The 72,089-nt window shown below is 37.4% G+C and overlaps 1 protein-coding gene and 1 long non-coding RNA gene across 4 annotated transcripts; one reads left to right on the top strand and one right to left on the bottom strand.

Annotated features, from left to right (window-relative positions):
- Positions 1-22,310: 22,310 nt before the first annotated feature.
- On the bottom strand, positions 22,311-67,337 carry PTGS1 (prostaglandin-endoperoxide synthase 1). 3 transcript variants are annotated; one of them, XM_074292991.1, is made up of 11 exons: positions 67,236-67,337; positions 66,827-66,898; positions 39,364-39,480; positions 39,058-39,198; positions 38,118-38,261; positions 36,791-36,972; positions 34,057-34,140; positions 33,243-33,489; positions 30,615-30,901; positions 26,558-26,705; positions 22,311-23,683 (listed from the first exon to the last, which is right to left on the bottom strand). In XM_074292991.1, exons 1-11 carry the CDS (start codon positions 67,240-67,242, stop codon positions 23,328-23,330), a joined length of 1,785 nt encoding a protein of 594 aa, XP_074149092.1. In that variant the 5' UTR covers positions 67,243-67,337; the 3' UTR covers positions 22,311-23,327. The 3 variants fall into 3 exon arrangements, with proteins under 3 accessions (XP_074149092.1, XP_074149094.1, XP_074149093.1); XM_074292993.1 differs by having other exon boundaries at positions 38,118-38,303; positions 39,008-39,198; positions 67,236-67,312; XM_074292992.1 differs by lacking the exon at positions 66,827-66,898 and having other exon boundaries at positions 67,236-67,300.
- Positions 66,542-70,957, top strand: LOC141557406 (uncharacterized). Its single transcript, XR_012486784.1, has 3 exons — positions 66,542-66,606; positions 66,721-66,913; positions 70,203-70,957. It is a non-coding gene; the product is annotated as an uncharacterized LOC141557406 (long non-coding RNA).
- The last annotated feature ends 1,132 nt before the right edge of the window (positions 70,958-72,089 follow it).

The raw sequence follows: 72,089 nt of genomic DNA, 5'->3' as shown, positions 1-72,089 counted from the left end.
CATATTTAAAATTAATATTTATTATTTGAATAGAACATTATTACATAATAGCATTTCCTTATTTTTTTCTTCTTAAATATTTTCTTGTTTATACAGAATCACTGAATTTCAGAAGCCACTGAATTGACTCTTAACTAAAAAGATTTCCTTATACAATAGTTAACAAGCGTCTCCATCTTTTGTTTGAATATGCTCATAATGAGGAACTCATTACTTCCTTGGGTAATTAAATCATACAGTGAATAGAAGATCAGGTCTGGAGTCAGGAGCACTCCTCTTCCTAAGTTCAATTCTGGCCACAGATAGACATGTCACAGGCTAATTGTGTGACCCTCAGCAAGTCCCTTAATCTTTTTATCCTCAATTTCCTCATCTATAAGATGAGCTGAAGAAGGAAATGGCAAGCTACTCCAGTATCTTTCCAAGAAAACCCCAAATGAAGTCACAAAGAGTCACATATAACTGAAAAAGACTAAACAACAAACAACAGTGTGTTGGGCAATTAACTCCATATTTAGATAATTGGGAAATTTTACCTTGGTCCCATGTCTAAATTTTCTTTCTTCCAACTTCTACCAATTACTTTAAGATCTTCCCTCTATCACTGACACAGAGACCATAAAATAAAAGGTATTTTTATGCTTTTTTTTATTCATTCTTTTAAACTTAAATTATTTCTATTGGGCCTATATCCCAAAGAGATCCTAAAGGAAGGAAAGGTACTCACATGTGCACAAATGTTTGTGAAAGCCCTTTTCATAGTAGAAAAAAAACTGGAAACTGAGTTGATTCCCATCAGTTGGAGAATGGTTGAATAAATTATGGTATATGGATGTTATGGAATATTATTGTTCTATAAGAAATAATCAGGAGGATGATTTTAGAAAGGCCTGGAGAGACTTACATGAACTGATGCTAAGTGAAACGAGCAGAACCAAGAAATCATTGTGCATGGCAACATCAATGTTATATGACAATCAATTCTGATGAATGTGGCTCTTTCCAACAATAAGATGATTGAGACCAGTTCCAATGATCTTGTGATGAAGAGAGCCATTTATACCCAGAGAGAGGACTGTGGGAACTGAGTGTGATCACAACATAACATTTTTCACTCTTTTTGTTGTTGTTCACTTACATTTAGTTTTCTTACTCATTTACTTTCTTTTTTTGATTTGATGTTTTTATGCAGCAAGAGAATTGTATAAATATTCATACATATGGGATTTAACATATATTTTAACATGTTTAACATATATTGGACTGTTTGTCATCTAGGGGAGGGGGAGGGGGAAGGAGGAGAAAATCTGAAACACAAGGCTATGCAAGGGTCAATGTTGTCAAATTGTCCATGCATATGTTTTGAAAATAAAAGGCTTTATATTAAAAAAAAATAAAAATAAACTTAAATTATTAAAAACACTTTACACTAATTTTTGTTGTTGTTGTTGTTAACATGTTGTTAAGAGCCTATTTCATCATAGGCTGTTTAAAACAAATTTTCCCAGAGACAAAAGTGAGGTTTAGAGTGTATAGAGAACGTCCTTTTTGTAATATGGAGAAAGCTCCCTTTGATTCAGAGAACCACTAAATTATATGTTAGAGGAACATGGGAGTATCAGAAGCACAATTTGGTTCTTGCTATTGGCAAATAGCTATGGCAAAGCTATACTAACAAAGCAAGAAGAAATAATTTAAATTGACTTTAAAAATGAATCACTAAGAGGAGATGTCCATCAGTTGAAGAATGGCTGAATAAGTTATGATATAAGGATGGTTTAGAATATATATTGTTCTATTTCAGAAAGGCCTGGAGAGACTTACATGAACTGATGCTAAGTGAGTTGACCCAAGAGAACTTAGTACACAGCAACAACAAAATTATCCAATGAACAACTCTGATGGATTTCACTTTTTTCAACCTGAATCAATAGGTAATTCAGGTTAATTTCAATAGACTTGTGATGGAGAAAGCCATTTATATCCAGAAAGAGAACTGTGAGGACTGAGTATGGATTAACACTGTATTTTTGCCTTTTTTGTTATTGTTTGCTTGGGGGTTTTTTCTTATTTTTTTCTTTTTTATCTAATGTTTCTTGTGCAGCATGATAAATGTGGAAATATGTATAGAAGATTGCACATGTTTAACATATATTGGATTTCTTGGTGTCTAGGGCAGGCCATAGAGGAAAAGGAGAGAGAAAAATTTGGAATATAAGCTTTTGTAAGGGTGAATATTTTTAAAAAAAAAAACTATCTTTGTATATAAATACAATAAATAAATAAATACAATAAATAAAAAATAATTATTTAAAAATTAAAAACTAAGATATTAAGAAAAATAAACAAATTCTTCCCTTTTGAATGGAAAAAAAATTAATCAATAAGAATCAGAAGAAAATGAACTTTTTTTTTAAAAAGAACACTGAAATCAGAGGACAGTTTAATAGTTTAAATAGAAGATTCAGGAAGAATTCTTCATGAGTACTCTCTAGTCAAAAAGAAAGAAGGGATCCAAGAGGCAGGAAATACTAAAGAGACATGAATTTCAGAGTTGATATGAATTATGTTGCAGGAAGATAAGTTTCTAGAGAATATGATGAAGTTCCTGTGAACAGCTACCTGGGAAATGAAGCTGTACTGTTCCCTGTCCTTAAATAAATCTGGGAAGAACTTTCAATGACCTTTTGAGTACATGGAAAAAATTTCATTGTATACATTTTGTCTCCACTAGCACCATGTCTTCTTGACTCACGAATTGAGGTACCAATATACCACATTGCCTGAAATCCCAGAAGAAGAGTTTCCATTCCTTTGAGATAACACACTGTCCCCTACTCAAGTGCAAATTCAGTAAGATAGGGCTATAATGATTAGTCATTGATCCCTCTGTGGAAATCTGATCAAATCATTGGGTAGGCATCTGGGGAAAGGGCCCAATCAGCATTTGGTTCAATTTGCTTTTTCTAAGAAGGAGTACAATGAATTTTCACCACCTTTCTCCAAGATTAATTGAATCCTCCTTAATATTAATTTTGAGCAATTAATTAATTAATTAATTATGAGCAAAGAGGCCCCACTTACAGGGGGTATTGAAGTCTATCATTATATTGAGTTATATCAGTAACTGAGTCAGATAATGCTATGCCAGCCAAACCCATAGATCAGAAGCAAGGGGTGGAAGATTAGCCAAAAAAATATTTAGGATCTAACTCTACAGTTAAGTTTTTAGGATATATTGGATGGAAGAATGCAGATGGCTCCAAATACATAATAAATTACTAATACTTACTCTTTCAAAGTTTAAGAAGGAGGTATTCCTTGAGTTTTAGAGAACTTATGTTCCACATTTGTGTATTTTAATGTATATCATTTATTGGATTACTAATAAGTCTGCCTTGAAGTTATAGCTCTGAGAGAATTAAAGCAGCCTTTCCAGCAGTCTCTTTTCTTGAGCCTTCTGAGTCTATGGGCTCCATGTTTCTAGAGTTCCTGTTCATAATGACTTGAACAAGTAGAGTTTTGGATTGGCAGCAAAAGATGGCCAGATTAAACAACAGTTGGACTTCTAGAGCTATAAACTCCCTAAAACAGCAACTTGTTATACTATTTTAAGAAAAAATAGATTATTTTCATGTCATTGAGTCCTAGCTGCTATTGGGTCCTATAGGTGCTGTATTATCATCAGAATTTCCCATTATAAATGTTGAGGTGTGGGAAATGAGGGTTGAGAGATTCCCTGGTTGATATTGTAGATTCTTTGAGATAGAATTTGCAAACTCAAATGGGGAAGTTTGTGAGGAAAAGTGGGTTTATTTCTCTAAGAAAACAGCTTTCTTAGCAGACAAAATCCTGTTAGGATTATTTTCAAAAGTTTGGGCATACAGCATTTGATTATATTGGACTTTTTGTTGCCCCAAGTTAAGGGACCTTTCAGTAGAGGGTTGTGATTATGTCCCAGGCTGAGATCTCTAGTTGAATAGGAGGAGATAACTATCTGGGAGTTTTCCCTATGAACAGGAGGTGGGGTCCCTCCCAAAGGCTGGAAGAGGTTTTGATTCAGGGCCTTTCCAATCCTTCCCCCCCAAAGACCAAGGGGACAGTTTACATCAATTCCTCTAACTAAATAGGTAAGGTACAAAGGCTTTTATTACTAAATGGAAATGGAACATCTAAGATTGTAGTTTACCAGGTCCCTTTAGCAGGAATGTCCTTCATGAATAAGTTGTAACATTGCCAGAAGCTGAGACCTCCAGTCTTAACCCCAACACTTTGCCTCCCCAACTAATCCAATAATTCCCTCCATATGCAGGCCCAGCTCTTGAAAAATATTTTTGTTTGGCTTAGTTATGGTTTTATCCATTATGAGAAAACATATGCAAGTGAACTTTGGCAGCAATTAACCTAGTGATTGAGGATAATTCAAGGGATGGAAGTCATGATAAGTCCCCACAGTGGGCTTAGTTGTGAGCTAACCAGAGATTGTGGGAGTATAGGGATTGAGCTATCGTTTACCATTAGTGGTCTTCTAAATTGTATCTGTTGGAGCAATTTAATTATGTCCCACCAGAAAATATGGTCAGGAGGTCACTATACATGGTGCAAGGTCACCTGCCACACTTTCCCCTCTAGAGCCATCTGAGTCAAGTGGCCAGATATAGAACAAGATGACTGGAAATTGATTCAGATTAAATGGGACATCTTGGCTTTTTTAAGCTAAAATCCTCAACAGGTCTCACTTTGATTAAGACCATGTCCATTGGGAGCAGCTAGGTGGCCAGTGGATAGAGCACCAGCCCTGAATTCAGGAGGACCTGAGTTCAAATCTGGTCTCAGACACTTAACACTTTCTAGCTGTGTGATCCTGGGCAAGTCACTTAACCCCAGCCTCAGGGAAAAAAAAAAAAAAAGACCATACCCATCCAGTGATTAAGACTAGGTAGCAATTGAAGCAAAGAATCTCCTCTTTTACCAGTTAGTCCCCAAAAAAAAGCTAAATAAATAAATCTGAGAGGGGAAGACCCTGAGGGTTTCTGGCCAAAGCAGAAATTATTGCTATTTACATTCAATCTGAGTCAATCTGGGTCCAAACAATATCCAATTGGGGTTTGACCTAGGACCTAGGTAGTCATTGAGAATCAGATTTAGTTATTTATTTATTTATTAAAATTACTTAATAAATCTAGTGATTCCCTATTACTTTTAGCATCAAAAAGAAACTTCATTGTTTGATCTTTAAAAATCTCAAAATCTAGTTCCCACCTATTTATCCAGACTTATTAAACATTATTCCTCCTCAACACTCTAATACCATATAAACTGTTGCTCTTACTGGTCTTCACACAAGACATTCCATTTTCTAACTCCTTGTCTTTGAATAGGTTGTTTTCCATACCTGGAAGTCACTCTTTCATCATTTAAGAATTCCCACTTTTCTTCAAAGTTCAGCTCCAACATCATCTTCTACATGAAGCTTATGAAATTTGTATCCCCTTGGTTCTTGGTGGTGTGTGAGGTTAGTGGCAATGAGAGAATTTTAAAATCCCCTTTCAGTCAGCTGCAGGTTTAAAGTGAAAGAATTCACTTATTCCGAATTATTATTTGGAAAAATTAAAGTTTATTGTTGGATAGAAACCAGTTTGCTAAGAGACTGACTTCTATAATGGCAAAGACCTATTAGGGAAATGGAGTGTTGTACTGAGAGAATGCCTTCTCAGTGGGCAAGATCCTAGCAAATTGCTTGGCCCTCTGCAAAGAATGAGTCTAGATACTGTCCTTTTTAAGGAGTCTTGAGACTTCAGGAGCCAAGGTTTCCAGCTTAGATGCTTATCAGTGTTCAGTCCAGATCTCCTATTGGAATTAACAACACTTCAAAGGGGTGCTTTTTGATCAGGATTTCTAATTGAATCAAAGGCTCTGGCATCCAGGAAAGATAACTTATCTGGGGGGATATGCCTTCCCCAGGAGGGGCTGAGACTCCAAAAGGGATCACAGATCAAAAGGAAATACAGTTTCTTATAAGAAACACAACTTCAGTAAAGGGAACAGTTTTCCTCCCCTTTCAAAGGCTTTCCAGATTTTTCAGAGCTGCTAACTAACCTTTTCTAACTCCAAAAAAATATATATTTATGCAATTATTTTGTAGATATTTACATATGTACAAATTGTTTCCCAGGTAGATACCCTCCCTAATGTAAAGCCATATTTTGGGGGGAGTCTTTGTATTTCCAGCATAAGATATGGCACATAGCATGCTTAATAAATATTTATTGATTGACAAAAATGGATATAAACTTTCAAAATATGGAAAGGGGATGATTATATGCAGTGTTTACTGAAAACATTTGCCCTAAAGATGGGATAAAAATGCCAAGAAAATCCTCTAGCAGAGAGTTCCTCATAATCATTATTGTTACCTGTACCTAAATAACTTTTCAACTTTAGAATGATTTTGGGATCCCAGTTTTGTTTTTTTACTCCTTCTTAATGTCTCTTATCCATAGTGAATTATCTACTATTCCTATAAAATCAAAACTGTTTTGTCGTTCCTCACCTTACATCAGTGAAATCATGGGGATCATGAAAGTGTAAGCTTTTTGATGGCCTCCTTTTCACATTGTCTCTGCCTACCTACAAACTACCTAAAAATCCCATCAGTCACAGAAAAACACTGAACCTTCCCCTTCTATGTCTCTTGCCTCACTATGATCATTCTGTTTTATGGGAGCATAATCTTTATCTATTTCTAATCTCTGTCCAGATTATCAAGGATAAGGCAATGATGGTCATCTATACTGATACAATCTCTATCCTGACCTGAAGCAGGGATCTGTGAAGGCTTCTAAACAAGGTGAAGTCCTAGATAACATAAAATTTTTTCTTCCATTTCTAGGGAATGCATTGTTTCCACTCAAACCTGATGTTTTCTGGATCTTATTGTGAAAAATTAAATAACAGGGGCAGCTGGGTGGTACAGTGGATAGAGCACCAGCCCTGAAGTCAGGAGTACCTGAGTTCAAATCTGACCTCAGACACTTAACACTTTCCTAGTTATGTGACTGTGGGCAAGTCATTTAACCCCAATTGCATCAGAAAAAAAAAGAAAGAAAAGTTAAATAGCAAAGATTGACACCCTCAGTGCATTAATGTCTTAACTAAACATATTCATTGACTATTCTAAGTCTCATATGAAGCAGGCAAATCACACTATTTGTTAATTCCACATCATATGGTATTCAGTTTTCAGCACTGGTTTGAATCACGTTTTGTCTATAATTTGGTTGCTGTTCCCCTTTCTTTTTTCCTTCTTTCCACCAAATCATATCCTCTCCATTTCTTCTAAATTTTGCAAAAACTATTGTTCCTTTCATCAAACTAAAAGCTTTCCTTGGGTAGGGACTACATCTCCCCCATAAGTCTAGGAATTTCCTTTGGGTAGAGACCAAGAGAAGTATCATAATGTAGTAAAAAGAGCAATAAATTGAAAATTCAAAGACAATAGGAACAAAGGATTTTAAGTAGAAGAAACTTCTGAGGTCATCCAATCCAACAATCTAATAATCTTCCTAAAGCCCCCAGATGTGTTTCAAACTTAAGGTGAGCTACTTAACTCCTTATGTGATCATTATTTTTCTGGGAAAATTCATTTTCCTTCATTTTTACGAGAGGGTTGTACTCTAGAATGGCATTAAATTGATAAGTAACCTGAATGAAAGGGTCATTAACTCTCTTCCCTCAAATCTTTTTTTCTATCTGGACCATTGAGTAACATGCAGTAACATGTGCAGTTACTCAATACATGTTACCCATCATCCTACATCTGCCCTTTTGAAAGTCTTTTCATATGGAACCTGAACTTTTTTCTTACCACAAGGCTTTTTCTGTTCTTTCTCAACTGTGTACTCAGTACTCATTTTATATTTACTTTGTATGTAATTATCTATGAACATATTCAGTGCCCTTCTCTGATACAAAGTAAGGTCTTTGAAAACAAGAATGGTTTCATTGTTTTAAATTTTGATTTCTTAATAACAAGCTCAATGCCCTGCACATACTAAGTGCTTACTTAATGATGTCTGAATAATTGCATCTATCCTCAGATTTCTCCCCTAGATTAGGCTGGCCCCAGCCCTTTCTCTTGGGCCTTCTGATAATAGAGGAAGGGGAAAGCCCTGAAAGCAGTCTGTGAGTAATTACAATTTACCCAAAGACCAAGTGCTGAATGGATGTATGAATATATACATGACTAGAATGAAGTCACATTTGGATCTTAAATAATATTAGGATATTAAAAAGCTGGAAAGCTTCCAAAAGAAGGCAATGAGAATGGTGAAGGTTCTTAAGGCTAAACCAAGGGTGTGGGAGCATTTAGCTTGGAAAAAAAGGAGTTAGGGATGGAGGGTATGAAAGTGCAATAAAATATTTGAAGGGCTTTATAGGCAAGACAGATAAAACTTGGTCTGTTTGGCTCTTAAGACTAACCTGGGGTGGGGGGGAGGAAGGAAGGAGGTAGTCAAGAGGTAAGTTTAGGTTTGGTTCATGGGAAAGCCTTATAATAACTAGAGTTGTTCAAAAATATATTAGAGTATTGCATTGGCAATGAGTTTTCTCCTCATTGAAAGTCTTCATATAGAAACTAAATAACTGCCTATGAGGTCTGTTACAAAAGATTCCCATTCTGGTATGAATTAGAATAGATGGTCTCTGAAGTCCCTGTTGACTCTGAGAACAAGTAAAAGAGCAATATTTGGGCAAAAAGATGAATCCTATAATTTCCAGGTCCAACATTAGCTCCCAGTGCCAGACTGAGTTCCCACAAATCTGCTTTTCTGCCCCTCGTCTTGCCCTTCCCCATTCTGGCACCTAAATGTTATCTTTCTTTTAGAATCTAATGAGAAAAGGCAAGAATGATGACCATGCTCATTTGGTCCTTGGGAATATCCTTTGTATTTGTCAGCCTTTCCCTCTCTTCCCTTTCCCCCAAAATTCCCAAATCTACCCACTCCCAGTCTTGAATTTAGGCTTGTTCTCCATCACTACCTTCTTTCAATTCTCTGAAGCCCCATCAGTCATCTGATAAGCTGATTCACAGGAGATATCAGTGATCATTATAATCATACTCACAAGCATTTACATGGAAATAGGAGACAGTGCCTTATCTCAAAGAAGTGAAACACCAATGGTGGGATTCTGAACACAGGGGCATTCTAATACTTCCTAAATATCAGTATCAGACATAGTTCCAGTAGAGATAGATGTTCACGACGAAAATTTTTCTATGTACTCAGAAGGCCAGACTTTATTTCAAGGACCTGAGCCAAAGGGGTTCCTACAGTAATTTTAAAGTAGCTTCCAGCTGTAATATTTATGTTATAGTACACAACATTTAAGAACACAACATTAGACAGAATAGTACTGTGGGCAGGATACTTGGATTCAGGGTGACCTATTCTCAAATACCACCTCTACTACTGCCTGTGTGGTCCTATGCAAGTTATTTAACTTCCCTGGGCCTCAGTTTCCTCAGTTATAAAATGAAGGGATTGGACTAAATGGTGTCAGAGGTCTTTAGATCTAAAATTCTATGAACATAGGATGTCAGAAGTAGAAGGAAGCTTCGATATCACCAACTCCAGCCTTTTAATCAAAGAAGATGCCAGGGAAATGATTCAAATCACCAAGCAAATTAGGTGCAGAACAAGGTACTAGAACCCAAGAGCACATGATGAAATAGTATGGTAAATTCTTGCATTTACAGTATTTTAATGAATCAATTTGGTGATAGAGATCCCCATCTGCAAGTTGGGGGGTTAGTGTCAAAATCAGAGAAATAGGCATCTCTAGAATGACCTTACCCAAGGATGGGCTTGTCATCTAGATCACACACACCATGAAGAGCAAAATTTTCTTGATATGATTTCATACTAGGAACCCATCCAATTTTCCCTTTGAGCTATTGCCTTCATCCTGATTCTCTTTCTGGGCTTAGAGACAGAAAAGTTTTTCTGAGAGGTAAATTGGAGGTCTCACTTCCCCTCTTCCCATCAAGTGGCTTAAGCTTTGGCCCACCTACTCTTGTCTTCAATATAAAATCCAGATTCTGGAATTATGCCCAAAAAGTTATCAAACTGTGCATACCCTTTGACCCAGCAGCGCTACTACTGGGATTATATCCCAAAGAAATACTAAAGAGCAGAAAGAGACATATATGTGCCAAAATGTTTGTGGCAGCTCTTTTTGTTGTAGCTAGAAACTGGAAGATGAATGGATGTCCATCAGTTGGAGAATGGTTGGGTAAATTATGGTATATGAAGGTTATGGAATATTATTGCTCTGTAAGAAATGACCAGCAGGAGGAATACAGAGAGGCCTGGAGAGACTTAAATCAACTGATGCTGAGTGAAATGAGCAGAACCAGAAGATCACTGTACACTTCAACAACAATACTGTCTGAGGCTGTATTCTGATGGAAGTGGAAATCTTCAACATAAAGAAAAACCAACTCACTTCCAGTTGATCAATGATGGACAGAGGTAGCTACACCCAGAGAAGAAACACTGGGAAGTGAATGTAAATTGTTAGCACTAATATCTGTCTGCCCAGGTTGCATGTACCTTCGGATTCTAATGTTTATTGTGCAACAAGAAAATGATATTCACACACATGTATTGTACCTAGACTATATTGTAACACATGTAAAATGTATGGGATTGCCTGTCATCGGGGGGAGGGAATATAGGGAGGGGGGGATAATTTGGAAAAATGAATACAAGGGATAATATTATAAAAAATATATATATAATAAAAAATTATTTAAAAAAAATAAATAAAATAAAATAAAATAAAATCCAGATTCCCTCCCTACACCCCTGCCAAAAAAAAAAGTTGAGAACATGATTGATGCATTGACAAGAACCATAAACTCAAAGTCAGAGACCTGGGTTCGAGTACTGAGTTACCCACCAATTGGACCAACTAGAAAGATTAGTAAATAGTTAATATTATTTACTATTTACTATTATTTATATTAATAATTAAATAATTGCTAAGATCCAGTGCAAATCTAACATTCTACATCCCAAGGTCTTTTCCATTTCTAATCTCCCATATGCAGTGTTTCTTATAACTCTGAAATTATATAATCCCATGATTTACTGTATCTCTAGAACTTAGTCTGAGCTAGGCTTAGAAGTCAAGAATCTCTAAGGTGAAAGGAACTGCATAGGTCTTCTAGACCAATTTGTATCTAAACCATAATATCCTTCTACAACTATCCTGAATAGAGCATCTAGCTTCTCTTCTTCAGACTTCAGAGGTGGCAACTGCTTCCACTTTGGGCCAACTTTAACTGTTTGGAAATTCGGACTTCCAGCCAAGATGGCGTGGAGGCAGACAGCTGCTTGAGCTCCATGTTTTCTCTCAGGACTTACTTCATGACGAGCCTCAGACTTAATGCTTGACCCAGAAAATCCACAAATAATCACCAAGAGAAGACATCCTTGAAATTCGCCAGAAAAGGTCTGTGTTTGCTTGGGGGAGGGTCCTACAGACTGGGCGCAGACTGAGGGCAGGCAAGCCAGAGAGAGACAGACAGCTCACACAGCTCAGACTGGAGGGAGAGGGGTACGATCTCCGCCGTTTCTGAGAAAAGGCTTTTACCCCAGTGCAGATACTCTGTCTTGGCAGCAAGCCAGGATCAGCGGAGAGGGTGTAAACACCGGAGGTGAAGATTAAAACCCCAGAAAGCCAGCGTTTTTCATAACCCGGCTACCCCCAAACCCCACCTGGACTGATTCAGCGTGTTCTCAGAGCCTCAGAGCGCAGACTCAGTGCAGTCATCGCTGTCCTGTTAGTGACTCTCTGCTGCCCTACCCCCAGTCTGTAGAGGAAGCCCATTAATACCATCCAGCCCCATCCCCCCCAAAACAGACCAATTGTTTCTCTTGTCAATTTGTTTTCTTCGATTCCCGCTCTGACAAAATGAACAAAAAATTCAAAAGGCCTCTAACCATTGACAGCTTCTGTATGGAGAGAGAGCAGACTTCAAACACTGAGGAGACTAAAAACAGACTGTCCCCAGAGGAATCCCCTAAGGGGGATATGAGCTACTCCTCAATACAAAAGAATCTCATAGAGGAAATCAAAAAGGCTCTCACAAGAGAGCTGGAAGAGAAATGGGAAAAGGAAAGGGAAGCTTGGCAAGAGAGCCTGGACAAGTCATCCCATGCATTTAAAGACAGAGTGGATAAAAAAATCAAATCATTGAGAAACAAGTTTAGTGAGCTGGAAAAGGTAAACAACTCCAAGGAAAACAGGATTAGTGAGCTGGAAAAAGAAAACAGCTCTCTAAAAAATAAAATGGATAAAATGGAAAAAAATTCCATAGAAGATAAAAACTCAATTGGACAATTACAAAGAGATATGAAAAAAAGTGAGTGAAGAAAATACATCATTGAAAATTAGACTCAAACAAGTAGAAATGAATGACTCAAGGAGAAACCAAGAGGTAATCAAGCAAAACCAGAGAAATGAAACAATTGAAAAGAATGTCAAGTACCTTATTAGAAAGACAACAGACCTGGAAAACAGATCCAGGAGAGACAATTTGAGAATAATTGGACTCCCTGAAAAATGTGAGGAAAAAAAAGAGCTTGGACACCATTTTCAAGGAAATTATCAAAGAGAACTGCCCAGATGTTTTGGAAACAGAGGGTAAAATAGACATTGAAAAAATTCATCGATCACCTACTGAAAGAGACCCTAAAATCAAAACGCCAAGAAATATAATGGCCAAGTTCAAGAACCATCAGACAAAGGAAAAGATATGGGAAGCTGCTAGAAAAAAGCAATTCAGATATAGAGGATCCACAATAAGGATAACCCAGGATCTAGCAGTGTCCACATTAAAAGAACGAAGGGCTTGGAACGTGATATTCCGAAAGGCTAAGGAACTTGGTATGCAGCCAAGAATAACTTACCCAGCAAGAATGAGCATCGTTTTCCAGGGAAGAAGATGGACATTTAACGAAATAAATGAATTCCATCTATTTTTGATGAAAAAACTAGACCTACATAAAATGTTTGATCTTCAAATACAGAACTCAAGAGATTTCTAAAAAGGTAAAAAGAAATCTTGAGAACTATACTTCTGCCATAAAAATATGTAAAGAACATATGTATAATTTGTCCTAAAAACTAGAGGTGGAAAGGAAATTATATCATAAAAAAGTGTAAAGTAGTGGTACTACATCTCATGAAGAGGCAAAGGTAACCTATTATATCTGAGAGAAAGAAAGGAGGGAGATGAACATAGTGTGTATCAATAGACATATTTGATTTATGGTGAAACTTCTTCCACTTCATTGAAAAGTGAGAGGGAAGGAGTAAGCTAAGGGGAAGGGAATACAGAAATTGTGAGGAAAAGGGGTAAAATAAGGGGAGGAACTTTAAGGTGGGGGAGGGATACTGAAAAGGGAGGGCTGTGAAAAGCAAGTGGTGTTCACAAGTTTAATACTGGGTAGGGGGGTAAGAGGGAAAGAAAGGGGAAAAGCATAAGCAGGGGTTAATAGGATGGCAAGCAATATAGAATTAGTCATTTTAACCATAAAGGTGACTGGGGTAAACTCCCTCATAAAGAGGAAGCAGTTAGCAGATTGGATCATAAGTCAGAATCCTACTATATGTTGTTTACAGGAAACACACCTGAAACAGGGTGATACATTCAAACTAAAAGTAAAAGGGTAGAGCAGAATCTACTATGCTTCAGGCAAAGCCAAAAAAGCAGGGGTAGCCATTCTCATCTCAGATCAAGCAAAAACAAAAATTGATCTAATTAAAAGAGATAAGGAAGGGCATTATATCCTGCTAAAGGGTAGCATCAATAATGAAGCAGTATCAATATTAAACATATACGCACCACGTGGTGCAGCATCTAAATTCTTAAAAGAGAAATTAAGAGAGCTGTAAGAAGAAATAGACAGCAAAACTATAATAGTGGGAGATCTCAACCTTGCACTCTCAGAATTAGATAAATCAAACCACAAAATAAATAAGAAAGAAGTCAAAGAGGTAAGTAGAATACTAGAAAAGTTTGATATGATAGATCTTTGGCAAAAGCTAAATGGAGACAGAAAGGAGTATACTTTCTTCTCAGCAGTTCATGGAACCTATACAAAAATTGACCATATACTAGGACATAAAAACCTCAAAATCAAATGCAGTAAGGCAGAAATAGTAAATGCATCCTTTTCAGACCACAATGCAATCAAAATTACATTTAATAAAAAGCCAGGAGAAAATAGACCAAAAAATAATTGGAAACTAAATAATCTTATACTAAAGAATGATTGGGTAAAACAGCAAATCATAGACATAATTAATAACTTCACCCAAGAAAATGACAATAATGAGACATCATACCAAAATGTGTGGGATACAGCCAAAGCAGTAATAAGGGGAAGTTTTATATCTCTACAAGCCTACTTACATAAAATAGAGAAAGAGAGGGTCAACGAATTGGGCTTATAACTAAAATTGCTAGAAAAGGAACAAATTAAAAACCCCCAGACAAACACAAAACTTGAAATTCTAAAATTAAAAGGTGAGATTAATAAAATTGAAAGTAAAAAAAATATTGAATTAATAAAACTAAGAGTTGGTTCTATGAAAAAACCAACAAAATAGACAAACCCTTAGTAAACCTGATTTAAAAAAGGAACGATAAAAAGCAAATTGTTAGTCTTGAAAATGAAAAGGAAGAACTCACCACTAATGAAGAGGAAATTAGAACAATAGTTAGGAGCTACTTTGCTCAGCTTTATGCCAATCAATTCAATAACTTAAATGAAATGGATGAATACCTTCAAAAATATAGCTTGCCCAGATTAACAGAGGAAGAAGTAAATAGTCTAAATAGTCCCATCTCAGAAAAAGAAATAGAACAAGCTATTCAACTCCCTAAGAAAAAATCCCCAGGACCAGATGGATTTACATGTGAATTCTACCAAACATTTAAAGAACAACTAACTCTAATGCTATATAAACTATTTGAAAAAATAGGGATTGAAGGAGTCCTCCCAAATTCCTTTTATGACACAGACATGGTACTGATACCTAAACCAGGTAGATCAAAAACTGAGAAAGAAAACTATAGACCAATTTCCTTAATGAATATTGATGCTAAAATCTTAAATAAGATATTAGCAAAAAGACTTCAGGATAATACACTATGATCAAGTAGGATTTATACCAGGAATGCAGGGCTGGTTTAATATTAGGAAAACTATTAGTATAATTGACCATATTAATAATCAAATTAATAAAAACCATATGATCATCTCAATAGATGCAGAAAAAGCATTTGATAAAATCCAACTTCCATTCCTACTAAAAATGCTTGAGAATATAGGAATAAATGGACTATTCCTTAATATAATAACGAGCATATATTTAAAACCGTCAGTAAACATCATATGTAATGGCGATAAACTAGAACCTTTCCTTGTAAAATCAGGAGTGAAACAAGTTGCCCACTATCACCATTACTATTCAATATAGTACTAGAAATGCTAGCCTCGGCAATAAGAGCCGAGAAAGAGATTCAAGGAATTAGAGTAGGAAATGAGGAAATCAAACTATCACTCTGCAGATGACATGATGGTATACTTAGAGAACCCCAAAGACTCTGCTAAAAAGCTATTAGAAATAATTCAGAATTTTAGCAAAGTTACAGGATACAAAATAAATCCACATAAATCCTCAGCATTTTTATACATTACCAACACAATCCAACAGCAAGAAATACAAAGAGAAATTCCATTCAAAATAACGGTCGATAGTATAAAATATTTGGGAATATATCTACCAAAGGAAAGTCAGGAATTATATGAGCAAAACTACAAAACACTTGCCACAAAAATAAAGTCAGATTTAAATAATTGGAAAGACATTAAGTGCTCTTGGATAGGCCGAGCAAATATAATCAAGATGACAATACTCCCTAAACTAATTTATTTATTTAATGCTATACCAATCAGACTCCCAAGAAACTATTTTAATGACCTAGAAAAAATAACAACAGAATTCATATGGAACAACAAAAGGTCAAGAATTTCAAGGGAAGTAATGAAAAAAAAATTAAATGAAGGTGGTCTAGCTGTACCTGATCTAGAACTATATTATAAAGCAACAGTCACCAAAACCATTTGGTATTGGCTAAGAAATAGACCAGTTGATCAGTGGAATAGGTTAGGTTCACAGGGCAAGATAGTGAATAAAAATAGCAATCTAGTGTTTGACAAACCCAAAGACCCCAAATTTGGGGATAAGAATTCCTTATTTGACAAAAACTGCTGGGAAAACTGGAAATTAGTATGGCAGAGACTAGGCATGGACCCACATTTAACACCACATACTAAGATAAGATCAAAATGGGTCCAAGATTTAGGCATAAAGAACGAAATCATAAATAAATTGGAGGAACATGGGATAGTCTACCTCTCAGACTTGTGGAGGAGAAAGGAGTTTGTGTCCAAGGGAGAACTAGAGACCATTATTGATCATAAAATAGAACATTTTGATTACACCAAATTAAAAAGTTTCTGCACAAACAAAACTAATGCAAACAAGATTAGAAGGGAAGTAACAAATTGGGAAAACATTTTTACAGTTAAAGGTTCTGATAAAGGCCTCATCTCCAAAATATACAGAGAATTGACTTTAATTTATAAGAAATCAAGCCATTCTCCAATTGATAAATGGTCAAAGGATATGAACAGACAATTTTCAGATGATGAAATTGAAACTATTTCCACTCATATGAAAGTGTTCCAAATCACTATTGATCAGAGAAATGCAAATTAAGACAACTCTGAGATATCATTACACACCTGTCAGATTGGCTAAGATGACAGGAACAAATAATGATGAATGTTGGAGAGGATGTGGGAAAACTGGGACACTAATACATTGTTGGTGGAGTTGTGAAAGAATCCAACCATTCTGGAGAGCAATCTGGAATTATGCCCAAAAAGTTATCAAAATGCGCATACCCTTTGACCCAGCAGTGCTACTCCTGGGCTTATATCCCAAGGAAATACTAAAGAAGGGAAAGGGACCTGTATGTGCCAAAATGTTTGTGGCAGCCCTTTTTGTAGTGGCTAGAAACTGGAAAATGAATGGATGTCCATCAATTGGAGAATGGTTGGGTAAATTATGGTATATGAATGTTATGGAATATTATTGTTCTGTAAGAAATGACCAAGAGGAGGAATACAGAGAGGCTTGGAGAGACTTACATCAACTGAAGCTGAGTGAAACGAGCAGAACCAAAAGATCATTATACACTTCAACAATGATACTGTATGAGGATGTATTCTGATGCAAGTGGATATCTTCAACATAGAGAAGAGCTAATCCAATTCCAATTGATCAATGATGGACAGAATCAGCTACATCCAGAAAAGGAACACTGGGAAATGAGTATAAACTGTGAGCACTGTTTTGTTTTGTTTTGTTTTGTTTTTCTTCCCAGATTTTTAGCTTCCGAATACAATTCTTCCTTTGCAACAACAATAGCAAAGTTCGGTTCTGCACATATATAGGATATACTATAAAATATTCAATATGTATGGGAATGCCTGCCATCTAGGGGAGGGGGTGGAGGGAAGGAGGGGAAAAATTTGGAACAGAAGGGAGTACAATGGATAATGTTGTAAAAAAAAATACCTATGAATATGTTCTGTCAAAGAAAATGTTATAATTATAAAAATTAATTTAAAAAAGTATTAGAGAAAAAAAACTGTTTGGAAATTCTTCATTCAGTGAAACTCTTTTGTCTCTCTAAAACTTCCATTCAGAGTTATTCATCTTACTAAGATGATTAAAAGGTGTTTAACAAATGTTTACCATTATTTTCATGATCCCATTATATCAGAATTAGGCCTGTTACTCATCATCCTCAACCCTAGAGACAAGCCAAGTTTTGGTGCCCTGTGCTACTTCCTTTCTGGGCAGCAAATGTAGCTGGAAAGAATGATGGTTGAAGGATCAGCGATTCATATACTTGCTGGGTAGCTCTAAGCAAGGTATTTGACTTCTCTACATTTCACCTCAATTTCCTCACCTGTAAAATTATATCATAAGTATACTTTCTACATCACAAGTTCTTGAGAGAAAAGCGTTTTTTAAATATTGTTTATTATCAGTCCCTATTTTGTATTTCCCTAGCTTTGTGGACCTCAATTCTCCAATCTAGAAAATGAGGGTGACAATTTTTCACTCTGTGCAACTCACTTAGAATAATTATTGTAAGGATCAGATGAGATAACATATGTGAAATTTTTTTGGAAAACTCATGCATTATTCAAGATATTTTAGTCTTCTACCTGCACCCCCCCCACACCCACCCCCCCCCCCCCCACACACACACTTCATCTTTCCTTTCCAGGAGGAAAATATCTAATAAATTCCTTCTCACCAAAATATTAGTGATCCTGAGAAAATCATCTAACTCTCTTGACCTCAGTTTTCTGATCCATAAAATGATACTAATAATACCTGAACTACCTACCTTATAGGATTTATGTGGAAAATTTTCTTTGTAAAATGGAAAATGCTGAAAAAAAAATACTGGGTTTTTGTTGTTGTTGTTGTATTAAGACCTCTTATGAAAACCCAGAAAGGAAAGTTTAATGAAAAGGCATAAAGACAAAAAACAATGCAGCTAAAAATAGAAAGGAAGTAGATAAGTATGTGGGGAAATCTTTGTTACAACCTTTTGTCATAAAGGTCTCATTTCCAAGGCATATAAAGAAATTTATTCAAATTTATAAAAATAGTAGTCATTCCCCAGCTAATAAATGGCCAAAAGACATCAAAAGGCATATGCTTATGCCCATATTGAAAGGGAAAATAATTCATATCACTGGTAATTAGAGAAATGTAAATCAAAAAAATGTCTGAGGTAAAGTTGACCAAAAAGGAAAATGAAGGGGCTGTGTAGAAATAGGCTCATTAATGCAATTATTATTAGTAGTAAAACTATGCAATTGGCACAGTAATTTTAGAGAGCAGTTTGAAATTGCACCCAAAAAGTCACTAAATAGTACATATTCTTTGAACTGCCCCTACCAGGCATAAATTGCAAAGATCAAAGAAATAAGAAAAGAATTATTTATATGAAAATATTTATAGTTGCATTTACTTGTACCACAGAACTAGAAATAAAGGGGATATTTATTCATCAATTATGAAAACACTGAACTAATTATGTAACATGAAAGCAATGCATTGCTATTGTGTTGTAAGAAATAATAAAAGTTTCAGAGAATCCTGGTAAGATGTGTATGAATTGATACAGAATGAAATGAGTGGGAAGAGAATAATGATAGAATAACAAATAACACTATAAAGACAAACAAGTTTGACAGGTTAAAAAACTCTGACCAATGCAATAATCAACCACAATTCCAGAGGGCTAATTCCCTATCCACCTCATAAGGGAGAGGCAATGAATGAGCACAGGGAACCAAGTGAAACATTTTTTTTTTTTAAGATATACTCAATGTGGGGATTTGTTTTGCTTCACTGTGTATTTGTTAAAATAGTTCTCTCCCTTCCTCCGTCCCACTTTCTCTTTCATTCTCTCTCTCCATAAGAGAAGTTAGAGAGAAAAATAGATTTTGGTTCATTTAAAAATAAAATTTTATTTTTTATTAATTAATTTTATTCTGACTTAATAAAATAAGCATTTCCATAACAAAGTGAAGTAGAAAAACAGGGGATTGCTCCTGAAGTTGTAGATCCATTATATACAACTTGCTATTCCTTCCAAATATACAATAGTTATCATGACTTTCCTTTTTCTCTCCTTCCCCGCATCCCAAACTTTGAGATGACAATCATTAGATACAAATGTATGTGTATGTATACATATACATACACAAAAACATATATACATCTGGATTCAAACAGCATCATCCTTCAAAGGATCTTTGTGTTTAACTTAGGTATTTATAATAGTCAGAATGACTTAGTTGCTCAAAGATGTTCCTAAAACAATATTGCTATAGTTCTACTCATTTTGCTCTTCATTATTTCATGGAGGTCTCTCCACGCTTTTCTAAAATCATTGAACTCATCATTTCTCATAGAAAAGTAATAGTTCATCATGAGCATACACAAATTATTTAGCCATTCCCCAAATGAAGGGCATTCTCACAATTTCCATTTCTTTCCCACCACAAAGAAAACTATTACACATGTTTTAGAATATGTATATTATTTTCCTAATAGTGGTAATGTTAAGTCAAAGGGTAGAGACAATTTAATTCTTTAAGAATAATTCCAACTCGGGGTAGCTAGGTGGTACAGTGTATAGAATATCAGACCTGAAGTCAGGAGAACTTGAGTTCAAATCTGGTCTCAGACACTTAACACGTCCTGACTGTGTGACCCTGGGTAAGTCACTTAACCCCAATTGCCTCAGCAAAAAAAAAAAAAAAAAAAAAAAAAGAATAATTCCCACTCTCTCCAAAATGATTCTATATAAGCTCAGATGTCTCAGTAATGGATTTAGGTCCCAATTCTACACCTCCTCCAACATTTGTTACTTTCCCCTTCTATCATTTTAGCCAATCTGATATATCTAAAGTGTTATCTCAAGATTTCTCTAATCAGTAATGATTTAGAGCATTTTTTCATGACTATAAATTGTTTTGATTTCTTCAATGGAAAACTCCCTGTTCATAATCTTTTACTATTTATCAATTGGAAAACTTATCATATATATATATATATATATATATATATTTCTCCCCCACCCCCAGGCAATTAGGTTAAGTGATTTGCCCAAGCTAGGCAGTGCTGAGTGTCTGAGGACAGATTTGAACTCAGATCCACCTGACTTCAGGGCTGGTACTCTATCCACTGCACCACCCAGCTGACCCACATTCTTATATATTTGACAAAGATCTTTGAAATATGGGTCCTTTATCTAAGAAACTGTCTATAAGTTTTCCCCCCAGTCTTCTGTTTTCCTTCTGATCTTGGCTACATTTGTTTTATTTGTACAAAACCTTTTTAATTTAGTGTAATCAAAATTATCCATTTTACATCTTACAATACTTTTTATCTCTTGTCTGTTCATAAATTGTTCACTTATCCATGAGTCCGATAGGTAATATGTTTCATGTTATTCAAACCTTTATATGTATGTTATTTTTAAATTATCTTGGTAAATTATGTAAGATATTGTTCTATGTCCAATTTTTGCCAGATTGCTTTCTAGTTTTCCCAATAATCTTTACCAAATAATTCTTATCCCCCAAATATAAGTTTTTGCATTTGTCAAACACTGGGTTACTATATTCATTTGCTGCTGTAGATTGTAAATCTACTTTGTTCCATTGATCTACCTTTCTATTTTTAAGATGGTACCAGCTAGTTTTGATATTTATAGCTTTATAATATAGTTTAAGATTTGATACTGCTCTATAAGCACCTTCTTTATAGAGTTCCTTCCTTTACATTTTAGTACATTAATACTTTTTGTTTTTCCAAATGAATTTTGTAATTATTTTTTTCTATCTCCTATGGTAACATAACTGAGTTAGCACTGAATATATGGATTATTTTGATAAAATTTTCACTTATTATATTGGCCCTACCTATCCATAAACAATTATGATTTCTCCATTTATTTAAATCTGATATTATTTGTGTACAAAAATTTTTATGGCTTTCTTTATAGAAATCCTGGTTTTATTTTGGTTGGTGTACTCCTAGGCATTTTAAACTTTCTAGAATATTTTAAATGTGGTATCTCTATATATCTCTTCCTGCAGGTTTCTGATGATGATATTTAGTATTGCTGATGATATATATGATATGATAAAATAAATATATGTATGTATATATATATGTATATTATAAGCTGCTACTTTGCTGAAATTATTATTTCTTTTTAGTTGAGTCTTTGGGATTTTCCAAGAATATCATCATAATCATCTGCAAAAAGAGATACTTCTATTACCTCATTCCCTATTCTGATTTGTTCTATTTCTTTTTTTTCTCTTATTGCTACTGTTAGAATCTACAATACAATATTGAAAAATGCTGGTGACAGTGAGCATCCTTGTTTCACACCTACTCTTATTGGGAAGACTTCTTGCTTATCTACATTACAAATAATGCTTGCTAATGCTTTTAAGCAAATATTTATTTTTTTAAAAATGTAAATTTGTGCATATGCTTTCAAATGGCTGTAACAGAAATGAGTGCTGTGCTTCAAACACTTTTTCTGCATCTATTGATATTATCATATGATTTTTATTATTTATATTATTGACATGATCAATTTATGTTAATATTTTTCCTTATATTAAACAATCCCTGCATTCCTGGTATGAATCCCATTTGATCTTAAATATAATCTTTGTAATATAATCTTTTAGCTAGTATTTTATTTAGGATTTTTGCATCCAAATTTACTCATGAAATGTACCTAGAATTTTCTTTATTTTTAAAAACATAATCTTTAAATAGCTAGTAAAAGAATTGAGCCACAATGATGTTTAAAGCACTATCATCAACATGGGTAAATCAGAGAGATTTACAGGTAAAGTACCAATCAGCTCCCATTGTATAGCAAAGTAACAGAAGAAAAGTAGCACAAAGCAAGGCATATAGTGATATGTCTACACTTGTTTCCAGAAGCAAAAAGGCAGTAGAGGAGATACAGCTCCAAGTTAGCAGGAGACAAGTAGGAAGACATTTTGAAAAGATAATTTTATTAGTCTCATCTGATGATCTGGGAGCCCCTCTTGGGAAATCCAAGGCAAGAGAAGAGGGAGTACTGTTAGGGAAGTGCAGATCAGCTGTTCCCTCTGCCCATTCATAGTCACCAATACCAGCACACGAGGCTGGATCTGAGGGCCAGGAAGAGATCCAATCTCACCCACTTTCATCAGCAATCCACTGTCCCAGGCAATATTGTTTTTCTGGACTCTGAGCACATGGAAGAGTCCTTCCTCAATTGATCAAAGTTCTCTTAGTGACACATTTGGAGAGGGCAGAGGAAATCAGTGCTTTAGAAAACCAAATTAGGATCTGGGGGTTCTAGAAAGCCAGCCAGTATTCCAGAATGTCTATTGGGAACCAAAGCTCTATTAGGAAATCAAAAACTCTGGAATGCTAGCTAAGAATGCAGTGCTCCAGAACACTGGGGAAACCAAATAAGGACCCAACAGTCTGAAACATGAAACTAAGAACCCAAATTCCAGATCACAAACAGAAACCACACACAGCTTTCTGGAATGCCAATGCTGCTCTCATAGCTCAGTAGATGGCCTCTCCATCTTCGGCTTGTCTTCTTGCTGTGGGTCAGGCACACGGAATGAAACATAGGGACATGTTTTGACATTGAGACAAATCAGCTTCTGCAACGTGGCTGTCTTAACAATGTTGAAACCAGTCTCACCACCAAATGTGCTTGGCTTCCAGTACTCAGGAGAACATATGGGGTTCCCCAACAGCCCCTTGAGGGAAAATGGAGCCCCAATCTCCACCATGCTCTCCCCAAAGATAGAATCAGGCAGAGATTTCTCTATAAGCAAGCCTGGATAGAACTCCAAAGCATCAATGTCTCCATACAGCTCCTCCAGTTCTGCTGATTTCTGCTTCTCTCCTACAAAGAGGCAAGAGGGGAACAAATCAGATCATTTCCTCCCTCTGTCCTGGAAATAATCGTGTACATGCTATGTAACTGGGAAGTGACCTTCCCTATTCACTTGTAATACTAATGCAATATAATGGGAAGAACAATAGACTTGGGATTAGACAGTTTGGTGGAGTAGTGAGTAAAATGTTAGACCTGGAGTCAAATTTTTGAATTCAAATTCTACCTCAGATGCATAGTAGCTCTGGAAATCTGAGAAAGTCACTTGACAATCTGTTTCCTTCTCTATATAATGAAAATAATCATAGTGCCTATCTTATAGAGTTGTTTCTTGGATCAAGTGAAATGATAAACATAAAATATTTTGTAAATGTTATCATATTGGGGCAGCTAGGTGGCACAGTGGAGAGAGCACCAGCCTTGAAGTCAGGAGGACCTGAGTTCAAATTTAGCATCAGACACTTAACACTTTCCTAGCTGTGTGACCCTGGGCAAATCACTTAATCCCAATTGCCTAAGCAAAAAAAGAAAAAGAAAAAGAAAGAAAGTTATACTGTATAAATGTAAAATATTATCATCATTGTCATATACATCTTAGAATTGTCATTTTAGGGCATTTCAGTATGCTCAATATGGAGGCAGCATGCCATAGTGGCTACAGCTTGGGCTTTGTCAAAAAATTCTGCTTTAGACATTCACTAACTGTGACACTGGGAAAGCCATTTAACCACTCTGTATCTTAGTATTCTCATCTGCAAAATAAGAGAGTTGGACTCAATGGTATCTAAGGTCTTCTAACTCTAAACCTATAATTCTATGATCTGTATATGAGCCTTAGTTTCTTCTTTTGAAAAAATAAGGACAACATGAGCCCTTCCTTTAACACAAGACTATCAGTCTAGGTTGGGGCATAGGATTTTCAGTGGGAAAGCATTCCATAGGCAACAGATAACATGAACTAAGAAATGCTTATTTTCAAATGATATACAGAAAGTTCTTCAAATTTATCATCTAACAAATAGATCAGTAATTAGAAAATGAATATCTATAATTAATTTGACTCTAAGTATACTACAAAGAGAACTAAAGCTATCTAAATACTAAGAGAGACAAAAGAAAAAGTATAGAGAAAAGTATGACAAGGATGGTAGTAATCTCTGTTTCCATTCCTGTTCAGACCAATCCATTCAAGGACCAACAAAGTTAAATTGGGCTCAGAACCCAATTCACTAGTCCACTCCAAAATCATTAAATAACTGTACAAGATTGTACAAAATGCTTAAATCATCAAGCATCCAAGGTGCTCTAAGTTCCCAGAGCCATGATCTGATTCAGAGAGATCAAGAGCTAAAAGCAAGGGCCACAGAAGATAAAGGAATATCAAAGTTCTTGGAAAAGTATAAAGCATTATACATGTATAGACTTTCCCACCTGTGGAGCTAAGGGACCATTCCTGTTGACCATTTGGAAATTTAGAGGGAGCTATGACTAACACAGCACTGGATTAGGGCCCCATCACTGATTGCTGATATCCATGGATATACTAAAGAATGATTATACTGTTCATTTAAAGGTTGGACAACTTGGAGCTGATTAGAGAATCAGGTAGGGATTAGAACCTCCTCCTTTGTGTATCTTACTTCCTTAGGTACAGAGCCTTGTGGGAAATACAAAGCCCTGGAGACCTAAAGCCATAGCAGTGGAGATGGTATACCCCAGAGAGAGGCAGTGTTTAGCAAGAAGAGGAAAGTACCTTCTTGGAATAATTCAACTATTACCAGGAGAAAAAGTCAAAGCTAAAGTAGCACAAAGGCAGGAATTAGCATCAGAGAGATCACAAAGATCACACTTAGTTAGTTGATTGCTGTGCATATGTCAACATGAGTGGAATATAAAATGGCTAAATAGCAATCTGGAAAAACCTGTTCTAGGTACCAGTGGAGTTTGAATATTAACTTCCACACAAGCTTTTGTATTCTGTTCCAGTCATTATTCAGTGCTCACTATGATTCTCTTGTGCTTATCATGGCTTTCTTTAAGTAAGAATAAATTACATTTCCTATTTCCAATTCATGTTTGTACTTTGACTACTTCTTTTATGTCCATCCCTTCTTTGAGTGGGACAACCCCAGGCAATAGCCCAAAACAGACATGTCTCAGAACTAGACAGGGTGAAAGTAATGAACCACTGAATATGACAGTGGGGAGCCCAATATTCTGAGAAAAACCAAATTTCCCTAGCAATGAATCTGGCATACAAGCACAAGGCTAGATTATAGAACAGGAAAAGCCAGATATAAGCCTATCTCACTCTTAGCAACACTTACCTATAACTTCCATACTAGATAAATGAAACAGACTACTAATGCTAGCAGTAGGAGCAGCAGCAGTAGCCCCATCAGCAGCAGCAGTAGTGGTAGTTAGGGGTGGTAGTAGTAGTATGCCTCCCCTAATGTATTTCTTTTGAGGCTTTGATGTATTTTAAATTAACTCTCGGGACACAAAAGTCAGGCCCCTAAGACACAAATATTTGTGGGTCCTAAATCAAGTTGAAAAGACTAGTTATGTTTCGAGTAATAGACCATCTATCTGTTGTCCAAGGGCCAGTCTATCTAAGAACTGGTAATCAAAACTTTTTCACAGAATCTCAGGAAGACTATTTATTATATACTAATAGATAAAAAGGTAAGCATCTCTCCCTACCTTGCCTCTTCTACATTTTACTATTGTCAGTAATATTACTGTTAAATTTCAACCTTATTCCCACAGCCTCCTTCTCCTTTGATCTATTCTAGTGCCTGGCCCACACAGTAAAGTCCCTTTCTTCCCAGACAGGAAACTGGGAGTCAGAGGCTGGAGGAAACCAAGGTGGGTGCCACTGACCTGTGAGCTCCTGGAAGGAGGTGTAGGGTTTCAAGCCAAATCGTTTTCGATATTCATTGAAGGATTGCAGCCTTAGCTCTCTTGACTCCTTAATGGTGCCCACAGCCACATGTAATACATGGTGGTTGATGTTCCCAACTCCACCAATCTGGGGAAGAAGAAGCACAGTCATGTCACAGCCAGAGAGTAGGAGTCATTTCTACACTTTAAAAAAAAGTAATATATGATCAATGACTTTTATTTATTAAAATTAAGGGTTATAGATTAAAGTACCAGTTGTAGCTATTTCTTCCTATGTATAGCAACACTCATAAGAGACAGAACTGGAAGGAAGCTTAAGGATCATGAAGTCTAATTTTGGCAGATAAGTGACATGAGGAATTAGGAGGACCTAAATTTGAATTTGACTTCTGACAGTTATTAGCTGTGTGGCCCTGGGAAAAATCACTTAACTCTGTTTACCTCATCTATAAAATGAGTTAGAGAAGGAAATGTAAACTATTCCAGTATCTTTGCCAAGAAAAATCCCAAATGGAGTTCCAAAAAGTCATACAACTTAAATGAAGAAACAAATCTGATCTCCCCCTCCCCTTTCTACACACGGACTAACTGAGATCCAGAAAAATTAAGGGACTTGCCCAAACCAACTGAAAATGGTAGAGCTAGGATTTGAAAACTGAATTTTCTGTCTCCACTTCCAAACCCTTTTCCCACTTCACACTATCATGAAGAATAAATTCATCAGATGATGTAGAGGGCCAGAACTCTGGAGAAGTATACTTGAAAGTTAACTCAATGGAATTGATGAAATGATAGTTCTTTTGTTTACATATATATGTAGTACTTAGTATGGTGATATAATGGTTCTCTAGTTCACTGTAGTGATGTAATTATAATAGGGTATCTAAGGGCTGAGAGGACTAGAAATGAGATATTCTATCTTTGACTATCCTCCTTGTGTCTCTCCTGCCTCTCTCATTCCTCCACTAAGATCAAGAGTCAGTAAATCAGAGTGAACAGACTGTGAAAGAGTCAATAAAGACTTTAGACTCTATTCCTGATTATCCTCATAATTCCTCATAATATCCTCATAATAGTCATATTCATGACTATCCTGCTGAGACCAAGGCCCATCCAAAGGTCTCCCAGAAAGCTAGCCCAGACATTACAAAGTGAAAAGTGTCAGTAGTTTTCCTACAGAAAACTATTTTCCCCTCTTTTTTAAAAGCATAGGTGAATGGGCGAGCACCCCCCTTTTAAGAACCTCTATCTTTAGGAAATCTAATTAATGGGACGGCACAGTCAAAAATTGGAAACCACCAACTATACCTACCCAGTGGAAGCATATTAACTGAAGGTCAAATAGCCAGGAACCAATAAAGGCAGTTGGTGGCTCAGACACTTTCTAGCTGTGTGACCCTGAGCAAGTTATTTAACACTGTCTCAGTTTCCTCATCAATAAAATAAACTGGGAAAAAATTAGTAAGCCCTTTCAGTATATTTGCCCCAAAAGCTCTAAATGTAGTCAAGAAGAATGAAACATAACTGAAAAACAATAAATGCCATGGGACTGGACTTGAAAATCCAAGGCTTTTAGAAGATCATGTGTTTAAATCTGAAAGGAATTTAAAAGATCTTCTAATTTATCCTTTTTAGGTTTAAAAATGAGTAAGCTAAGATTCAGAAGGAACTTCTTTGGGCTTGCCCAAAATCACCTTAGTAATTAGTGGCTGGGATTTGAATCCAGTTATTAATAATAATAATAGCAGGCATTTATATAATATCTTAAGATTTTTAAAAACACTTTACAAATATTATCTCATTTGATCCTCACAACAACTCTAGGAGGTAGACGCTATTATGATCTATATTTTATAGTTGGAGAAACTAAGATAGACAGAAGTTAAGTGATTTGCCCAAAGTTACACAACTAATCAGTATCCAAGTTCAGATTTTTACTCAAATCATCCTGACTTCATCCTGCAATCTATTTACTGAACCACCAAATCTAAATGCTAAAGTAATTTTTAATATTGTAATTTGGGAAATTTGTGGGAGGGGGAAGATAGAATTTAATACTGCTTTGATGCCTTTCACATGTTACCTCTACCAATCTCAACAAAATTGTTACCAAAAAAAGCAACTGGTGAAACCTAAAGTTATATGGAATGTGAGTTATTATTGATTCACTTAACCTTCAGATTCACTATTCTATTCATTTTTACAGATAGGATACTGAGTTTCAGAGAGGGGAAACTCAAGAATTCCAATTCAGATTTTATAGGATGACAGCATCTAAGAGACCTTCCTTTGATAAGATAGCCTCCTGACCGCAGAGAGTATAGTAAGCTAGGATTTGAAACCATCTCACTCCAAATTCAGCACTTTTTCTACACCATCATTTTTCAGGATACATCTACAATTTTTGTTTGTTTGTTTACTTTTTGTGGGATTTTATTTTAAGAGTATCTTGCTTATTTGGAATAATAGCATGATATTATTATATTATAGACTAATGAATATTGCTGCTGGTGGCATTATAATTATAATAGTCTGGGGAGTAATCCTCAATATCCTGTTTTGTTTTGTTTTGTTTTGAGAAAATTGGGGGTTAAGTGACTTGCCCAGTCACACAGCTAGAAGTATTGAGTGTCTGAGGCCATATCTATCCACTCTCTATCCACTGCACCACCTAGCTGTCCCCTCCCCATTCTTCTGATATGCCTTTTTTTTTTTTTTTTTTTTTTTTTTTTTTTTTGCACTAGACCTGTGATTGTATTGGGGTAAAAAAACTCCCAAAGAGAAAATACCCTCTCTCCTCGAAGATCCGCAACTTGATATTGCTTAGGAGCATTGAGAGGCTCAGTGCCTTGTCCAAAGTCATAAAGTCAGTGGGTGTCAGGAAAGGCACCTAAACTCTACTTAACCACACTTCAAAATGCAGCTGCTCAGCCACTAACCCACAGCTACCTGTCATGTGGGAACCATATATTACTGGCTTCTAAGTATTGCATCTGCTATTAGCATCTTCTGCCCTCCTGTGGTTGAGTCTGGTAGCATCTCGGTTAGGGTTCTATATAATAGCTAGCTAGTCTTTCCACATAGTAAATCAATCTCTCGTCAACATACAATAATTACATTGATTTATAGTGTTTTATGGTTGGCAAAGTGCTTTATATATGTTAGTTCCATTTTAGCTGCACAACAATGCTATGTATTTATATTCACTTCACATTCAGAAGTGAATGGACTTAGAATCAGAAAGACCTCAATTGACATTTGACCTTAGGATCAGGAAGACCTGAATTGTCACATACTAGCTATATGACTTTCAGCAAGTCATTTAACCTATCTCTCAGTCTCACTCTTCTCATCTGTGAAATGAGAGCCATAAATCTCTTTTTCAGTTGTGTCCAACTCTTCATGACCCCATTTGGGGTTCCCTTGGCAAAGATTGCAAAATGCAAAAAATTGCAAAAAAAATGCAAAAGAGTGCTTTATATTTCTTCTACCAGCTTATTTTATAGATGAGGAAACTGGGGCAAAGAGGATTAAGTGACTTGCTCAGGATCACACAGCTAGTAAATGTCTGAGGCCAGATTTGAATTCTGGAACAAAGAATCTTCCTGAGTACTCTAGCCACTGTCCACCTAGCTATCCTGGGTGATAAATAGCATCCACCTAACAGAGCTATTATAAGAACCAAATGATACAACATGGATAAAGGCAAACCTTGAAGTGATATATAATTGAGAGATATCATGTTATGAGAGATATCATGCCTGGCACTGTGCACTGGGAATACAAGTACAAAGAAAGAGCTGCCTAAATGCTTTCTTAGTCAACTCTGCTTTAAAAACAAAATCTAAAAGATGGGTTTCTTTACTGAAACAACTTATACTTGTATACTGAATGTAACTTCTTGTGACAGAGTCAGGATTCAAATCCAAGGCTTCTGACCCTTCACCATTACTTTTTCCATTGCTGCCTCATTTTGGTTATGGCAGAATTGGGACAGGGGAGTGGGAATGAGGGCTAACACCAACTAGAGACCTACCTGGCCAGCCCTTTGTCGGGAAAAGGCATCCACCAGGGCTTCCACACCATAATCCAAAAGCATGGAGGTATTGAACACAAATTGCTCATAGCTGTATTCCTCCTGTCCCACCACAAAGGAGTCAGGCATGAGTGGGTGCCAGTGATAGAGATGGTTAAATTCCACAGAGATGTGGTTCTGATACTGAAACTGGATTCCAAAAAGCAGTTCAGGATCAAACTTCAACTTCAAGAAATATCCACTGAGATGCTGCACATAGTCCTCAATGACGATCTTGATGGTCTCCCCTGGAGGAATTAGTCAGGTCAGAAGGATCAGAGAAGAAAGAGGCCCTAACTCCTTCTTCCCTTTCTTAAGCTGAACTGGGTCGTTCATGAGGCACTACTGAGAGAGGCAGAGAGTACCAAATCTGCAGGTCTAGACTAGTCCTGGATCTACTATTTACAACCCCTGGGAATTAAATAAATTCTTTGGCAGTTGGGCCTCAATGTTCTAATCTGTAAATGAGAGGATTGGACTGAAGTCTAAAATGTCAAATCTGTCTTCCTATCTGGGGACTACCCTAACTCCTGACTGAAAATTCCTTAAAGGGCTCAAAAGACAGGTTCCCCAGGAGTCTCAGGCACCATCACACAGGAAAACCAAACCCCAGTCTCAGAGAAGGAAAATATTCTTTAGCTGCAAGGAATTTGAGGTGAAATGATGTCCCAGTCATGTAGGTAGAATCAAAGAATACCACAGCTATATCAAATCTCATCTAATGTTTACAGATGGGAAGGGAGTGGGAAAGATGGGCATGAATACAGAACCACTAGAGATCACTCAATTCTTGCTTGTCCATTTATCTTGCATCTTTCCCTCTCTTGAACTTTTCCTGTCCCTCCTCCAAGTCATCCCTGGTAAATTATACTAATTCTAATTGAGTCCCCACCCTATAACCTCTCCCTAGAGAAGTCTATCTGCTCAAGAGGACAGGAACTGGTGAGTCAGAGGGAAGGGGGGATGAGGGGGTCACCAGAATAATGTCAGGGAGGGATTCTTCAGGATGGCTAAGCAGGAAATGATCTGACATTCAGGCAACAATGACCCCAAAACCCAGGAATGCCCAGCCTCTGAATCATCCTTGTCTCCCTGTCCTAACCAACAAGAAGCAAGCAGGTAGGAAATGTTCAAAAGAACTTAACTAAGGCACTCACAAAATCTGCTATGTAATTTAGGAGAGAAGATGGAATTCCTAACTAAGCCTTATTCTCTCTTGGCTGAGATGGTTTATGGAGACACAGAAGCATCCTCCAGCTAGACTGGTAGATTTTAAAGTGCTATGAACTATGAAGAGCATAAAAACCTCATGCTCAATAGCTATGATCGATATCTTGAAGTTAATTTGTACCTGATGGCTTTTTTTTTTTCATTTTCATCTGGACAGAATTTATTTCAGATGTCCCATGTGTTACTTTGCATGTCAATAGCAACTGATGCTTCATAAATTTTGATGAACAAACTTATGATGATTTTATTCTTCAATAATAAAATAAATAAATATAAAATTTATGTTACTTAATGTGACTACCAGCACTGGAAAGCTTGTGAATATATAAAGTACTTGTCCTATTTATGCCTTTGCCTTCTGAGTTATGATTGTGCTCACTTTCCATCTACTCTGTGTATATCTTATATATATCTGGTTATTTTCATATTATCTCGCCCATTATCTCTTTGAGAGAACACATTTTTGTGTTTCCTTGTGTTCTCCTTGGCACCATGCCTAGCACATGGCTGGCATTTGATAAAACTTTATGACCAGCTAACTTATAAATGAAAGGTTATGAGAATCTACATGTATTCAGCTAATTCTTTTACTAAGGAAGAGTAGCTCAGTAATTAGTTACAATGGGAAAGCTAGAGAAATAGATTTAATTCACTTCCATATCTATAATGAGTTGGACTCCCCCTTGGGAAAGAAAGTAGTTGTTAACTAGAAGAGACCATGACCAATGAGAACTTCAAATTTGCCTAGAGGAACAGGAACTAGGATCTTAAACCCTTTGACCTTCATCCCTTAGCCTAGCTTCTCAGAAGCAGGCCTGGCTAACACAGGTGGAGAAAAGAAACAGGCTTTACATAATAATGATGCATTTATATAGCATTTTCAAAGTACATGTTAAATATTTTTTTCATTTTATTCTCACAATAACTCTGAGAAGTATGTGCTATTTAATGATCCCCATTTTGCATATGGGGAAATTGAGTTAGAAGTTAAATGATTTGTCCAAGGTAAGATGATCAGTAAATATCTAAAGCCAATTTTGAGGTCCAGTCTTCCTGGTCAATTGATATATCCTCTGTACAACCCACCCAGAAGAGAGCTCCACAAATGAAATCTTAGAAAACAGAACCTAGAATGCCAGCAGTGGAAAAAGGCCTGGGAGATTCAGGCAAGGGAGCCCTACCCACTTGCCAAAGCTCACATAGCTAGTATCTGGAATATAGCCAAAAAACAATCTCAAGACCAGTTCCCTTTGTTTCATCACATTCCCCACTATTGCTGTTTCCAATGTAGGCTTTGGGGAAAGGAGCCTCCGGCATCTCCTTGACAAATCTGGAGTTGGGCACAGATCTTCCCCTCACCTATGAGGATGAGTCGGGTTGTCTGAAAGAGTTGCTCATCATTCCAAGTAGGGTGCTCATCACGCAAGATGTCACAGACACGATTGTGTTCCCGAAGCCAGATGGTAGCATACATCATGAGGCCTGGGAGCAGCCCAAACACCTCCTGGCCCACGGCCATCTGTTGAACTTCAGGCACATTTGCGGGGTACTTCATGGACACTTGAGTCTCAGCCACTGATGGTGGATACATCTCCCCATTCACCATCTACAAGAGAATCAAAGGACCTGGTCACCTATAACTTAGTCATATCCTCTAGAATCTTACCCAGAAGAGGAGGCTTGGAGCAATGCTGTAACTGACTTTCCAGCCCTCTCCAGTGGCAAAGAATTCAATATCTCCTAAGACAACTAGTCCTATTGCTGGACAGTTCTGATGATTAAGAAGTCTTATGCTGAGCTCAAATTTGTCTGTTACCTATTTAAATTCCTGTTCCACATGATAGTTTTGCAGAAATCTGAAGTCAGCAGTAATATTCCCTCTCCAAAAATCAGGTTACCCTGTCCCTCTTCCTGCCCCTGAACCCATTCCACCTCCTCATTCTGCATATCTGACTATAAGTGTCAATGTTTCACATAGCATGGAGGGATAGGGGACCAAAGAATTATTAAGCATCTCCACTTTTGACCTGTATGCCTCTCATCCAAAGTATATCCAAAAGAAAGGGAGCCCTTTGCATTTAAACCCACCCTATACCAAACCTTCTGCTCCTCCTTCTGGCCATTCCAGGGCAGGCAAGGGCTCAGACTTTATTTTACAGAACCCCAAGACTACCTGAAATTTGAGCTTTCCATCCTTAAAAAGACGGAGTTGATACTGGCGCTCCAAATTGTCTCCATAAATGTGGCCGAGGTCCACCTAAGAAGAACAGAAAGGGGACTCAATTACTATGGTCAGGTTTTTCCTGCCTGTAAATTAGGACTTTGGAGAGAAGTGAGAATAAAATGTAGACACTAGGACCAACGTAAGAGAGTAGATGACCCCAAGAGGATTCTTTTAACCTGAGGGCTCTATGAAACCCCAGTTGCAGCTAGATCAGGTGATCCCAGGTCAGTAGGCAAACTGAGTCCCTGGTACAACCAGCAAGCTAGCAGCTGCAGAAGGCCCTGGGCACAAAGCCAGTGACTAGGCTTCTGGCCCCAAATCAAGAAGCTTGAGATAATGCCCCAGAGGCATAGCTCAAATTTAAAAGTCACAAAATAGGTTCAAAAATGAGCAAAACAAAAAAAGCCCTGATTACAAAAAGCTACAATGGCAAAAGAGAAGATCAAAACACAAACTCAAAAGATGGACCACAATGTCAAAATACCTACATGCAAAGCTCAAAGAGAAATATGAATTGAACTCAAGCCCAAAAATGTCCACCCTAGAAGAGCTCAAAAAGGACTTTAAAAACCAAATAATAGAAGTAGAAGAAAAATTGGGAAAAGAAATGGGAGTGATGGAAGAGAATCATGAAAAAATGGTCATCAACTTGGAAAAAGATAACAACTCCTTAAAAAGTAGGATCAGCCAAATGGAAAAGAAAGTAGAAAAGTTAACTAAAGAAAATAATTTCTTCCCTTAAAAAAAAAAAAAAAAAAAAAAAAAAAAAAAGGCAATTGGGATTAAGTGACTTACCCAGGGTCACACAGCTAATAAGTGTTAAGTATCTGAGGCTGAATTTGAACTCAGGTCCTACTGACTCTAACGCCAGTGCTCTATTCATTGTACCATTTAGCTACCCCAAAAAAAATCATTTTTAAAAAATTAGAATTGGGCAAGTGGAAACAAATAACTCTAAGGGACATCAAGAATCAATCAAAATCAAAAGAATGAAAAAAAATTAAAATATCTCATTGGAAAAACAACTGATCTCTAAAACAAATACATAATAGATAGCTTGGTAATATTAGACTATCTAAAAGCCATAAAAAAAAAAACTTGAATAGCAGAATAAAATAACATTGAAAGAAATCCCAAAATGAAAACTCTTGGGAATTATAGTCAAATTCCAGAATTCTTGGGTCAAGGAGAAAATACTGCAAGCATCCAGAAAGAAACAATTCAGAAATCAAAGAGTCATAGTCAAAATTACACTGGACTTAGCAGCTTCCTCATTAAAAGAGCATAAAGCTTTGAAGATGATATTCTGGAAGGCAAAGAAACTACAATTACAAGCAAGAATCAATGACCCACCAAAATTAAGCATAAAGTTTCAGGAGGGAAAAAGAATATTCAATAAAATAGGAGACTCTCAAACTTTCCTGATGAAAAGACCAGTAGTGAACAGAAAATCTGACTTTCAAATACAAGATTCAAGAGAAGCATAAAAAGGTAAGCAGGAAAGGGAAAAAATGTTATCCAATAAAGTTAATTGTTTGTATCTCTACATGGGAAGATGATATTTGTAACTCTTATGAACTATATCTCCCTTAGAGCTTTGAAACAGAGGAAGAGGATACAAGTTGACTTTGATGGGATGACAACCTAGGGGTCTGACAGAAAGTCAGGACAGTTAGGTTTGAGTGTTTCATCTTGTATCTCCAGTCTAATGTGCCCAACATGTATTAAATGATTACTAAATGTTTACTGATCAATTGTAATCTTTAAATGCACATACACACATGCAAACACAGCATATATACACATATGCATACACACATGCATACCCATAATTCATGAAAACACATAGTCACACACAAACAGAAAAGTACAACTTGGGAAGAGTAGTCACTTGTTTGAATTTAGAATCTCTAGCCTCATTATTATTACCAAGTCACATTTCTATAAAACTTAAGTCTACAAAGCACCCTTTCTACAACCACTTGAGGTAAATTGGCACTTTGTCAGGATTATTAGCCCATTTCACTGAGAAAGCAACTCCTTGGTCAGATAAGTGACTTCCCCAGAGTCATATGGCTTAGAGGATTGAATATGAGTTTATTTCCCACATGAGTGACCTTAGACAAGGGGCTCGCCCTCTCTAATCTTCAATTTCATCATCAGTAAAAATAAAAAACCTAAGACCTCTTCCAGTTCTAAATATTATGATAGGATGTGTTAGAGACAAAATTTAAGCACAGGTCACAAGGTCAGAGATATAGCACTGAAAAGAACCTCAAAGCTCTAGTTTTAACTCCCTCATTTCACAGGAAAATGGAGGCCTCAAGAGAGATGTTTAGGTTACAAGGGGAAGAAGGAGTGGAGCCAAGATTCAACCCTGGGTTTTCTGACTCCAAGTTCCACACTCCTCTCATTACACCACATTGTTTCCCTGTCTTATATCTCCAAAGATCTCTCCCATGCCAAAAGAGACTTTAATGATCAAATTCATTTCCCTTCTTTTACAGATGAGGAAACTGAGATCCCCAAGAAAATAAATCACTGGCTCAAAGTGACAAAGTCAGATCATTTGACTACAAATATACATACACATATGTATATATGCACCCATACATATACATACATATAACATATACATGCATGTATGCATATATTATGCAGGGAGTAGAATTAAGGGACTCACCCCATGGCCCAGGGCTTTGGTGAAGCCAGGGCCCATTTTGCCAGATGTTTTGAAGAATTGATGGGTAAAATGCTGGGCGAAGAAGGCAAACAGAAGATTGGTCCCCTGAGGGTCTGGCACAAATTCATTTCGCAACAGGAAACGTCGGGCCAGCAACTCTGGGTCTGGCAGCTGTTTCTTCCCTATGAGGAAAGGAGCCACGGTGGAGCAGACTGAGGAGGTTCTCATAATCCAGTCAACCAAAGAATATTGCCTGGTTCCTCAATACCTCTTGGGCCCACCCACCCCCAGCTCAATTGAGCCAGATTGGAAAGAAAAGGAAAGAAAGGAAAGAAAGAGAAAAAAGAAAAGAAAGAGAGGAAGAAAGAAGGAGGGAGGGAGGAAGAGAGGAAAGAAGATTATTAGGAGTTGAGGAAGCTGGCTTATAACCTTTCTCTCTGCTAATTCAACTGTGTTACACTAGGGAAGTCACTGAATATCTCCAGGTCTTAGTTCCCTCATCTGTGATAGAATAATTTCCCTCCACGAGGATCTCCTGAAACTCAGCTCAGAGAATCACAGTTCCTTAGAGGTCCTCTAGTACAAATGGCTCCGAACATTCTCTATAGTATCCTCAACAAGGGATGATTCAGGTTATATTTATAGATTGTTAGTGAAGGGTGAACTCATTCCTTCTCAAGGCATAGCCCATTTCACTTCTGACCAATTATGAATGTCAGGGGGTTTTCATAATGCTGAATTGAAATATAACTCTGCTATGGCAACTGTTTTCCTCGCCTCCTCCACCTCACCCTTTGCTACTAGTTTTGTCCTCAGGATCCACATGACATCCCTTTGAGTATTTGAAGAACTGCATCCTGTCCTTTCTAAGTGTTCTCTTTTCCAGACTAAATATTCCAAGTTTGGTCTCACCATTCTGTTTGTCCTCCTTGGAAACTGCCAGACTGTCAACATCCCCCTAACATGCAGGACCCACAATGCAACAAAGATGGGGTCTGACCAGGGCAGAAGGCAGCAAAACAATAGTCTAGCTCCCTTCAGTCACATCTTCATTGTGATGTGATGGAAAGAACTCAGGATTTGGGGGGTCAGAGTACCTGAGCTCAGACTCATCTACTTCTTGGCTGGGTAATATTGAGTCACTTAAGCTCCCTAGACCTCAGTTTCTTCATCTATAAATATATTAGTTACACCAGATAATCTCTGAGATACTGTCCAGTTCTAAAACCTTTAACCATAATATAGCCTGAGATTAAGGAGACCCCCCCATCACTCAATGCTGGACCCCTGGGTTAGTAGTACCACCACCCCTAAGCCAAGAAATTACCTTTGAACCCCATAGGGGTAGGGCAGTCTTCAGGTACAGGGGCTAAGACCCTCGTATAGAAGCTCAAATTGGCATAGGACTCCCAGCTGATGTAGCCATGTTCCGAATTGTAGGTGGGTGGACTAGGAATCAGGTTTGCTCGAACTTTGGGAGGAGAGGGACAGAACAATCTCTTAGGCATAAAGGCTTTCAGGTCACTCCCCTCAGGGATTTCCCATAGGAGAGGGACAGAGGATCCTGGTGCTCAGAACACACCCAGTGGGAGAGGGAGAGAGAGAGAGAGACCTCTTGACCTTAAGAAGCTGCGCAGGTTGATAAGAAGACAAGACCTCTCTTCCAGGAACAACACTGCCCCAGTATGAAGGGGGAAATAGAGACATAAGATTAAAGGAACTCCAAAGTTCCAGCCTATTTGGTAAAAGCTTTATCTGACATCAAACTGACTCTAGTATTTATGTCTGCTGAGCTTATCAGATGCTGTGAATTCCTCTAACTTAGTGAAGCAGGACATCTTGATGTTCCACAGATTAACTGGAACCCAAGGCCCAGACAAATCCAAAATTAAAAATTCCCTTTGAAGCTGCTGTCCCTTGGACCAATATAGTCACTTCAGACCCAGGACCTCCCCACTGGCCTCCCTCGTAAAGGGGAATGTTGACAAGTTGGGATAAAGAATTCAAGCATTCTGGCTCTAATTTCTGATAGTCTATGTCCTAAAGTCTCCTCTAGTTTAACATTCTAATTTCTCTAACTTTAACCTTCTAATTTCTAGCATTGTTTGTTTTAGGGTATATTTCAGATTAAACACTATATTCCATCCTAACACTTTCTAATATATTATATTCAATACCCTTATAGCTCCTTTCAGATATGAGGATAAAGAAGGATACTCATGGATGCAGATTCCCCAAGGGGTGATAGGATTGGAACAGAGACATACCTGTAAGCACAAGTCTCATGAGAACATCTTGTAAGAAGGTGGAGTTGATAATGTTCCAGATCCAGCGACCATGGGTCAAGATGAAGTGGTAGAAAGAAGGGCTGGGGCGCAAGGCTTCCCGGATTCTAGTCCATAGCTCCGCTGGTATGGGAGAGGGTAGCAGGCAGAAATCTCATCAGACATTCTTCAGCGCAGGCTCAGAAGAATATAGAGATATAGGAGGGCAGGAAGAATGGGAAGGTCAAGGAAAGAAGGGGAGGCGAGGTAAAGATGGTAAAGGATGGGGACCCAGGGAACAATACTCACGCACAGTGCAGTTGGAGCCATAGTAGCCAGTTTGGGTGCAATCACACTGGTAGTGGTTTAGGCCAAAGCGCACACAGACACCTTTGTGTTGACATGGGAAGTAACAGCAAGGGTTCACTGTGGGGAGAGAGTTTACAGAATTATGGGGAAAAGAAACATCTCTAAGTATTCCATGAAATACTCCCCAAATACTCACCAGTGACCAACCCGAGGAGACTTCAAAGTCTCTCCAGAGAATATATGTCCCACATTCTCCCCCTTGACAAATGCCACAGTAGCACATGTAAGTAGGATCATGTAAATTAGAGTTGAGAGAGGCTATAAATGGCCACCACATCCAAAAAGCACTTGCCTGCTTTTATAAACAAGAAAACTGATACCTAAGGGGGTTACATCTCTCTCTCAGTGTCACACAAATAATGAGCAAGATTCAAATGCAGCTCCTCTGACTCCAAATGCATTGCCCCAGATTTTTCCTTTAGTGCTTGACCTCTCTGAGAGGAATCTAGCCTTCCTTCTTCCCACCTCATAAACCATCTTCACACCATCTGCTTCCCAACCACCACTTCATACCCCACAGAATTCAGGCATCTAAACTAACTAAAAGGAACCTGGTAGAACCAAGCATGACTAAGACTATTAATCCTTTCCTCTCAGAATCTTTGTGACATTGATGTTCTGTGGGTCTCTTATCTCTTTGACTAATCTTTTTTATTTTCCTTTACCAGATCTTAACCCATGTCACACCCCTATCTAAGGGCTGTGTCTAGGGCCCTCCTATTCTTCCTCTATCCATCTTTGTGATCTTATCAGTTTCCATGGCCACAACTCATCTTTATGCAAACCACTCTCCTATCTAAACATCTAGAGGGAGAAAGTCCAGTTGCAGTTTTGCATCTCCTACTCCCTGTTGGATACTTCCAACTGGATGTTCCATTAGCATCTCAAACTCAACATGTTGAAAATCAATCTCAGATCCAGTCAAAAGGACTGTCTGAATGGAGACAGCCCGATTCCCTCATAACCATTCCTACAAAAACCTAAAAAGCACCACACCAAATAATGAATAAGAAATTTAATAAGAAGCTACAGTGAATGACATCTTTCTTCCCAGAATTACACAAATAGTTCACGGGTAATATTAAAGGGGGCTGCAAAGAAAGCCAGCATAGGTACAAACAAAGTGTGACAAATTGTCTATATGACCACAGACTGGCCAGAGGTGTGTGCTCTGTAAAGTCCTGTATCCAGAGGCAAAAAGAAGAGATATGCCCACAAGAAATCCCAATGGGGGATAGAGGGATGGAAAATTACCCACAAGGTCTTTGGAGACAACCAAGAGTAGCAGTGACCAGTCCAGGCATGACAGTGGGACTCAGACCAGAAGTTCTAGGGATCCTAGGACTCTGATCTAAAATACCATAAATGATCCTGAAAATCCAATAATTTGAATTTCAAAGTTCCCCTGGGGGGAATTAAACCTAGGAGGTAGAAGTTAGGCAACTAGATGATACAGTGGATAGAGTGATGGGCTGTAATCATGAAGACTTGAGTTCAAATCTTGCCTCAAATACTGACTAGCTGTGTCTACAACTGTCAAATGGAGATAACAGTATTACTTACCTCCTAAGGTTATTATGAAGATCAAATGAGAAATATTTGTAAAGTACTTACACGGTATATATCACATAAATGCTTGATGTTATTATTGTTATAGTAATTATTTTCACTATTATCAGAATTAATCTAAGTCAAGAATAAAACCAAACAAGGTTGGCCACCACATCCAAAAGAGAAGTAGGAAATGGATCTTGGATATGGCACAAAGCCCCACTTCGGAAATTGAGGCTAGAGACATGAGTAAAAACAAGAAGATATAGAAAGACTACTATAAAGAATTATGATTGAACCAGAGATATCCAAAAATCCAATTAGAAGAAAATTAAAGAGAACAATAAGTATTTATTAAGAACCTTTATGTGCCAGACACTATGCTAAATGTTTTACAAATAAAAACTCACTCAATCCTCACAAGAGCCCTGTAAAGTAGGGGCTATTATTTATCTTCATTTTGAAATTGAGGAAATGACAAGTCAGTGATTAAGTGACTTTTCCAGGGTATTACAGCTAATAAGTGTCAGAAAGTCTTTTTCAATATATGAATTTGAGTCAGGTCTTCCTGACTCCATGCCTAGCACTCTTTCCAATGCATCAACAGCTGAAGGAAAAATAACTGCAAAGCCACTGTAAGAAAAATCTTTTTTTTTTTTTTTTTTGTTACAAGATTTTGTACAAGAGCAACATGAATATCTGTAGAGGGCCAGAACTCTGGAGAAGTATACTTGAAACAAGGATACTTACAACAAGGAGTTAACTCAGTGGAATTGATGAGATGATGGTTCTTTAGTATACATATCCTTAGTACTTAGCATGGTGATGTAACGGGTGTGCTATAATGATGTAGTCATACCAAGATATTTAAGGGCTGAGAAGTACTGGAAATGAAACATTCCATTTTTGACCATCCTCCTGGTGGCTCTCCTGCACTCCTCCACTAAGCTCAAGACTAGGGCATAATAAAGACTCTAGGCTTTATTCTTGATCATTCTCGTGGCATCTATCCTGCTGAGACCAAGGCCCATCAGAAGGACCTCTAGAAAGCTAGCTTGAACATTACAGATACCTAGAAGAAATAGAGCAAAGGATAAAAATTTAAACTAAAGATTTCAATTTGGAGCAAAGAACTGAAAGATTACAGCACTGAATAAAATAGCTTAGTTCTAAAAAGTTTAGAATAGAAAGTAGTACAATCTTAGTTTTATATTAAGTAATGCATTCCCTAAAAATTAGAATTGACCAAAGAGGAATCAGTGACTCAATTTAATTATGTGAAATGTTAGATCAAAATCAAAATATTGAAAAAATAGAAGAAAATGTAAGATATCTGGCCTCAAAAACATATGAAATAGAAAAAAGATCAAGGAGAGACAATCTAAGAATTACTAAATTCCCCCAAATCACAATTTAAATACTAAAAAATGAACAAACCTTGAGCAATATATTTCAAACAATACATAAATAAAAATTCTGCCAGATCTGTTAAAGCCAGAGAGCAAAATAAAAGCAGAAATAATCCACCAATCACCTGTTGAAAAGAAATTTCAAATTGAAAACACCTAGGAATATTACCATTAAATGCAGAGTTTCCTCGTCAAAGAAAAAGTACTGTAAGCAGCCAGAGTTCAGATACCAAAGAACCAAAACCAAAATAATACAAAACCTGACAACTTTCACTACAAATAAGAAGAGACATTAGAATGCAATATTCCAAAAGGTAAAAATGAGGGTTTGCAGGTGAGATTAACTTAATCCTAAAAAGCTGAATATAAATAACCCTTCTTCCCACTTCTACTTCTACCACCACCAAAAAAAAAAAAAAAAAAAAAAGGATCAAAAAAGGATCTTTAAAAGATGAGAGGACTTTAAAGCATTCCCAATGAAAAGTCCAAGCTCAGTAGGGACTTTGAAATGGAAACTAAGACTGAAGAGAAACCTTGAAAAAAAGAAATCTGTTTGAGGAATTAGAAGAGGCCATATGATGATGTAGGGTTTTAATATTCTAAAAGGAAAAGAAAAACAAGTGTCCTTTTGAACATTAATATGTTCAAGTTTGTTCTGTGAGTTTCAGATGGGAGATAAAAGAGAAAATAGAAGGAATTTAAAAGAGGAAAAAAGGGTAAACTCAATAGCTCTCATAATTAGGGGATATGTGAAGTTGTAGAGAAAATGGTAAGGAGAGCAGATATCAGATGAACTTTATTCTTATCTGAACTAGACAAATAAGAGCTAAACACATACACATACACAAAAAGATTGGCATAAAAATAAATCATACTCAACAGAACAACAGACAAAAATAGGATGTGAGAAATTAAGAGGGAGGACAAAGAAAAACAGTCACTGTCCTCAAGGAACTTATAATCTAATGAAGGAGACAATATGCAAATAACTAGTACAAACAAGAAAGACAAGAAATAAACTGGAGATAATATCAGAGGAAGCTACTCGGAATAAGAAAGACCTAGAAAGACTTTTTACAGAAAGGGAGGCATTAGTTGGGATGTTAGCTGAGACTTGGAAGGATATCAAGGAAGCCAAGAGACAGACATAAAGAGAGAGAGCATTACAGACATGGGAAACAACAGCAACGAAAAATGCCCAGAGTCAGGAGATGGGGTGTCTTGTGTAAGGAAGAATAGGAAGTCAGAGTCACTAGATCACAGGGTATGTGGTCATGGCATGTTATAAGAAGATGGAAAAGGTAGGAAACTGAATTCGATCTCAGGTCTTCTGACTACAAGTCCACATTCATTATATTTGGGTCTAAGTCCAGGCTCTACTACATGCCTTCGCTCATTTCTTGAGTATTATTATAATTAATGATTATGCCATATTGATTATATTGTCATATTTGATTACATTTGTTTAATATATTTAGTATAATAATTGTTGTACTTCTTATGAATATGTTCTCCCTACTTTATAGGACAATTATGAAGCACTAATGAAAAAAAAAAAAAGGATACAAAAGTACATAGAAAAATATTAAGCACCAATAGCAATGGAATTTAACTGCCTTCAAATTTTGCTTTCTTGCCTTTTTTGGAGGGGAGGGAAGAGGTGGTAGTGGTGGAACATTTTGCCTTTTGCTGTTATAGTGTTTCTCTTCTTCCTAGAACAGCCTTATCTTAATATGTTAGCTGACATAAGAAGATAGAGACTGATGAAACTTGTCTCTCTGAGGAAATCTTTGCCGATGTTTTGCCAAGCTGGGCTGAGGCTCTCAGCATTGTGTTCCGTCTGAGGTCTACTGGAGAACAGAAAATTGTTACAGCTGGTTTCAAATTTTGGATCAGCCACTTAATTGCTTCCTCTATAAAAGGAAAGTAATATTATTGATAATATCTAAGGTTCTTTCAAGCTCCAAGTCAATTATTCTAATGGCATGAGGCATTAAAATGGCAGTAAAATGATGAAAATTGACATATTCTCTACCTTCAAAGAACTCACATTCTACTGTTGTAGGGTCAGCTAAATGGTGGAATGGCTTTGGAATAAGGCAGACCAGAGTTCAAATTCTGCCTCAGATAATTGGTAGTTATGTGACTTAGGCAAATCACTTGATCTCTTTCAGCCTCTGTATCTGTAATAACAGCATCTATCTCACAGGAATGCTGTGGGGATCAAAGAAGATGATATATTTATAGTTCTTTGTAAATCTTAAAATACTCAACATAGAAGAGACAAAGACAAAAGCAAAATGGTCCTTGTTTCACAAAGGTCTTATTCTAATGGAGAAGACTATATGCAAATGTGTGTGCATATATACATACACATGCACACACATATATATGCATGTGTTAATATGCATTCAAAAATATATACAAAGTAGATACAAGATAACCAGGGAGGAAATTATATAAATAGCTGGGATGGGGGGGAAGGATAGAGGGAAGGGAAGAGGGGGAATGAGAGGAAGGGAGGGAGAGAAAGAAAATCTCCTGAAGTAAATGGTGCTAGAGCTGAATCTTGAAAGAAATTAAGGTTTTCAAATGGTAGAGTGAAGGGAGAAAGATCTTACAAAGGAGGAGTATAATACAGATAACATAAATGTAAGGAGGTAGAAAATGGTTATGGAATACTGTATGTAACAGAGACTTGAAATTTAAAAGGCAGGGGGAGGAATAAGACTGCCTAAGAAATGAGGATAACATTATTGGGAGAAAAAAGAAAATCAAAAAAGGATAAGGATCTTTGCTTGGGATGAATGGAAGATGGATAACTGCTTCTTGATAAGAGTATGAAGAGCTGCTTCTGCTTCCTCTGACAAGAAGAATAAACTTGACACTGGAAACAATAGAACTAATATGACTAACAGGAAGTTGATATCCCCCCAAAATAGTTATAGAGTACCTTGCTATCCTTGAGGAATTACCATACGGTCCAGATCAACAATACCTCTAGTCCTAAAAGAGATGGCATATGTAACTGCAGAGACGCCATCCATGATAAAAGAAAGGTCTTAGGATGTGGAAGAGGCAAATTTCCCAATTTTTAAAAGTCAAGCATTTATTAGGAAAGAGAACAGTATCTGCAAAGTGCCATAAAGTTTGACCTAAATTCCTGGAAAATTTCAGACTTAACTATTCAAGTGATGGTTGGCAAAAACCAACAAAGGGGAGCCAGCAAGGCTGTATTAGGAAAAGATATGTCCAAAAAAAAATGCTTTCCTTCTTTGACAACATTAGTAAACTAGTAGATAAAGGAGATATTCTGGATATAGTTTAGCAAGACTTTGGCAAAGCTTCTGATTAAAATTTTCCAACTATTTTTGTGGAGAAGAAGGAAGGGGGGAGGAGAAAGAATCAATTTTTATTATGTGCTTACTTAATGTCACTTAAGTGTTTAGAGTCACACCACTAAGCTCTTTGCAAATATTTCATATATCAAATATCTCCACAAAACATTGGGGATTAGATCATATTATGATCCCCATTCTATAGATGAGGAAACTGAGGCATGTAAAAGTTACCTGAGGTGCCCAATGTAACACAACTAATAAGTAACTGAGGCTGAACTTAAATTCTACTCTTCTTGTCTCCAGACCCAACATCCTACCCACTGTGTAACCTTATTGCCTCAGGACAGAGAAATATGAATTTAAAAATAATATATCTAGCTGGATTCAGAACTGGTTGGATGACCAAGAAGAAAGCATTAATTGCTAATGGTGCAATATCAATATCTCCAATGAAGGACCCCAGGACCCTGTAATCATCAAATTTGCACATTTACAAAACCAGGAGGGATAGTTAACACAATGGATGACAGAATCCAAAAAGGAAACTGCATATTGTACATTGTACAGGCTTGTATATCGGGCTGTACACAATAAGATGAAATTCAGTAGTGATAAAAGTCCTGAACCCGGGTACAAAACAATCAACTTCACAATTATAAGCTATAGTAAGGCATCTGGGAACAACAATGATTATTTTGGGGAAAAAAATCTGATAAATATGGAAATATTTCCATATGTTTAGAAGAATTGTATATGTTTAATCTATATTAGATTACTTGCTGTCTAGGAAAGGGGGGAGAGAGGGAAGGAAAGGAAGGAGAAAAATTTGGAACAAAAGGTTTTGCAGGGGTGAATGTTAAAAACTATCTCTGCGTGTATTTTGAAAAATAAAAAGCTATTTTTATAAAAAAAAAATCTGAGGGATTAGTGGACTGCAAGTTCAACATGAGATAGCATTATGATAGGGCAACGTAAAATGCTATCTGAATCTTGGAGTAGTTTAAGTGGGCATAGCATACAGAAATGTGAGGTGATAACAGTCCCACTGTATAGTGCCTTCATCAGACCTCAACTTTAGTGTTGTGGTTCTGGGCACTACAGGCTAAGAAGGCCACTGATAAACTAGAAAGTGCCCAAAGAAGGGCACCCAAGACTTTGAGTTCATATTAGATGCACATTGCCTGAAGATATTGGGGATATTTAGAAAAAGAGAAAACAGGAGAAGAGAGAAAACTCAAAGGAAATATGTTAGCTGACAAAGCTTTTGAGGGCTGTTTTGGAGGAAAGATAAGGCTGTTCTAAGAAGAAGAGAAACACTGTAACAGTAAAAGGCAAAATGTTCCATCTCCTCCCTCCCCTCCAAAAAAGGCAAGAAAGCAAAATTCAAAGGCAATTAGTGATAATAAATGTCTCAAGATCATATCATGTGAAAAACGCTATTCAACCCAAAGATGAAAAAACTTTGGGGACACATCATAGTTACTTTCAAGTATCTGAAAGACTCTCACATGAAAGATGTTCTTCTTGACCCTAAAGAATAGGGAGGTGGGAGTTGTTGGGGCATGATAGAAGGAAATGCTTCCTAATACTGAGAGCTACCCCAGAGTAGAATGGGCTGTCTTGGAAGGTAATGATGTTCTCCCCAAGTTTTCTTTTTGTTTTTCAAAATTTTTAAAATTTTTCAATGGTATTTTATTTTTTCCGAAATACATGTAAAGATAGTTTTCAACATTAGTTGTTTTAAAACTTTGTGTTCAAAATTTTTTTCTCTCCTTCCCTTATCTCCCCAAACAATCTGACATAGATTAAATATGTGCATTTCTTTTAAGCATATTTCCATATTTGTCATGTTGTGCAAGAAAAATCAGACCAGAAGGAGGAAAAAAAAAAAAAAAAAAAAAAAAAAAACTATGCTTCAATCCACATTCCCTCTCTCCCTCATTTTCTTTCTTTTTTTTTTCCCTGAGGCAATTGGGGTTAAGTGACTTACCCAGGGTCACACAGCTAGGAAGTGTTAAGTGTCTAAGACCACATTTGAATTCAGGTTCCCCCTGACTTCAGGGCTGTTGCTCTATCTACAGCACCACAGAGTTGCCCCCCCCTCTCTCTCTGTCATTTTCAAGACAAAAGTAAATAGTACTTTGCCCTGAGGTTTGGGTGAAACGAGACAGAGAAGTCTCAGATACTCCCCATCCAAGACTGACTACAGGTTCATGAGTAACAGCCTCTGTTCTTTACTTTTTGGTGTCTGCTCTTTCCTATTTTAGGGGAAAGGTGATGACTGTTGATGTTGTAAGCTTCAAATAATTCAGGAGAAGGACACCAAAATTCCAGGAGCTAGATTCACAGACATTTGCCCAAAGTCAATGAAGATCCACATCACAAAGGCCTTGACTAGCCTCCTCCAGTAAGAGTACAAATGCAGACTCATCTACTCATTAGCCATGCTGCATTTGGAAGGGACTTGGGGGAGGGAGACAGGCTACACCATGTAGAAAGTGAGTCACGCCTGAGCCCCCCCTTCCCAGGGATTAAGGCAGTACAGGGGAGTGTGCCCACAGGTATAGGCAGAGAAGAGGGGATAGGGTTGGTGATTATTTATTGGGGACACCAAAGAGGGCATTATTCATCAGATATAGATTGAGCACAGTGGCTTCTGAGATTTCTAATTCTGCCATTCTCTGAACCCATGGTAGGGTTCACTGTGGCTTCGAACTGCAGGTATCCTTCAGGCCGCACACCAGTCTCCTGAGGAAAGCTACTTATTTCACTGCCTCTCAAGGCCTGGCTCATGGCACCAAATGCCAGGAAACAACTGATAAAAGGCTACCCTGTAGCCTTTGGGAACAGACACTTCCTGCTGAGTCAGACTCAGGCCCAGTGGGCAGGACAAAAGCAATATTTGGGGAGATGGAGCAATGGAAAAGAGATATGGGGTAGAGTTACAGAATAGAAGCAGCAGCCTGAGCCTAAGAAGTTTGGAAGGGAAGTCGCCTCAAGCCATCTCCTTCTCCATCTCTCCAGCCCAAGCTGTCTATCTAGCATCCCAGGAAAAAGAAAACTAGGCAAGTCAACTGAAGAGTTTACCAAGCCAATACCTAATTTACTCTGTCTGTACCATGGTTTTTATGATGCCCTGGGATTCCTGGAAATAATCCTAAACCGGGGCCTGAATTAGCCTTGTCTCTGCTGCTATTTACTGAATAGTGCTGGAAATAACTATTTCTCAGGATCTGGGTTTCTTCATCTACAAAATGAGAGCTCTAAAGTAGGTGGTTTCTCAAGTCTTTCAGTCTGATACTCTATAGATCCTTTATGACTCTCATATTCTATAACTTTCATTTTCTAAGACAGATTTTTCAAAGTATTTCAAACCCATTATCTATCTGATCTTCACAACACAAATAAAGGTGTCATCATCCCATTTGACAGATGCTAAAATTGAAAGCCAAAAAGCTGAAGAATTCAATTAAGGGTCAATGTGAATCAGTGAAAGACCCTTGGGTTTCCTAACCCATATATTGGGAAAGGAATCGAAGAATAATCATTGAGTGATTACTATGTGCTAGAGCACTTTGCATTTATCTCATTTGACCCTTACAACTCTGGGAGGTAGGTGCTTGTTATTATAATTCCTACTTTATTGTTGAGGAAATTGTCACACAGCCAGTAAGTGGCTGAGAATGCATTCTCAGGTCTTCCTGACACCAGGCTCAGCTCTCTATCCACTGTATCACCTCACTGCATATACTATATGTTTATAATTTATATAGAGCCTTATAAATAATGTCATTTTAACCTTACAAAACAATCTTGGAAAGCAGGTGTTATTATTACTCATATCTTACAGCTGAAAAAACTTAGACTGAGAAAAATTAAGTGACCATGGTCACATAGGTGAAAAATATCTGAGTCTGGTTTTGAACTCAGGTCTCACTGCCTACCCATCCAGCCCTCTCTCCATTGCATTACCTAGTTGCCATTTATACCATCCTTTGTTGACACTACTCTATCCTCCCACCACAACTCCTCCAAGTCTCAGGAAAAAGAGTTATATGCCGAGCTGTGTTCTGTCCACACTGAGGTCTTCTGTTCATGTCTCTATCTTAATCTCTCTTTCCCTCCAGTCACAGACCTGGCTGTTCCCCCCCACATACACACACACCCCTTTTCCTAAATGAGTGTTATTTCATTCAAAATAACACCGACTTCCCACACTTTCTCCTCCCTTCTTCTCTCCAACTCTCAGACCTTCCTCCTTGCCAGTTGTGACCCAAGCTTGCCACATCTGGATTTAAAGTTGGGGAGGGAATATAGCAGCCTTCCTCCTTCCCCCTCTATCCCCCACCAACCCCCAAACAGAAGGAACAGTAATATGGCTAGAATACAGTGAGAAAGCAAGAGAAGACATGACAGGCCTCTGGCTTCTGGGAAGTCACTCTATTTTGACCCCCCTCCTAAAGCCCTAGCTGGGCACACCCAGTTCTGGCTGGCGCCTCACTGGATTGGGAGGGTCAGGGAGGAAGGTGCAGGAGGGGAGGGCAGAAAGAGGCCAAGAAAACAGAACAGAAATGCTTGGAAATTTTCAAGTGTGTACTAAGTAAGCCACAGGCTCTCAGAGCAAGAAAGAACTTACAGTCATTCTAACTATCCCCTAGCTCCCGTTCACAGAGCCTGGAAACACTCAGGGACAAACAACACAAATGCCTGTATGAGGCAGTGGTAAATTCACTACCTTTGTGGTCAGAGAAGCTGGGTTAGAAGGCTACTTGGTCCCATCACTTAAAATTGTGATCCTGAGCAAATACTTCACCTCTGCCTCAGCTTCCTCATCTGTAAAAATTGGGGGAATCAGACCACATTTGTCTAAGGTCATAGATCACTGCTCTAGTACTAGAAAGAACCTTATTAGCTATTTCCTCCAATTGCCTCATTTTATATTTAAGGGAAATGAGACCCAAAGAATCATGAAATGATTAGTCCAAAGTCATAAAGCAACATAGTGGCAGATGTGGTCCTTGAGTCTTTCCAATTCAGTGATCCTTCCATTATCAGCAGACTCAGGCTTCCTTCCTATTTTGCCAGAGTCAGGCAGATATTACATGAAGATAATCACATTTAACACATAGGGGATAGAGGAGATAGCCTGGAGTGTGGTTTGGGGGAGGAAATACCAGGAGATTAAGGGTGAATCTACTGACTTTGGGTTAACTATGTCAGAGAAGCTAGTTCTCACTTCTGTATTTCAGCAATGATGTAAAAAGAATATAAGATCAAATAAAATCAAGAAAGGGAAAAAAGGAAAAAAGCAAACTATATTTACTATAGTAAATGCTTTAATCTATCAAGAAGCCCTCAGGCATTGAGAAAGAGGTTCTGACCCCTCAAAAAAGCCAATGAAAATAAAGATAAGCCTTCAGAATAGACTCAAGATTCTCCAAGGGGCGCCTGAAACATGCAGCACTCTATATTTTGGTGCAGGAAGACTGGAGTGTTCAGATGCAGACGCTTCAGGGTGGTAGGAAGCCTCAGCATTCTAACAGTGAACAGCTCTCTCAGACCAGGACTCTGCAAGGGTACTGGAAGCTCACTATTCTGTGATCTGAGATGTTTCCAAGAGCCTTAATGATCTCAGTGATCTGAAATTAATTGTTGTAGAGGGGCCTACACAAAACCTGCCAGGACTCTAAAATACTTAGGAAATCAAATCAAGATGACACAGGACTCTACAACTCCAATAGTGCATGTTGGAGCAGAGACTGGACTTGATACTGTCTCAAATTAGGAAGTGAAGCTGTAGACATGAGTAAACAGAGGATATTGGATGTTATGGGTTATATCAAGGATCTAGAGATAGTTAAAATGTGGGTATGTTTATTTCACAAGGAGCAAGTATTTCTACAACTATAAACAAAGCCTCGGGCTGAGGTGGGTTGATGTCTTTGCCTCAAGGACTAAAAATAATACTTGGAAGAAGTGAAGAAAGAGAAAATGAAATTACAAATGAAATAAGAGTCCTAGGGGAAAGAAGTAGAAAGATTAAAAAGCTTAGAAGAGAAAATAGAAAACCTTGTCAATATAAGAAAGTCTCTAATGATTAGAATAGAATAGACAGAAATCACTTATTTTACGAAATAACAAGAAATACAAAGTATCCCAAAATGTTAGTGCCATTTTATGCTATTAAAAGTTTAACATAAGACTGTCTCATAATGGATGTCCATCAGTTGGGAAATGGCTGAAAAAGTTATGGCATATGAATGTAATGGAATATTATTGTTCTATAAGAAATGATCAGCAGAATGATTTCAGAAAGGCCTGGAGAGACTTAGGTGAACTGATGCTAAGTGAAGTAAGTAGAACCAAGAGAACACTGTATACAGTAACAAGATTATGTGATGATCAATTATGATAGACTAGGCTCTTTTCAATATGAGGTGATTCAGGCCAATTCCAATAGACTTGCAATGAAGAGAGCCATCTGCATCCAGAGAGAAAACTGTTGAGAATTAATGTGAATCACAACATAGTAGTTCCACTTTTTGTTGTTATTGTTGTTTGCTTGATTGGTTTTTTTCCTCTCATTTTTTTCCCTTTTTGATCCAATTTTTTCTTGTGCAGCATGATAAATGTGGAAATATGTTTAGAAGAATTGCACATTTAACCTGTGTTGAATTACTTACTCTCTAGGGGAAGGAAGAGAGAGGGAGAGAAGGAAATATAGAACACAAGGTTTTGCAAGGGTGAATGTTAAAAATTATCTTTGCATGAATTTTGAAAAACAAAAAGCTATTATTAAACAAAAAGACTATCTTATAGCTTAAATGCACAAAATTGCACTCAAATCATGAAGAAGTTATTTTTAATAATGTTAAGCTAACAGTTTTGAGTGATGGAAACTTAATTTGTGATGCTGTCATCATTATAGCTTAAAAATTTCACCAAGACTTTGGGGATTTCTTGTATGAAAACAAAATCCAAATATTTAAAAAAGTGAAAAAAAATTTACTGTCAAAAATAATAGATATGGTAAACAGGTCATGGAAGGATGACTGAAGAATCTTCTGACTTTCTTCAGATCATGATTTTTAAAAAAAGAAATCATAGCTGAAAACTGATATCTATTAGAATGAGAGTACAAACTAAAAATAGAAAGAATCTACTGGGCATCTCTTGAAATAAACCTCAAAATGATAATCCTCAGAACTATAACACAGCCAAAATTGAAAGCTTCCAGGCTAAATTTAAAAATACTGAAGGAAGCTATATAGAATTGTTCAAGTACCAAGGAACTATAACCAGGGTCATAACATATGACAGCTACTACTGTAGAGGAGAGATCTTGAACTGTCCCTGAAGGCAAATGATAAGCATTTATAATCAAGAATAATTTACCCTGAAACATAGAGTCTAATCCTAAAAGGGGAAAAATAAACTTTTGGTAAAACAGGTCAATTTCATCCCAGAGGAAAAGACCAGATGTGAACAGAAACTTTGAAATTCAAATAAGTCAGGAGACATTTTGAAAAGTAAAAGTATTTGGGCAATTGAAAAGAGCTAAATAATATTGAAGTCTTGACATTATAATAGGAAGAGAAAAAAAAAATCGTTACTTTGGAACCCTAATGTCTCTAAGGTTAAAAAAGGGAATTAAACAAAGGCCTAAAGGTGATTTGGTTGATCTGATATGATTTGATTATATTCGGAGAAAAAAGAAAGGGAAGGTGAAAGGAATACATTTGGATGACAAGTGAAGGAGGGACTAGAACCTGATTTTTTCATTATCAAAGTGCTTGAGAAGAAAAATACAAAAAGATGGTAAAGGAGATGGGGAGGAAGCTTCACATGAACACCATTCTTATATGAACTGTACACAGGAAAGCTGAACACACACAGTGTTTGGTAGAAAACAATACATTAAACTCAACAAGGAGACAGGTAGGGACAAGGAAGAGGGAAAAGAAATCTTTAAAGGAAGGTTATATTGAAGAAGGAATAGTTGGTTATATTGAAGAAGGAATAGTCACCAACAAAACAAATTTCAACTCCAAAGTATGGATCTTTAAGGGAGAAATAAATTGAAAAAAATTAAGAGTAAGAATTAGTAATTGGTGTCTATTCAAAGGAAAGAGAAGAGGATCATGGGAGCTGAAGAAAATCATTTCAATTATAGGTCATTACTTTTGCTTAGAACCCTTTTTCACCACCTTCTTTATAAAGATTATAAGGACAAAAAAAAAGGGGGGAAATTAAAAGAGTAGATGATGCATGGTGACACATAATTAGTAGTCACAACTGGGAATGTGAATGGTATGAACTCACCCACATAAAAGAAGGCAGCAGAATAGATTATAAAGCAGAATTCAACAGTGTATTGTTTAGAAGAAACATATTTGAAACATGAAGATTCACATAGATTATAAAATGAGGGGCTGAATTTATTATGCTTCAAATGATTTTTTAAAAATCAGGGAGAGCATTCATAATCTCAGACAAGGGAACTACAAAAATAGGCATGGTTAAAAGAGATAAACAGAGAAACTATATCATGTTTAAAGAAATCATAAATAATAAAAGCATATAAGAACTTAACACATATATAGATATATATCTGAAATGGCCCTGAATCTATATATTAAGGAGAAATGAATCCAATTATGGGGAGAAATAGTAAAATCATAATAATTGGGGATCTTAATCTTATTTTTTCAGGTCTAGGCACTTAAAAAATTTAAAAATAAAAAGATAAAGACCAAACAGTACTTTAAAGAAGTTATAAAGTAACATATATATTTCTCAGATGTACATGATACCTTTACAAATATTGACCATGTTCTCAGGCATAAAATCTTCACAAACAAATGCAGAAAAATACTAAACATATTCTTTACTGATCACAGTACACACAAACACACACATAAGCATAATCAATAAAGGACCTCTGAAAAAAAGAATTTGAACTAAAATAGAGAATAATTTAATGACAAAGAAACGGTGGATCAAAGATAAATCATGCAAAACATTGAGAATTTTTTTCAAATTACACTACACAAATGAAGCTACAAATCAAAATTTTGGGGACACATCTATGATATTCTTAGGGGAAATTTAATATATCTAAAACATCTAATTTAATATATCTAAAATATCTAAAAATCTTCTTAATGAATGAGCAAGAACAGATTGATGAATTAGGCATGCTACTAAACAACAACAACAACAACAACAACAACAACAACAACAACAACAACAACAACAAAACTAGAAAAGGAATAATTTAAAAAACTAAACACCAAAATAAAAATTCTAAAAGCAAAAAAGAGATTAATAAAACTGAAGTCAAAAGAGACATAGACTTGGTAGGTAAAACAAAGAGCTATTTAAAAATAATAAAATTGGATAAACTATTAGCCAATGTTTTTTTTTTTTTTTTAACAAAGAAACTAAACCTAATTGCAAGTAACAAAAATTTTAAAATTACCAAAAAAGGAAAAGGAAAGGAACTATTTGCCATATATACCAACAAAACAAACATATGTATACAAGTATAAAACTTCTGACTTTTTTTCATTTTATCTTTCAATTAAGAGGCATTTATTTTCTCTCCTGTCTACCTGTTTTAAAGAAAAAATTTTAAATTTAAAAGAAAAAAGAAAAAGAAAATCCTTGTAATAAATTTGCATTGTCAAGCAAAACAAATTTTCACATTGTCCATATCCATACCGCATTCTCCATTCTGAATCTATCACCTCTGTCAGGAGAGATAGCCTAGTTCATTTTCAGTATCCTGGAATATGGTTGGTCATAGTACTGATCAGGGTTCTTAAATCTTTTAAAATTGTGTGACTTAACAATGTTGTTATATAAACTATTTTCTTGGTTCCATTCATTTTTGCATCAGTTCATACAAGACTTCCCAGATTTCTCTGAGATGATTCCATTCATAAGTTTTGTGAAACAATAGATTACTTTTATGTACTATTACATTCACATATTATAATTTGTTCAGCCATTTCACAATTATTTCCAGTTCTTTGCCATAATGAAAAGATCCATCCTAAATATTTTTGCACATGAGTCTTTTCTCTTTTATATCTTTAGAGATAGCCTAGTAGAAATGTCAATGGATAAAATTAACAGACAAGAAATGGAGAGATTAAATAACCTAATTGCAGAAAATGAAATTGAACAAGACATAAATGAAATCCCAAAGGAAAAAAACCAGGACCAAATATATTTAAAGTGGAGTCTTACAAAGAACAATGAATTCTGTCATATAAATTATTAGCAAAATTAGGAAAAGATCCTACCAAATTTCTTCTATTATACAACTATGACTTTGATAACTACACTTGAGAGAGACAAAACAAAAAATGAAAACTATAGATCATTAATCCTAATCAATATAGATGCAAAAATATTGGATAAAATATTTAGAAGAAAGATACATCAACATACTCAGAAGATAAACACACCATTACCACGTTGGATTTATAGTAGGAATAAAGGCTTAGTTCAATATTAGGAAAATTACAAATTAAATAGATGATTTAAGAATAAAAACAATAAAAAACATATCATTATATAAATAAATGCAAAAAAGACTTTAACAAAAGAAAAATCTTTGCAAAAAATTTCTCTGACATCCAAGATACATAAGAAATTGTTTAAAATATATAAGAACAAGAGCAATTCTCCAATAGACATTAAATGGTTGAAGGATAGAAACAGGCAGTTGTCAAGGGAAGAAACCCATTCTATCAACAACCATATGAAAAAATACTTCAAATCACAAATAAGAAAAATTCAAATTAAAACAACTTTGAGATTCTACTTCACAATCACTAGATGAGCAAAGTTAGCATAAAAAGAAAAGTAATAATTGTTGGAGATGTAGAAGTCCAGATATACAAATGAATTGGTGAAGCTATGAATTTAATTGATCCAGTCATTCTGGAAAACAATCTGAAACTAAATATCCCTGAAGTATGCAGACCCTTTATTAACCTACCACTATTAAGCATAATCAGCAAAAAGAGAAAAGAAAGTAGGAAAAGATATCTACATAACATTTATAGCAGCTCTTTTTAGTATAGAAAAGAACTAGAAAAGAAGTAGTTACTGTTCATCAATTGGAAATGACTGAACAAATTATAAATGGTACAATAAATATAGCATGGGTCCAGGTGTCAGGAAGATTCATTTTCCTGAGTCTCAGACATTTCCTTCTCTATGACCCTGAACAAGTGACTTTACCCTGTCTGCCTCATTTTCCTCACATGTAAAATGAGTTGGAGAAGGAAATGGCAAATCACTCCAATATTTTTGCCAAGAAAATGCCAAATAGGGTCATGAAGAGTTGAACAAAACTAAAAAGCATCAAACAACAATGAACAAATTATGGCATGTGAACATAATGGAATAATATTACTCATAAAAATTATGAAAAGAATGAATTCAGAGAAAATTGGGAAGACTTATGTGAACTGATGCTGAGCAAAATGAGCAGATCCAAAACAAGAAAAACAACCAAAAAAGAACTGATCGATGCAATGAGCAACACTTCTTTACAAGACTGTGGATAAATGATGCTGCCTACTTCCTAACAAAGAGCTAATCAACTCAGGATACTGAATGGGTCACACTTTTTTTTTTTTTTTTTTTTTTTTTGGTTGAGGCAGTTGGGGTTAAGTGTCTGAGACAGATTTGAACTTAGGTCCTCCTGATTTCAGGGCTGGTGCTGCACCACCTGCTCTAGGTGATACATTTTTGCTCATAGTGAACAGTAGATGTTTTACTTGACTACACTTCTTTGTTACACAGAAGAGGTTTTTTTTGTTTGTTTGTTTTGTTTTTTATTGTTGGGAAAGGAATAAAAGCTCTGGAAGGAGAACCTGGGAGGAGGAAGAATAGAAATAAAGCCAAGAACAAAGGAAAGAAATAAAACTGTCAGTGAGCACTTTTTAAATGTATTTAACAGAAGGAAGTTTAGAGAAAGAAGCAAACAAGAAAAACAACTTTGAAATAAATATTTTATTTATAAATAACAAGTAATTTATAAGTAATAAGATCTCAGATTCATATGGAAATGTTCATGTTTGTTGGTGTGTGTCAAGTTCACAATAATAAAATTTTAAAAAGGAGGGGCAGTTAGATGATGCAATGGAAAAAGCAGCAGTCCTGGAGTCAGGAAGTCCTGAGTTCCAGAACCAATTTAATACTGCCTAGCTGTGTGATTCTAGGCAAGTCACTTAATCCCAATTGCTTTGCCAAAAAATAAAAATAATATAAAATAAAAACAGTTAAAAAGAAAAAAAATAGTGAGTCACTTTAAAACTTTAAATAAGTTCCTTCTCTAAGTCTGCTTCATCATTTATAAAATGGGACAGAGGGTATATGTGATTTTTAAGGGTTCTTCTACTTCTAAAATGTTTTGTCTTAAAGTATCTTTCAGCTCTACATTCTAAAGTTTCTTCCAGCTTTTAAATTTATTCTCTATGTTCTGACATTTTTGTTCTAACATCTCGGTAATATTCCAAATCCTGAGGTCTTTTCCAGCTCTGATATTGTAAGATTTCTTTTAGCTATAATAACCCATAAATCTATTATGAGAACAGGAAGAAAAGAAGAGAAGTACAGGGTAGATAAAATTAAGAGAAAAAACCATTCCCATCCTTAGATAGACCCTCCATTCAAGGCAAGACAAACTGGTATAATAGGAAGATCTCTGGTTTTAGAGTTAGAGGACTTGGGATAAAAGTATACTTCTGATAACTATTAGCTATAGGACTTTGATAAAATTACCTAATTTCTTGGGCCTTAATTTTCTCCTCCAGTAAATGAGGTCCTTTCCTGTTCTCCTGATGTATAGTTTGAGGAAAGTAAGTAAAAAGAAGTGTCAATGGTCCAAGTCCTACCCCCACCCCCAGTCCAACATGAGAAAGTATGAGAAAATAATGCAAATTATTTTGCTTAATCCTTCAGTGCACAATGGGCACTGTTTAGTGTAAGGTAGGTTACTGAGAGTATAGAAGAATATTAAAGAAAGGAAGACTCAGGGCCAAGGAGAAAGTAGGACTCAGGAGAAGTTCCTGGGGGCTTCACCTTTATCAATCAGACTCATACATGAGCAGATCAGATCTGGGATCCAGAATATAGTAGGGATCTTGCTGAATGTCAGCCTCTTTTCTCGATCCTCAGGAAAAAGACTCTTGTCAGTACTGCTACACTTTACCCAAAACAGACTGCTTAAGAATTTGCTAGCTTCCAGCAGCTGCCCTCTTGAAAGCCTCCTTTTCCCACACCCAGAGAACTAAAGTCAAAGAACAAAAATCATAATAACTCCCATTTCTCATGCATATTCCTTATAACCTATAAAGTAGGCAGGACAAGGATTATTGATCCTCATTTTATGGAGAAAATGAAGCTCAGTAACATTATGTGATGTTTTCTACAATTTACTCCTTGCAATCATTATTTCCATTTTATAGAGAAGATTAAGGTTCTAAGAGATGACGGGGCTAGGTGATTTAGACAGTGGGTGGTGGAGCTGGAACAGAAACCCAGGCTCCTGAGTCAGGGTACTTTCCTTTACCATTGAAACCCCTTGAATTGATCAAATCTGGAAGAACCACCAGGCTGGAGAGTCAAGAGACTGGGGTTCTACTCGTGCTTCTGCCAGTAATTAGATAAACAATTTTGGGCAAATCACCTCAGTTTTTCCGTCCGTAAAATTAGGGTATCACACAGGACAGTCTCTAGAAACTTGTCTCAGCTGTAACAGTCCAGGTTTCCATGACAGCAGGCCTTGGAGGACCAAGTTCTAGCATTATATTCTAGTCTAAGTGTCTTCTATTACCAGCCTTGATCTATGCTCCATGAAATCCAGCCACTGAGTTATTAAAGAATTCAGGACCCACTGCTCCAGACTGAAACAACCAGACTGTGGGAGAATAGACAAGCTTCTTCCCTACCCCAACCTTACTCTCCCTTCTCTCCTTTCCTATTAGTCTTAGTCCCTATCTCCTCTTCATTTTTGCTCTTTGCTGTTGTCCCTTCCTCCTTTTTTTCCCACTCCCTCTTCTCCTCTCCTTTGTTCTCCTTCTCATCCTCTTTCTTTTTTTTTCTCTTCTTTTTTTTGCAATAAGTATCAGTAGCTTCAGGATATTTAAAGGTCTCTTAGTCACAACATACACAGCTAAGGAACTGTGAAATCCATCCCAGTAGAAGGGCTCTAGGGTCTCATTTTCTCCAATTCTCTTCTCTAGGACTCCCCCCCTCCAACACACACACACACACACACACACACACACACACACACACACACACACACCCCTCCTATTCTCTCCAAAAGCTATCTACAAGGCTACAGTGATCTGTGCCTAGGATAAGTTAGTCCAGATATTAACATGAAGATGAAGCCAGAACAGTTGTAAGACACCCCCTTGAGACCTAGCTTATCCTACATGGCCTGGTTTTGACTTTTCCTTTGCTCTGGTCACTATTTCCTAGAGGACCAAGCTTAGAGGAAGGGGATTTTCAGGATCTCTGCAAACCCTGACTAGTGTAAATGACCTTAGAAGGTCCATTTCCTGGTATTCAGAAAGAACCCACACGTCCTTGTTATACTGAATAAATAAATACAGAAGCCTCCCAAATTGGTTCCATGGTCTCAAGCCTAGAACTCAACTCTAGTAGAGTTCTTCCTAAGTTTTCATTCTGGATTTCTTTCACCTTCACCACCAGCCTAAAAGTCTCACAGTTAATGGCTTTTAGAGAAAAGTTAGAGAGGAGAGTATCAGCCTAGACCTCTTCTACATAAGATCCCCCACTTAGGAAAGACTTTCTTCTATCTAACTTAAAGCCCTCATATAATCACCAGAGCTGATTTCTTTCTTTTTTCATTTGGATTTGACAACACCTGTAGGAGTAAGAGCCCAGACCAGGTTCTCAAAAACCATTTACTCAATGTTTGATCTGTCTGGTTAAGCCACTTCCTAGGGCCCACTCTCGTCCTCTATTAAATTTAGGAATTGGACTCAATGACCTCTAGATTCCATTCCAACACTAGCAGTCTATGTTCCAAGGTTTACAAAATCTATGGCATTCTATGTTCTAAAGTTATTTTCAAGTTCTAACATTCAAATTCCACTTCCAGCTCTGCTGCCCTTTGGACTAAGGTCCCATTTTGCGCTAACAAATATCATTCTGGGTGAAAATGCCTGTGGTCATCTCTGTTTTCAGCTCACCCCATCATTGTGCCTTCCTCTCTGACTTCCCCTCCCCATCCCTGGGGATCTCAGCCCAAACTACAGAGCAGAACATGGACATGCTGGTGTTTGAGTCTACTCAAGTTAAGTGCGGGGAACTTGGGTGAGGAGAGGAGACCTCTGTGGAAACTAAAAAAGGAGTATCACTCAGTCTTGGGTAAGGTGGAGAGAGATTAACTTTTCCATAGTCTGCTAAGAATAATATTTAGAGAAGTTTGCCGAAGTCCAGTTCCAAAGATACTAAAATAGTATAAACAAGAGATGCTAGATTCTTTGGGGGGAAGGAGGGAGACAGTTTTGTCTAATTTACCTAATCCTTCCAACTGGCCAGGCTATTCAGACAAGGCCTGTAATCATCAGCAAGCAACTAACAGCTGTTCATTGTACCCTGTCTAATAAGTGGAACACCAGTTGGAGAGGAGTGAGGGAAGGGGGAGGCCTAAAAGGAACCCTAGTCTTGCCTCCTTCCCCCTCTCCTCTATGTGACAACTGGAATGAGAAAAGGCTGGGGGGTCCCCGAAAGCTGGATAGAATGTAATCACAGCCTGCACTCTGTAAGTGGGGGGCCTTGGGATAGGCAAGGCTGGCAATCATCCCACATTCCTTCCCATGGACACCAGCCCAAAAAACTCCTGGACTTTGCCTGGGTCTTTCCATACCCTGATAGGCTGTGTCCATGGGTTCTCAAAATAATAGCAGGATCAGGAGGCTTCTTACCCCCACCCCATTTTTCCACACATGAGCACTTTCCCCACTTCCCGGCTCTACTGGTGTGAGAGCAGAAAGGTGCATAAACTCAGGGAGTCTCCTAGACTCAGGGATACCAGGCCCAGTGTTCTGGGTACTTTTCCCCTACAGCATCCCCAATGAGCAAAAGTTTTTCCAAGAAAGAGAATCCTGTACCATAATTTTAGTACCTCTTTTATGGGCTGATATGACAATTCCAAGCACTACATACCTCATTTAAAATGAACCCATGCAATATCATCTCCCTGTCCTAAGGGTTTGCAACCTGTCACAGTATCTAATCTTCACAAAGGGAGGGTTGGGCTATGTTGGCCCAGGAATCATGGTGTAGTGCTGATCTTAGAGTAAGAAGGATCTGCATTTGGATCCTAACTCTATGCTAACTAACTTGAGACATTTCCTCCTTGGGAATTCAGTTTCCTGCTCTCTAAAGTGAAGGAACTGGACTAAGGGAGCTGAGTCAACAAGCATTTGTGTGCCAGGAATGGTGCTAAATAAATAAATGCGGGGGGGGGGGGGTACAATGAAAGGCAGAAGAAAAGCATTCTACTTCAGTACAATAGGAGAAGGGGTCCAGTACAGACTGAGGCCTTCAAGGGATTCGGTTTTTTGCTAGGCACAGTGAGCGAAGGCATTCAGGCTCCTAGTTCCTCAAACTAATTTCATTCTCTTTGAAAAAACAATTGAGAAAACAATTCTCTCATACATGAAAAATGAACTCTGTCTCTTCAACTCAAATGCCTCCACATAGAGCAGAAGTCCTCATCACCTGATACAATGGTATTTATCTTCCCTCCTCCCAGCTGCTTAACATGGCCTTCAAGCCCTTCCCTAAGTTGGCTCCTACTTCTCTTTCCATCTTTACTTCCCATCCTCTCCCTTCCATATGCTCCATGTTATAGCCAAGCAGAGCTAAGCAGCTCCACAAACACACCATTTGTTTTTCTGCAACCATGCTATGGCTCACTCTGTTCCCCCTGACCAGAATGTTCTCTTCCTTCCCTATGTATAAGCAAATTCATTCATCAGTTCATAGAACAGTGAATGCTAGGGCTGCTAGCAATATGATAACAGACATTATTCTGTGTTACATTTTAAAAAAATGTTATCTAGAACATTGGTCACTCATTTTGACACTGAAGAAAGAAATCAAGATCTAGGGAGGGGCTGTAGGTCACAGAATCACTCTCCAAATTGAAACTTTCTATTGAAAGTTTTGCTATCAAACCCTGTCTGTCAATTCATCAATAAGTATATGCCAGGCACTTGCTAAGTATTGTAGACACAAAGATAAAAAGATAACAGTTGCTGCCCTCAGAGAGCTTATATTCTATGGAGGGAAACAATATGCACTCACCTAAATAAATACAAAATCATGGAGACCCGGAAAATTAGCATCTGGGGACAGGGACTCAGGAAACATGAAATTGATGTTTGAGTTGACCTATGAAGCAGGGATCCAAGATATGGAGAGAAAAAACAGGGTGTGTATATTCCAAGCACAGAGGATTAGCCTATACAAAGGCGCAGAAGTGGGAAATGGCATGTTATGACCACTGAACAGCAAATGGGCCAGTTGGGCTGGAATATAGAATGCATGATAGACATTAATGTATAATAACCACGGAAAGATCAGCTGTAACCAGACTATGAAGGGCTCTGGAGATTAAGCAGAAGAGTTCATATTTTATTCTCAGGACAACAGAGAGCCACTAGAGCTTTTTGAGTCAGAAAATATAGTGGATGAAGTATCAAGGGGAAAGACTAGCAGCAAGGAGAACAATTAATAGTCTGGCTAAGAAGTTAATAAGGCAGGGCAGTTGGGTAGCTCAGTGGATAGAGCATTGGCACTGGAGTCAGGAGGACCTGAGTTCAAATTTTATCTCAGACACAATATTTGTTAACTGTGTGACCTTGGGCAAGTCACTTGACCCCAATTACTTTACAAAAAAAAAAAAAAACCTATAATAACAATAATAACAACTTAGGGGCAGCTAGACAGTACAGTAGATAGAATACTGACCCTGGAGTTAGAAGGACCTGAATTCAAATCCAAACTCAAACACTTAACTTTTCCTAGTTGTGTGACCCCAGACAAGTCACTAAATCCCAATTGCCTCACAGGAAAAAAAAAAAAAAAAAGAAGAAGAAGAAGAAGTGGATAGGCCCTGAATTAAGACAGATATGGTATGGATGATAAGGAAAAGAGATAGGAGAGAGAGTTTGAGCTTTGGTGGTAAGGAGGGGTTGGTATTTTTTTTTTAAGACAAAATGATCAAAACTTGACTGCTCATAGGATTTGGGGAGAGACTAGAGTTAAATATGACTCACTACCTAGCAGAGAATCTTGAAAGTTGAAGCCTGAATAAAAATGTGTTGCATGAGAGCATAGAAGTGAGGAAATCTGGATTCTAATTCTTAACTCATTGTGCAACCCTGAGCATGTCATCTACACCCTCTGGACCATCTCCAAAATGGGAAATGGAAGGCATGGAGTGAAAGGGCTTTACATTCTGCAAGAATGCCCAATATCCCTCTACTCAAAACAATTTGAAATTGTAGAGTTAGAACACTGAACCTGGAATGTTAAAATCGTAAGGACCTTAGAGCAAAGACCAAAATACTAGCCCTAATTTCCCCTTACATGTATAAAATTCCCCATATTGTTCATATAGGTATAAGATGAGAATTAAAACACTTGCTCTCTGATGTCTAAAATTCCTTCTAATTCTAAGGTCTCTGATCCTCTGATCTCCTAGAATCCTATTTGGAGAAAATTTGTTCAGATCCCCAGGCCCAAAGCTGCTTCAACCTAATACTGCAGGAAAAAAAGATTATAAGCCTCTCTCCTTCCCCATCATCCTCATGGTGATGAAATCCCAGCTCAGGGCTTCTTGGAAGGTCAAAAAAGCATAAGGAAGTGAGCTGAGATGAAAGGGGTAGGAGTAATTGAAAGTCTCATAGTATTTTAAATCTGAAAGGGAGCTTAGAACTTTGGTCCTTGCAGAATCATTGGTAAGTCACAGTCACTGAGACTCAATTTTCTCAATTATATGATGGAGACAATAATACTTATATTAACTACCTCACAGAATTGTTGAAAGGGGCTCCCTTCCTTTTAATTGAAGAATTCTTATCTTCCCATTCTGAATTTGACTTCAATTCATATGCTGCACCTAATTTATTCAGGTCTCACTTTCCTCATCTGTGAAATAAGGGAGTAAGACTAGACAATCTCTCCATGGTCTGTAAAACTCCTCCCAGTTTTAACATTTGCTCTGATGCTCTCACGAACACAAAATATTAGAGCTTACAAAATTATCTAGTCTAAATGGATCCCTTTACAATAGGGGAAAATGAGGCTCAGAAAGATGAAATTTGTCCAAAATGATAGTCATCATAGTCAATGATAGTGGCAGAGCTGAGATTCAAACCCAGATTACCCTATCCTTACAGTGCTCTTTCCAGAAAATACCATATACTACCTTTTCAAATTCAAAAGGATTCCTGGGTATGAACCAGGAATGCTCAGGTAGTTAAGTGATGAAATGGATTGAAGACTAGACCTGAAGCCAGGAAATCCAAGTTCAAATCCCACCTCAGATACTCCCTAAGCTTTATGATTTTGAGCAAGTCATTTAACTAATGTTTGCCTTCATTTCCGTATCTGTAAAAGAGATATGTAAGTTAGATACCTAACTTACAGTGTTGTTAAGAAGATGGAAGGGGAAGCTAGTTGGTACAGGGGTTAGAGCTACAGCTCTGAAGTCAAGAGGACTTGAGTTGGAATTTGACCTCAGACACTTAACACTTCCTAGCTGTGTGACCCTGGACAAGTCACTTAAGCCCAATTGCCTCAGGGGTGGAAAAAGATGTAAAGTACTTTATAAACCTTAAAGTACTATACAAATATCATATCATGAGAGCAAGAAAAAGGTCCTCTAGATTCTCCCATATGACTAGGAATGCCAGAGATGTATATACAAGCATCTGGAAAACTCCATTGGAGTTTACTTGATTTCAGAGAGGAGGAAATTAAATCTAACCCAAATGTAAGCAGGTACCAGTAACACACTAGGAAAGCAATCAATTCACTTAATCATTTTGGGTGGGGAAGAGAGGAGAGAGGGTAATCAGTAAGAACTATGAGAAGGTAATATGGCTAGACAGAGGCTAGGAGATCAGTAGTCTTCCCTCATGGGGACAGGGACTTAGAGCCTAGATCCTTCCCTTCATATCCAGGGGAGAAAGGGAAGGGATCCTCAGGGGAGACTAAAATGACACCATTCTCTTCCTCCTTCTCTGTTCTTTCTCATCCCATCACTCTTGAGCCCACCTCTTCTTTCGTAGCAGGAAACAACCCCACCAGTGGACAGTGCCTGCAAATGGAAAGGTCAGAGGCAGCTCTTTGGTGGGATGGTGGGGAGGAGAAAGGGGAGAATGAGGAAGAGAGGAAGAGAAAGAAGAGGGGAAATTTAGTGAGGGGAAGTTTCTTCTTACTGAGCCACTAGCCCTCAAGCCAGCCTCCTTGGGGAACAGAGAGAATTAGCCCAACTCAGACATGTCCCATCATCCTTAGGCACTGCCTCCCTCAAACCCAGGAGACCTTATTTTCTTCCCTAGGCCTTAAGATATAGAATCTTAAACCTGATAGAGTCCTTAGAACGTAGAACAATGAATCTGGAAGAGTCTTAATTAGAAAACAGAATGTTAGGGCTAGAAAATTCCTTAGAATATAGCAGGTGGAAACAAAGAACAGAATATTAAAGCTAAACTATAAAGACCTTCTAATCTCATTTCCTTGGTTTTCAGATGAGGAAAGTGAGATCTAGAGAGAAATGACTTTCCAGCTCTCCAAGGAGAAAGGTGGGAAGCTGGGGATGGGAATAAAATGGTTGCAATAAGGCAAATCCACAGCAGACTTCCTCTCTCTGACCCCAGAACAGATCATTATAACGCATTTTTTCTCCTGACCCTCAGAATTTTCAAAGCCCCAAATGGACATCCTCCTGCCTCTTTCCCAACTAACCAACTGCATCCAAGGGGCAGACTTCCCCACCTCCAGGTTCCCCAGAAGGAGCCCTACCTGTAGCAGGGGTCCCTGGAGCAGGAGACACAGTTTGCAGCAATAACAACAGACTGAAGGAGAGATGTAGCCCTGGAGAGGAAAGAGGTGAGAAACGTCAAGATGGAGAGAAGAGGAGAAAGTGGGGGGAATGGAGATGAAGAAAAGAAGAGGGAAAGGGGATGAAAGAGCAAGAGTACAAAAGAATAAAGGGAAAAAGAAAGAAGACAATGGGAAGGAGTGAGGGGAGGCGAAAGGGAATGAGGGAGGGAGGCGCGAGGGCGGTAATAAAAAGAAAGGGAACGAGAAATAGAAAAGAGGAAGGAGAGGAGAGACGGAGAAGAGTAAGGGAAAGGGGAAGGCGGGGAAGACAAGTGGGAACACAGAAAAGCCCCGGCTGGGAGCAATAGACTGCCCTGACCGAACTCACAGCTCATTGTGGGCAGGAGTTTAAGAGTCTAGAAGCTGGCGGGCAGCTGGCCTTCGTCCGCTCGGTACCAAGAGCCCTGACCAATGTGGGCTCCACCCCCTGTCTCCCTGGACTGCCCGCCTTGGCTCCTCCCAGTGACTCTCCTCGCTCTCGCATTCGCTAAATCTCCAGCCAGCCCTGCCCCCTCGGACAAGCAGGGGGAGGTTAGTTGGGGCCCCTGGGGTGCTGGAATTGTCGGGGAGTTTGGGCGGCTATTTCCTGAACTTTTCGTAGTCTCGCAAAAAATGAAAGGGACCAGCAAATGCAAACTCCCTCCAAGAGCCCTCTATAGCATCCCTGACTAGGGGTTGTTTGAATTCTTCCAGGAACGACCGGGTCCTTCACTACTGCAAAGCAAGAAGCTCCTTTCAGATTAATTTCATTTTTGATTATTTATTCACAAGTTCTTTCTGCTGAGCTGAACTCTGCCTCCCTATATCTGTCACACCTCACTATCTCCTATTCCACACCCAAGTGGTGTGGTTCTGGAAATTTTCCATTGCCAACATTGCATAAACTATTATTCTTCAAACAGGATGGTGGAATTATAAGATTTAGAACCGGGAGCGGACCTTAGAGACCATCTAATCCACCTTGACCTTCTTTCTAGAGAAGGAAGCTAAGGCTTAAGAAGGGAAATGACTTGCTCGATGTCTAGCAACTACTAAGTAGCAAAGTTGGGGTGCAAACACGGGTCCTCTGACTCCAACCTGACAAAATGGGCATGCCTACTTCTCATCTCTCTCCTTGACCCATTCTCCTGCCTCAGTTTCCTCATTCCCAAGTCAAAGAATAGTGAAAGGGCACAGGAATTGAACTAAATAAAAGAAACTTAAATTTCAATCCCAGCTCTATAACTTACTATCATCGTGGTCCTGAGGAAGTCACCATTTTGGGGGCTCGTTTCATGATCTTGAAAAATGAGTAGGTTCCATCACATGATCTCTTCCTGCTCCAAGACATATAATAAAGAAGTGGGAACAATAAGCACCATAGTCCAGAATTTCTCTAGAACTCCTTTAAAATTAGCATACTTAAAGATCTTCTTTTTGTCCTTCCAATCCTAACCAACCAATGGGGAACACTGCCACAAGAAAAGGATGAAACACCTAGTCTTCTGTCCCCACCCAGGCAACTCGAAAACTTCTCCCTTAAAAGGGAGGGCCTGGCACAGATTTCCGAGGTGATACAGGAGAAAAAGAAAGAGGAATGGGAGACCATAAGACACTGACCTGCCTTCTGGAGAAAATAGTGACAGGCTTTCCCTCCCATTCAACCCAGAGTAAAGTTGCTCCCTTAGGAAAAGGTAAGGGGGCTGTCACTTCAGGAACTGAGTCACTTTATTGCTTTGGTGGAGGGATTTAGTATGTTCTTTTAGGGAAAAGAGACTTTAAACATCCTATATAGAATGCTTCCCTTTCCATCCTTCTCATAAGGAAAAAGTGCTACCACAGAAGCTTTAAAAAATGGTACCAGATAAACTTGCTGCTTCCTGGCCTCATCTGTGCCTAAATGTTTAATAAACACCTTTAGGCTTAACAGTGATTTTAGCCCTACTCCTCCTCCCCCAAAAAGTAACATGGTGTAGTTTAAAGAGAATGGGATTAAAAATATTGAGACCTGGATTCTTCTGACTTTGCTACTTAGTATCATGTTGGTTAAATCCATTCCCTGGATAGACTTCAGACAAGTGGGGAAGTTGGATCAAATGATTGCTGAGGTACTTTCTACTTTACATAGAATATTAGAACTATTTCCAAGCACATTTTTTATACTTTAGTCAACATCTTCATCTCTCCCCACTCACCAAATCAGATTTTGTCTCTAGGTGCCCTGGCCTTCTCCTGTCCAGAACCAGGCTTTTACTCCATCTTCACTCATCAATCCCTTGGTTCTGCCTTTCTGTATTCCCTCTCTCCCCTTCTGCCTCCCCTTTAGATTTTAAGCTCTTTAAGAAAACGAATGCATTGGCATCCCCAGCACAGTGCAAAGTAAGTACTTAAATGCTTCACCTATAGATATTCAGAGAACTTTTTGTGATAGCAAAAAATTGGAAACAAAGCATGTGCTCATCAGAGAAATGACTAAACAAATTGTGGTATATAAACATAATGGAATAATAATGTGCGATTAGAAATGATGAATAAGATAACCATAAAGAAGCACGGAAAGATTTACATGAACTGAGGCAGACTGAAATAAACAGAGCTAAGAAAATAATTTTCACAATGATTACAACAATAGAAATGGAAAGGACAATAAATAAAAGTGAATATTACCAAGTTACAAAGAATAGCATGGCTCCAAATAAGGGAAATGAGAAGACACTTGTCCCAACTCCTTTGCAAAGATGAGAGATCCTTATCAGGTCCAGATGGATGAATAGATTTTGTTGATGTATTGATCAATTTTGCTTATTATATTTGTTCTCCTTCCCCCTTTATTTTCCTTTTAAAACATTCTTTCTGTTATGGAATAGTTTTCTGGAATAAGAGTGGGGTAATACATGGGAAAATTTAGTTTATATAAAGGCAAATTTTATCTTTTTTTCTGAGGCAATTGGGGTTAAGTGACTTGCCCAGGGTCACACAGTAGGAAGTTTAAGTGCCTGAGGTCAAATTTGAACCCAGTTCCTCCTGACTTCAGAGTTGGCGTTCTAGCCATTGCAAAGGCAAATTATATCAATAAAAATTTGTTTAAAAGAAAATTGCTAACTATTGCTCTGCTCTCTTACTGTTCTTATCCTATGACACTCACTATGAAACAATAAGCAGGTCATTTTCTCTCTATTAATGTCAATTTTATATCTTCAGAAATGAAGATAAGAATAATTCTAATAATTCATAGGATTATCATGAGGAAGAATTTTGCAAAGTTTAAAATGCTACATATGTATCTGAATTATCATTACTCTCCTTTTTTTCCTAGTTCTCCTGGACCATCTGGAAACCTCATAAAGGCAAGGTGGTTTTTTGATTCCCCAATCTGATTACTACAAAATGAATCAGCTAATGAGCTCCAAGATATTGTCTCTGAACCTCTACTTTGCATTGATTTCACTTTCCCCTATATTATTTTCATGTTTGGTTCATTTGTTCTTCTTCCTCAGTGGACTATAAACTAATTTAGAACTGGGCCTGTGCCATGATTATCTTGGTAACCCTAATGCCCTACTGTGCTTTGCACAGATAACTTTTTAAATGCTTTTTAATTTGAATCCATATCTTTCTCCAGTCAATGAGCTCCATAAGGGCAAGGACCTATATTTTTTATCTTTGTGTCTTTATCTACCTGCACGGAGCGGACCTTCAAATCAATGTCCCATAGAACCTCAGAGTTAGAAGAGACTTAAGAACATCTCACTGAAGAAGAATGGTTCATATTTCTAAAGCAATTTAAGTTTTCTGCTACATTGTCAACAACCTTCCGTGAGCTAGGTGATGCCAGGATTATTATTCCATTTTACATATATGGAAACTATGAATCAGAAAAATGAAATAACATGATCAAGCTCAAGGATTTGAACACAGAGGCCTCTTGATTCCTAGTTATGTACATTTTTTCTAACAACACACTGCCTCTCATAGATTTCGTGGCATTTTGGTGGTAGTTAATGAAAGACCATGTATATTAATTTCAATTAAATAATTACAGAGTCATCAAGAATGTATGACCTTGAGAAAGTAACTTCATCTGTCTGTGATTCTGTTTCCTCAACTATAAAAATGAGGGAGTTGGACTTGTAGAAGTCCAACTAATGTCTCTTCTACCTCTAAATCTATTATCCTCCAACAATAAACTCAAAGAAAAAATAATAAATATAAAACAGTTATATACAAAGTAGCTTAGGAGGGAGGATACTAACAAATAAAGTAATGAAGAAAGGCTTCATGTTATCATGACTATGTCCAGAGGGCTATCAAATTGTGCATACTCTTTGTGTCTCTATTGGGTCCGTATCCCAAAGAGATCTTAGAGGAGGGAAAAGGACCCACGTGTGCAAAAATGTGGCAAGAACCAGATGGATGGGTATCCATCATCAGTTGGGAAATGGCTGAACAAATTATGGTATATAAATGTTATGGAACATTACTGTTCTATAAGAAATGATCAACAAGATGATTTCACAAAGGCTTGAAGAGATTTATATGAACTGATGCTGAGTGAAGTGAGTAAAACCTAGAAAAGATTGTATAGGGCCATAAGAAGATTATGTGATGATCAATTCTGATGGATGTGACTCTTTTCAACAGCGAAGTGATTCAAACCAATTCTAATAGTCTTATGATGGAGAGAACCATCTGCACCCAGATAGAGGACTTTGGGTACTTAGTATGGATTGTAATATAATATTCTCACTCTTTTTGTTGTTGTTTGCTTGCATTTAGTTTTACTACTCATTTACTTTCTTTTTACTTTCTGATTTTTTAATGCATCAAGAGAATTGTATAAATATGTTTATACATATTGGATTTAACATATATTTTCACATTTTTTGCTATTATTTACTTGCATTTTGTTTTCTTTCTCATTTTTTTTCTTTTTTGATCTGAGTTTTTCTTGTGCAGCCTGATGATTGTGGAAATATGTATAGAAGAATTGCACATGTTTAACATATATTGGATTACTTGCTGTGTAGGGGAGGGAGTGGGGGAGAAGAGAAGGAGAAAAAAATTTGGAATGCAAGATTTTGCAAGGGTGAATGTTGAAAATTATCTATGCATATATATTTTTATAGTTTTTTATTAAAGTATTTTATTTACAAAACTTATGCATGAGTAATTTTTCAACATTGATCCTTGCAAAACCTTGTGT

This window comes from Sminthopsis crassicaudata, chromosome 2 (assembly GCF_048593235.1).
Source record: "Sminthopsis crassicaudata isolate SCR6 chromosome 2, ASM4859323v1, whole genome shotgun sequence".
Classification (NCBI taxonomy): Eukaryota; Metazoa; Chordata; class Mammalia; order Dasyuromorphia; family Dasyuridae; genus Sminthopsis; species Sminthopsis crassicaudata.
Note: the sequence above shows the minus strand (reverse complement) of the source record. Positions and strands in the feature narration are given on the sequence as shown.

Excerpts from the sequence above, each read along its gene's own strand:
- PTGS1 (XM_074292991.1), bottom strand. Across the intron at positions 30,902-33,242 it reads AACCCGACTCATCCTCATAG|GGGAGACCATCAAGATCGTC; the intron begins GTGAGGGGAAGA and ends TAATTCCTCCAG. Across the intron at positions 23,684-26,557 it reads CTCCTTCCAGGAGCTCACAG|GAGAGAAGCAGAAATCAGCA; the intron begins GTCAGTGGCACC and ends GCCTCTTTGTAG.